This window comes from Periplaneta americana, chromosome 11 (genome assembly GCF_040183065.1).
Source record: "Periplaneta americana isolate PAMFEO1 chromosome 11, P.americana_PAMFEO1_priV1, whole genome shotgun sequence".
In the NCBI taxonomy this organism is placed as follows: domain Eukaryota; kingdom Metazoa; phylum Arthropoda; class Insecta; order Blattodea; family Blattidae; genus Periplaneta; species Periplaneta americana.
Window position 1 is genome coordinate 8,841,183 of NC_091127.1, and position 60,948 is coordinate 8,902,130.

Here is a 60,948-nt window from a genome sequence, read left to right on the forward strand (position 1 = left end):
TTAAAATAAACATATATGAATTATAAAGTGAAGAAAAGAAAAAAAAATTAAACAGAGTGAATATGATGACTCAGAATTTGGCAAGAGCGTTTCAAAACTGAAGTTATGATGTCAGCAGTAAGTGTCTGTGGTAGTTCAAAAGTCTTCCTGAAGCTTTCAAAGAACTTGGGAATCACACCACGAGCTCCAACAAGAAGACCGATCACCTCAATGTCTTCAAGCTGGTATTTTGCTTTGAAGTAATCAACTGTTGGCAGATAAATGTTGATCTTTCCTTGATTGACATCCTCCGGCTGGCTACTCCCCGTTTCAATCCTTATGATAGGATCAATTATATATCCTTTCTTGGTAGTCTGGGAATACGCTATGATGTCAATACGTCTAGAGGAGCCATTAGTAGCAAGGCAAAAAACTTCCTCTTCTACTATCCAAGACTTTTTTCTTAAAGCAGTTGCAATTAAGGATCGAACATGATGGTGCCTGGCATTTCGGAGGAGTAAACCTCTGTTACACTGACCTTGGACGTGGGCAAGGGTTTCAGTCTCCAGGCAGCCATGTCTGCACCGGGATCTGTCCAAAGAGCGACCAGGTACTCCTCTAACTGCTGCTAAATTGGCATTCATTTTGAGGAAGGTTACCCATTCAGATGTAGATAGTCCAGACTTATTAAAAATCCAGGCGTTGGCTTTAGGTATTTGGCTGTACAATTCTACACCTCTGCCTCTTCCAGGCAGTAAAGAGCTACAACTGAGTGTTTGTGACAACTGTTGACTGATTTTATTTTGTAAAAATTTTTTTCTTACAACAGTAACTTCAAGATTTTAAACTGTTTATATGTTTTAAAAACATAAACTGTGAACCAATTGCTTGAAAGACCACAAAGGACATTCCATAACTATCACTTCTGAAGGATATTTAGTTTTTAAGTGAACTATATTAGTATAGATGACTCAGTTAAGGCTTTTAAATTACGTAACTACTAGTGACTACATTTATGTAACAGTATTTTAAAGATAATAAGACCAACCCAAGCTGTTCAATGGAATGCCCTGCCATCTAAACCAGTTGTGTACATAAATTTAACAAACTGATTACATATTAACATACTCAGGTGTTTTATAAGTTACAAGAATAACAATAAAAAAGAATACCTACATCAAAAAACCAGACACTTACAAATAAGATTTACAATACTGAGAATTATAAAATATGAGACTTAGCAAATAAATACTTATGATGTAATAAGGAGTAAGTAATACAAAGTCATGTTAAAAGAAACCTATTCAAATTTAAAGGGTTATGATAAGGACTCTGTACAATATTAGTTACCATGCATTCAAAGTGTCAAAATACAACACTAATTTACTTAGTTTGTACTTTTCTCAAAACTTTTGAGTTGATATAAACTCTCACTGTACAAAGCTAGTAATAGTTTGGCATTTTTAAAGCACTAATGATCTTCACATATGTAAAAAATTGTTCTGTAATGTTTCAGGAGCAGAATAGCTTCACGTAGTGACTATCTCTTATCAGCCTTGAGTACCCTCACGACGAGGAGGCCAACAGCTGTGGCTGCTGCGATGCCCAGGCCCGCCTTCCACCACACTGCGGAGTCTCCACTCAGAAGTCCGAGCTGCTTCAAGTGCCTGTCAAACACAAAGTCACAAACTTGCAACATCTTACACCTAAAACCAGAAAAACAATAATGGTTTGTCACTTGAAAGGATTAGAGATGAAACGAAGTCTTCACTATGCAAATCTAGTCTTTCAGGTGAAGCTCCCTGTAAAGCAGATTTGAATAATTTCAAGGGAAAAATTGTTCCGGGGCCGGGTATCGATCCCGGGACCTCTGGTTGAACATACCAGCGCTCTACCACTGAGCTACCCGGGAACTCCACCCGACACTGTCTCAACTTTTCCCTTTATACCCGCACAACTCGCGTGGGCTGACGAACGCCAGAGACCCACAACGAGTGCACACAATCTCTGTGTGACTTGGAATTGTGGTTTTCTGTTAACGTACACAGTAAAGTATATATTATGCAAATCGATACCCGGCCCAGGAACAATTTTTCCCTTGAAATTATTCAAATCTGCTTTACAGGGAGCTTCACCTGAAAGACTAGATTTGCATAATATATACGTTACTGTGTACGTTAACAGAAAACCACAATTCCAAGTCACAAAGAGATTGTGTGCACTCGTTGTGGGTCTCTGGCGTTCGTCAGCCCACGCGAGTTGTGTGGATATAAAGGGAAAAGTTGAGACGGTGTCGGGTGGAGTTCCTGGGTAGCTCAGTGGTAGAGCGCTGGTACGTTCAACCAGAGGTCCAGGTATCGATACCCGGCCCCGGAACAATTTTTTTCCCTTGAAATTATTCAAATCTGCTTTACAGGGAGCTTCACCTGAAAGACTAGATTTGCATAATATATACGTTACTGTGTACGTTAACAGAAAACCACAATTCCAAGTCACACAGAGATTGTGTGCACTCGTTGTGGGTCTCTGGCGTTCGTCAGCCCACGCGAGTTGTGTGGATATAAAGGGAAAAGTTGAGACGGTGTCGGGTGGAGTTCCCGGGTAGCTCAGTGGTAGAGCGCTGGTACGTTCAACCAGAGGTCCCGGGATCGATACCCGGCCCCGGAACAATTTTTCCCTTGAAATTATTCGAAGTGTTCACTGTTCATTTTTATCAAATACAGTAAAACCATAGTCTAGTATATACAGTCATGAAGCTTGAGTTGATGAAGGTACTAGGAACAATAGACTGTGCTGGTACTATTTCACATTGTCTGTAATGAGGCAATAGTAGAGCTGAGACGAGATGTTATGGCACCAACCTGCGCGAAGTTTTAAGTTGCCAGCCAGCAGGGTAGAGGAGTGGGGGTTGTTTGGGTTACGGTTCTCAAGCTCAGAGCGGCAGGCATATGCGTTTCATCTCTTTCTAAAAACATTCGTCTTACCTTAGTATCACCACTTTCCTACTCAAGAGTCCGAAGTTACCTAATGGAATTACGCCCGCTATTATATTTTTATTCTCCGTCCGAATCAGATGACTGATCAGTGCTGGAATCAGATGTCCCTAAGTTTATGGAAATGTTCTCCAAAATACTGTCCATCACGTGCTCACTTTCAATGTAATTGTTCTCTACTTTCTTCACATAATCATACACTGATATCCATTCTTGGAAGAAGCGATTACAGAGTCGGCCTCTGCTTATGCGTAGCGTAGAAATTATAGATGAGACTTCTTAGGACTTCATCAAAACTGTCTACAGCTGCAACAATCTTCTTCTTCGGCTGTGATTTTTCCGGACTGGAGAAAGAATCTGCTGTTCCTGCCTCAATATTTTTCCCTTCTTTCCTGATTCTTGCCAAGGTTCGCTTTGAAATACCAGTGGCAGCCAGTACTCTTGCACACACGCTTTTCAATGGAATTAGTATTCCATTTACAGCCTCTTCTGACATGAATTTCCATACATTGTATGCTATTTCATGTCCTTGACTATGAACTACTCTATGATTTCACACCTTAGACAATGCCATAATGAGGGCGGTCAATGTTTTCAGTATTAGCAATAGCGGTAGTAGCAGAACGATCTGAACACTCGGAATGCTAGTAACCAACTAACCCAACACCCCTCCAGTTGAGTGTGAGGGCGAGTCCAAGCAAACGAACTAAAATGCGTCCCTCGCGCCGGTGCCATAACTTCTCGTCCGGGCTCTAGCGATCCTAGTGGTTAGCAACTATCTATGGATGCATATTTATTTATTTATCAGATTACCAGGAAACAATTGGCATTCATACAGTCCTCTCCGTAGATTAAAAACTAAAAAAAGTTTCATATCCAGGGTTCAAGAATTAAAACAGAAAATCAACATCCCGAATTTAAAAGAAAACTTACAAATTAAACCAAACCCTTTAACTCTATTAAATATAGAATATAATCTAAATTTAACAGAAGAAATACTGAAATCAGAAGTAAACACTGAAATAATGAAACAATTGTCTTTAGAGACAGTTAATATTAGGTACCCTCCACAAAACTGGCTTCATTTATACACCGACGGATCCTTGATCTCCAGAGAACAAGGTGCCGGTGCAGGTGTTACGTGCTGTCTCTTCTCACTTTATAGATCTCTTGGATATGGAACAACAAGTTTTGATGGAGAAGTCATTGCAATAAGTGAAAGTCTCAGGAATCTTCTATGCCACATCAATAAATTTAAGAATGCAGTTATATTGTCAGACTCCAAAGCAGCTATTCTATCAATAGTCTCTAGGCACACACCTTCATCTCAAACAGCAGAAATAACTAAAATGCTCTCTCAATTAATATCACTCAATAAAAGAATTGTATTCCAATGGATACCATCCCATTGTGGAATCCTGGGAAACGAGAATGCGGATGCTTTAGCAAAGAAGGGCAGCACTGCTACTTACAGACCTGTTACTAAATCTACGTATTACTCTGTGAAGAGATTTATTAAATCTACATACTTAGACTTCAACAAACAAAATTTGATAACACAATCTCAAGGGAAAAAATGGAACTCTCTGCATTATAATCCAGAGTTGATTCCCGATTTACCACGCAAATCATCTGTAGCTGCATTTAGATTGGCAACAGGCCATGATTGTTTGGCCAAGCATCTGCAATTGGAATATATCAGTCCCCTAACTGCCCATTGTGCAACTCAAATCAATAAATGGATTCAGAACATCTCAAAATCTGTGCTTCAGTGGCTAACCATGACAATATCTTTGAAAAATATTGGAGTGCAAGAGGTCAAATGACTTTATTGTCAAACACCTGGCATTAGAAAACAACATATTTACTATGTATTGAGCTTCGTGACTGTACATATTAGACTGTGGTAAAACCTTGGATTACGAGCATAATTCGTTTCGGAAACGTGCTCTTGATCCAAAACACTCGCATATCAAAGCGACTGTCTGCATAAAAAACAATGCAAACTCAGATCAATTCTTTTCACAACCTTTTATATACAAATACAGTGTAATTTAGGTAAAATTCAATACAAACACAAATTACTTTACTGTATTTTGTTTTTGAGTGTCTTTTACCTGTTCTACTGCTTAGTAAATTTCTTGAACATTTAAAGAAAATATTTTCACTGTCACTAACAGAATCATTTCTGACTGCTTGACTGACTGGAATCTTTTGTTTTCATTCATTCATTTATTTATTATATTCCATAGATCTTACATGAGCAATGAAGCTTTAAGATGTGGAACAGGTCAAAATTCTACAATATTACAATTACAATTTTTACCAATTTTTACAATATTTCACAATTTTACAATTTAGTAATTTTCTACAGTGATGAGGTGAGGTCCGAGGATTCGCCAAAAGATTACCCGGCATTTGCCTTTTGGTTGGGGAAAACCTCGGAAAAACCCAACCAGGTAATCAAATCAAAGGGGGAAATGAGGTGATGCCGAGGACTCGCCATAGACCATCCGGTTTCAGTCCCATGGCTGGGGAAAACCTCGGAAGAAACCATTCAATGAGACCTATCCAATGACTCTGCTTTTGCCTCTTTTGAGGATTTTGCGGAAATGTGACATTGCGTTGTCAAACAAATTTATCACACGCATTGCTACAATCTTATCAAGGTGGTGAATTTCAACAAAATTTTGTACTGCTTCCCACTTTTTACACATCTCTTTAATCTCATTTGAAACGAGGATTTCGTCTGTTCTTTTCTCCTCTTCCTCCTCAGACGAGATCCCCTCCATTGCCTCTTGTTGTTGCTCGCAAGCAAAGCAAGTTACGTACAAATCATGCTGCTCATATTGCAAGACATCACTCATTTATCAAACAAAAATATTGCCTCATTGTTCGCTCATTTTGCAAAACACTCGCAAACCAAGTTATTCGTAATCCAAGGTTTTACTGCATCAAGAAAGTATTGTTTTCAGAACTTGTGTCACTTATGAGCTGCACATGCATACTATATTATGTAAATATTAATTTTATTTGAGAGACACCTTATAAACTACAGTCTGAAAAGAATACATAATTATGCTACCTGAATAAACAGTGCTTGCAAAAGTTTTCTCTCTAAATGGTTTTTTTCCCCTCCCCTCTACGTAACCTTTTCACACCTCAGTGCGAACACTTCAATCTTCAATAATTTTATGTTGTTTCTTTTTAAAGGAATGAGAAGATCATTACAGAGTTATATACAGAGACCGGAACTTTGGCAGATTGTCTTTTTAAATGTGTTAAATCTATCTTCATTTTGAAAGTAAATCTGTACGAATTATACCTTTGTGATTGAAACGTCACAGTTTTATGTTGCCCTTTTCTGCCTTTTTTAATACAAATGCCTAATTTACAAAATAAATGCTTTTTTTTTTGCCTTTATTTGATTATTTATCTATTATTTATTCATTTATTATTAAAAATTGCCTACAGGTATATTTTAATTTATTTCTATAACCGCTACAATGAAAGTGACTTCACCGAATGTATATTATTGTCTTTCAGTCAGTTCATATTCTCTCTGCAACAATGAGTGCTGCCGTGCAAAAATGTATAACAGTAAGTGTTTTAATTATCGCTTGTGTTTATTTGGCAAGGCAACAATGAGTGGGGGTCCTACGTTATTTTTAACGGTTATTTTTCTTTCAGTTTTCATTGCGACGTTGTTGTAGCTAGCTAAATATTTCATATCGCAACAAATCAGTATAATCAATCACAAAAATGCACTTTCCAAGGCTACTGGGAAGAAGATTTTTTTGCTTCCAACAGTAATTGCAACATCGAGTCGAAAATCTCGATTTGCATTCGACTATTTAAAGCTTTTTTTGCTGCCCAAATCCCTTTGTGGAAAGTGCAAGGTTGTGGATCTAGTACAAAGTTTTTGTAATTGCCTTTTATTGCGTATTTTAGCTATTTATAATGTCTTTTTGCCTGCCTATTTTAGCTATTTATGATGCCTTTTTGCCTGCCTATTTTAATGATTCATAATGCCTAAACTTCCGGTCTCTGGTTATATATCTTCATTTTGTTAGTATATTTTCACATGTAACTTTTATTAATCTTAAAAACCAAGTTGAAGTTGCCGAAAATCATAAATTTTGTTTCATGAGAATTTGAAAAATAATGCATTAATATTTTTAAATGTATCATGATTGAAAGTCAATTTAATGTTCACAATTATGAAACACAGCGGATGCATAGGTTTTGAAGACTATAATACGGAAATGGTAGGCTCTATCTGAAATGTTAACTTTAAAATTACAGACAACAATTTTAAAACATTTTTAATGGTGGGCACTTGACTGTTAGTCAATCACCCATATGAAGCCAGTTGATGAGATATGAGATGAGAGATGAGATGTGAGGAGATGAGATGAGATGAGATGAGATGAGATGAGATGAGATGAGATGAGATGAGATGAGATGAGATGAGGTGAGGTGAGGTGAGATGAGATGAGATGAGAGGTGAGGTGAGAGGTGAGGTGAGGTGAGATGAGATGAGATGTGAGGTGAGGTGAGATGAGATGAGATGTCACAAGGGAACTGGACCATGAGCTTGCCTAACACAAGTCATAAATCCGGAGTTCATCGAGGATTGAACCCGAGTTCATAGGATTATGAGTCCAGCACTCTAGTCACTGGACCATCATGGTGGCTTGTTTAATACATAAAAAAACTGTACAGAATACACTGTAATACTACTAAAATTACACATACCAACCACTTTTAAAACATTTTAAAACATTTTTAATGGTGGGCACTTGACTGTTAGTCAATCACCCACATGAAGCCAGTTGATGAGATATGAGATGAGAGATGAGATGTGAGGAGAGGAGAGGAGATGAGATGAGATGAGGTGAGATGAGATGAGATGAGATGAGATGAGATGAGATGAGGTGAGGTGAGGTGAGGTGAGATGAGATGAGATGAGATGTGAGGTGAGGTGAGGTGAGGTGAGATGAGATGTCACAGGGGAACTGGACCATGAGCTTGCCTAACACAAGTCATAAATCCGGAGTTCATCGAGGATCGAACCCGAGTTCATAGGATTATGAGTCCAGCACTCTAGTCACTGGACCATCATGGTGGCTTGTTTAATACATAAAAAAACTGCATATTCAATTACAGAATACACTGTAATACTACTAAAATTACACATACCAATCTTAACTATACCACGTGAATAAAATAACACGCATGCCACTACTATTACAACAAGTAAGACAAGCAATTTTACCGACGTTTTTCGTTATTTATTTTCTAATAATAAACATAACATATTCCAACAAAGCTACACTCAATACTCAAAGCTACAATGTAATTTGGTTTAGGCTTAAGTTCAAAGCCATGTTTTGAGAAAAACAATGTAAAAGTTTTAGAACAATGTATAAATTTTAATAGCACATATACTGGTATCATTTGTTTCGTATAATATTTTAGAATGTATAAATTATTCAAATCCAATATCAGTTATAATTTAAACACAATCCATTTGTAAATATTTGTAAATAAAGTATGGAAAACTTAAGTAGTTATTGCATAGAAAGTCCGAGACTTCTTAAATTAGAGTACCAAGACATTACATTCAGTAGAAAAGTGTTATTTCACTACATACACGAACTTTATTGAATGAATAATAAGAAATAAGTACAATAAGGCTTCAGCTTATCAAAATAATACACAATAAGAATCTTAGCCAATAAGTCCTTACATAAGTTATTTATGGAAATATACTGTTGAAACAAATTTTGAATTTCTAACAAGAAAAACATAAGATGTATTAAGAAAATCAGTTCTGAAACTATGCTATAGATGAAAACTCCTCTAATATAGTGTCGAATATTTTTATTCATATTCATTGATTTCACTTTCAGGATTATTTTCATCCAGTACTGGTTCACAATCCAAAATATTTTGAAGAGAACATGCATTTTCTGGTTTTAAAATTTCAATAATTAATTATAATTTTTCTTTGATAATTTTAAGCCAGGACGAAGGGGATATTTTTAGATTAAGCTCTTCCTTTGGTAGTATATTATGTCCTACTGAAAAACTGAATGGTTGGAAAACAGTATTGTAAGTACATGATACTGCCAAAGTCCCTGATGTATAAAACATGAATGTAACATATTTTTGTATAGCGAATTTTGAACCTTTCGACTTAACACAGCACTTCACATAATCAACTCTCCTGCCATTAAGAGTCAACGAAATGAAATACAACCAATTGATTAAATGGCGATCTTACTCGTGTTAATTGTGTAAGTATGTGTGGCTTACAGCTGTTTCGGTGTTTCTTCACACCATCCTCAGAGCCTACTAGATCTCGAAGTCATCTTGAACTTCGCTCTCTGTTGTGTGGGTGCGTTCAATTGTTGAAATGTGGTGTCAAATAGTGTGTGTGTTCTGAAATTGATCTGTGTGTTGAGAATTTGATCACAGTGTGTTTTAGTGTGTCTGTATATTTCATATTGTTCTAGTGTGTTGAGTTTTTGGTTTTTGGGTTGTATGTGTAGGATTTCCATGTCTGTTTATGTTATCGCCATTTAATCAATTATTTATATTCAAGAGTTAAAAGTAGTGTATGAAAGATTCAACATGAAATACAACTTTTAGTCATGGAGAAGAGATGGAAGATTATGAAAACTCATAGCCAGAATAACGACTTAAGTAGAGTTAAGCTGTTACTGCACACAGTACCTCAATTGTTAATTATTTGCAGATTTATCTATTTCTTATTTTATTATTCTATATCCTGCAACAGCTCTTAAAAATTTCATCTTTGCGACTTTAATTATGTTAAGTACTATTATTCACTTACCAAATTTCAAATCATTTAGTATCAAAGGAAAAATTGAAGTTTTATAAAATTTTACAATATTTTCATACAGAAATTACGTGAATATTTTGACTCATATTAGTCAATTGAAGAATATGAAACTATATATATAAAACCACTGAAAGGTTTCTAAGGATCATTTTGACACTCATGTGCTCCAAAATAGAATTGCGGATCAATGTACAGTTTTGAGAAAATGTTACACACTTCAGTCCTTAAAACACTACAATTATTCTTGCATATACATACATGCACTTTACCAAAACTGTTGCAGCTTCTAAAAGTTATATTCTACCAATTTTCGATTAACACGTGCAACTGAAAACCTAGTAAAACAGTAAATCTAAACTTAAGTGATAACGAGATATGGAATTCTGTCAAATGTTATAATTCACATGCAACTATAAAAGCATGTACTACAACTTCATCTGGTATTACATCATAACTTGTAGCATTAAAGTAGTAAACAACACTTTGATGTTGCATGAGTTAACAAAGCCAGTCATTTTAAACATGCCAAACACAAAGTAAACTAAAATAACACAACAAAATGTGTTATGAAAAGTAAAAAATCAGGAATTAAAAAGTGCTTGAACCTGGAACAGTGTCTGAACCATTCACGAGGCGATGGTCGTAACAGAAGAACATGAACCAAACGCCGAAGGTTGCTGGAAATAATCCAACACGGAAACTAAACATAAGATAAAAGCATACTACTAAACATTTCAGGGTTTTAGAGGTGGGAGAGTGCTCTTTAACTCAACATACAAACCTGTGTCTGTAGAACAATACCCAGGCAGCTTGGAATCGGCTGCAGGAGAGGAATCTGATTAACATTCTGGTTACAGCACTACAACAATTACATTACAGAGCACTTTCAACCACGGACAAGGAAAACTGCCAGCTTTCGGTTCTTTGAAGCAAATGTGTTCTATTATAAAACGAAATTCTTCGAGAGTGACCAATACGTTTACACAAGATGTTTCTGTATGACTAAAAGATAATTATCAAACTGTTGGAAATAACAGGAGGAATTCACTTACTCCTTGGTATGTACAGAGGTGTGAAAATTATTAGAATAATCTTAATTTTAAAGGTTTTTTAATATTTCCTTCACAAATATTCATAGAATTGATGAATATTGGTATATAATATTACTATACTGATGTAAGATATATTTACTACTAACAATGCCGGAAAGCATTGTTGTACATTGGTATTTATCTTATTTTACAATTTTTATGGGAATTCAGAAATTATTATATTATGTTGGCGGAATTGGAAACATAAAAAATTAATTAATAAATGCTTTAAACAAATTGTTCTTTGCGTTTACATTCTTGTGAAGGTTCAAATGAACGTATACATCTGTTTTGTGCATATAATTTTTTATGTTTCCAATTCCGCCAACATAATATAATAATTTCTGAATTCCCATAACAATTGTAAAATAAGAAAAATACCAGTGTACAACAATGCTTTCCGGCATTGTTAGTAGTAAATATATCCTACATCAGTATAGTAATATATACTAATATTCATCAATTCAATTAATATTTGTGAAGGAACTATTAAAAAACCTTTAAAATTAAGATTATTCTAATAATTTTCACACCTCTGTATGTCTGATTATTATTAACTATACATCTTGATTACACAACTTTTAACACTGTATCACTTCGGAATATGTATGATAAGACTTTCTTGTGTTAAATTTTAACGTACCTTGTCTACATGTTTCGACCTATTTATGGGTCATCTTCAGAACTGGTCGTTGTTGGTCTTGGCGCCTCTTGTTTCCTGTGTGGGTGTGTTCATAGTGTAGAGTCAAAGAGTATATGTGTTTTGAAATTGAGTTGTGTGTTGAGAATATCGTTGGGGTGTGTTTTCGTGTGTCTCTATATTTCATATTGTTCTAGTGTGTTGAGTTTCTGGCTTTTTGGTTGGATGTACAGTATTTCCAAGCCTGTGTTGATGTCTCTGCAGGTGTGGTTGGCATTTGTGATGTGTTCTGCATATGTGGAGGTGTTTTGCAATTTTGTTATGGCTGTGATGTGTTCTTTGTAACGTGTTTGAAATGATCAGCCTGTCTATCCTATGTAGAAGTTGTTGCAGGTGTTAGATTTGAGTTTGTATATGCCTGTGTGGTTGTATTTGTTTGTTTGTGTGTTGAGATATTTTTGTAGAGTGTTATTTGTTCTGTAGGTGATGTTGTAATTTAATTTCTTGAATGAGGTTGCAATTTTATGTGTTTATTTGTTTTCGTATGTTAATGTGATGTATTTTTTGTGTTCTTGTGTTTGTGTTGTATTCTTATGTTTTTTGTGATTATGTTTTGTCTTACGTATTATGTTAGGATTGTATCCGTTTTCTTGTGCTATGTATTTGATTGTGTTTAGTTCTTCGTTGTAATCCTGTTGGTTCACAGGTATGTTGAGTAGTCTGTGTACCATTGTTCGGACTGCAGCTTGTTTGTGTTGTGTGGGGTGGTTGGATGTGTTGTGTGTGTGTTGTTGTTGTTGTTGTGGGTGTTCAGTATACTTTGAATGTGTGTTTGTTGTCTACTTTTGTTATTGTGATGTTAACTGGTTACAAGAGATCCACAAAGCTCTATGAGGCTGTGAATCTTACATAACCTGTGCTATACAGGGATACTGCTAGTAAATTTTACTTTGTTTCTATGTTACATAATAGAGGGGCAGTATAGACAGATTACACTGGTATGCAACCATTTTGATACTGAGAAACAGTTTATACTTTTCAGTTCCCTATTATGGATAGTTACAAAACCCGAATGTAGTTTCGTTTCATCACGTTCAATTTTCTAAAAATAACTTTTCTTTAATTCATGAACGTCTAAATACTGAAATTAGTATATATTCTTAGATAAATTATATCATTATTACGTTAAAGCTGGTAATTTAGACATAATGGAAACACTAAAATGTTATAAAACAACATAAATAAAAAACTATGAACAAAGTATCCCTAAATTTCATTTTTCTTGCTTAATATTGCTAGGAAACTTAAAAAAAAAAAAAATCACTTCACACTTATTCCTTGAAACTAGTAGGTATAAGCCTTAAATGTGTATTTTGTGAAAAGAAAATCTCTTAAGAGGTGCAATACAATTACTTACATAACAATTATTGCTAAGCAACAATGAATCTTAAAGGTCCATTCACACGATCATTTTTGTTTTAATTCAAGATAGAGTTCATTTCAGACTTTGCTTTATATCAAATGACGTACTGAAGCCAAAAATAAAAGTCTGAAATGAAATTAAGTCTGATAGTCTTGTCTCATGTCATTTCAAGCCATTCTGCTTCACTCGTAAATGAAAACTTCAGTTGAAGTTTCATCTTTACTCTCTGATCTTGTTGTCTAGGTTCTGAGTCATTTGACCTCTTGCACTCCAATATTTTTCAAAGATATTATCATGACCAGCCACTGAAGCACAGATTTATGATTCTGTACCATTAAAGTAGTCCCCGCCCGGAGAACCAATTGGGGGACTATTTTACCTCCGGATAATTTTACCTTAATGGTACTCATTTCATATTGGAGTGAAAATGGCAAGTTGTAGCGCTGCAAAAGGGTATCTGTCAGATACAGGGGGAGAGCCATTAATCCTTCCCATTGAAGGCCTTAAGGAACAAACCTGGACAAATACCCAACGTCCCATCCCTACCTTCCTGTGGTGCAGCTGTTAGTAAGCATAATTTTATAAGGGAGGGGCTACTCATCAATTAGCACTGGTCAGCTTGATGAGTTAATGACTGAATTTGGTATAATTTTCCTCTATTCAATACCTAATTCCCTCTTTACCCTTTCCTATCCAATCCTCTGACTGAACTCTTACTTTCTTCGACCCCGACGGAATTAGAGCATTCGAGGCCTAGGGGTTCATTTCCCTTTCCTTCCTCCTCTTTCTACTTTTCTATTCCTAGTGCTGACCTGCTATGGCACTAAAATCGTCCTCCAGTGGCTTAAGGAGGGAAAGCTGGTGATCAACAAGATCTCCCAGCTAGGTCCAATGGACCCGTCGACCAACAGCAGGTGTGGTCCTCCAGACATTCTGGGGGTTGTGTGTGAATGAAGTAGCCACCAAAACGTTAAAATATGGTGTTCACTTAAATCGGCTACAACTTGCCATTTTCACTCCAATATGAAATGAGTACCATTAAGGTAAAATTATCCGGAGGTAAAATAGTCCCCCAATCGGATCTCTGGGCGGGGACTACTTTAATGGTACAGAATCATAAATCTGTGCTTCAATGGCTGGTCATGATAATATCTTTGAAAAATATTGGAGTGCAAGAGGTCAAATGACTTTATTGTCAAACGCCTGGCATTAGAAAACAACAACAACATATTATATTACGACGTTAAAATATGTTTTTAAAAATAATATACCTCATTTGAAGTTTTTGAAATTCCTGTTTATATTTTAAAGTTTTTCGTTCTTATTTCCAAAAATTATACAAAACCCTGGAGCAATAGAGAAAATCTGAATATAGGCTCCAATCAACCTTCAACACCTAAAAGCAGTCATATAAGTTAGATTATCGTATTAATTTTTTTTAATCACGAACTTTGCCAATTTTGACGTTTTTAATTTTTATTTCAAAATTACAGAAAAACCTGACGTGATACAGAAAATATGAATACAGATTCAAATTCAGAGCACTTCAGTTAATTAGAATCAGTAATTTTTTCTCTTGTAACAGAAAAGATTTTTTGAAATGCATATCACCGTTTTACAATGGCTAATGTGAGCATTTTATTTAGAACATATTGACTGATAAACTGTCGTAAGATTCTTTCACAGTATGTATCAAACTTAGCGTCGAATTCATAGTGAACACTTAAAAATGAGTTTGGTACTTAACTTATAAGCGACAGGTCTATGTAAATCACTCATACCAGTTTCCATTTCATAAAGAATACTTACAGCAGATGTACATTCATACAATGAGTGACACAGCAGTAAACTTCTCATTAATTCATGCTTATCTCTAATTTTATTCATGTTTGTACAATCAATTGTCCATGCGGAACAGATGCATTATAGGACCCACCCCGAGTATTCCATAGTATCGATTATATATTGTATGTTTTCGATTATTATATCAAGTATGCCATCTTAACAAAACTAAATACATAGTACTATAAAGATGTATAATTTAATAAAACCAACAAAAATGAAACTAAGCTCATATTAGTCACCTTTGTTATACAATATATTAAATTTTATTCAAAATAAAGTTAAAGAAACAAACCAAAGCTATACTTGAAACACAATAACATTAAACTTTCAAACAATACAACATTGATATTAATACAACAATGAAATTAAGTTCATATTAGTCATCTTTATAATATATTATAAAATACTAATTCTACTCCATTTATACTGCATTTTTGGTCCAGGGAAAATACTAGTCTTTCACAAAAACACATTTTTACTAGTATTTTCCCTGGACCAAAGAATTAAAAACAAAATTGGTGTAAAATTAGCATTTTACCATGGACCTCACTGGAGATGTTCCGTTTCATCTTCTCTGTTATCCGAGTGATTTCACAAAGTGCTACGATACGGTGTTCCTGTGTCTATCATTTAATACCTTGTAATTTCCAATGACATCTCCACAGGAGTTCATCTCGTTTACTTTTAAATTTCTTCAGTCTCATCGCAGGTTTACATGTTTCGCAAAACATTTAACTCCTAAGTAAACCATATTCGCATAAAAAACCATAAACATAGCCTACATGTCTTTATTCATGGATCAAGCAACTAAAAAGTTTACAACTTATTTATAATTCCATAATTTCCATTTCGAGGCCTACATTTTAAATCAAGAGGGAAAATTTGATCCACCTCTTTTTTATATTTAACTATAGCATTCGAAATTGCCGCCATGATTATGATTAAAACTAATTTACAACAATATTGATTGGTTGGCAACATAATGAAAACAGTATATATATCGATCATTATTTGATCGAAACGCTACTTCCGTTGACATTTTTTTGTGGCTTTGCATATTTTTATACTTAGGGTGGGTCCTATAATGCATCTGTTCCATCCATGCTAAATTTCCTCAGGAGTGACACAATATTATATTTATATCTATCTTCTGTAATGCTCAGTCAAACATGGCTTACTAGACCCTAATATGCCAAAAGAAATTTCGTCCACATTCTTCACCATGAGCTTCAGTAGAGTGATGCATCATTCTTTTGTGTCATGTGCTTCAAAGGAGTAACACTTCACCTTATTCTTTCGTTGGAACCACTACACTTCTAATAATATTGTACATAACATCATAGATCCAGTATCTTAAAAGTAAGACTGAAGTAATATTTAATTATTAATAAAACTTGAAGTACCGTATTTATTATTATTTATACAGGCAGAGTTAAGGCCATAGGACCTTACATTCCACCAGTTCACAAATACACGGGCTATTCCATATGAAATCGATCAGTAAAAAACCTCGCATTTTTTTTATACTCTAATTTTTTCCCTATTTATACACGGTGCTGAGGAGAGTGCATTTTCAAAAATATACTATCGGAAGTCAAACGGTTTTCGTATTGTTGAGCGACAAATTTAGCGTATTTTATAAAAACAAGCCTCTTTCAGCGCTCAGAACTCTGGAACCATTTACTGCAGAACATTGAACGGGAGCTTATTTTGAAGCTGACATTTGGTAGGTTATGTTAAGAAGTAATCCTTATTTTTATTGTATACAGAGAGACAGATAATCTGATTTTACTTACTTTTAGGCTTTTTGCTAATTTGTAAAAATGTAAAAAAATATTGAGAAAAATCCTTGCATTATTAAGAGGGATTCGGCATTGTTTGCTTAGTGGCTCGACAATAAGTTTCGAGGGTATTAAATAAATTATTTTCACACGCCTAGACTTGAACGGCGCAGTACCACACACACTGGCCGAGACCTCAAGATAAGCGAGCATTGGGCGTAATTTTACTCCTGTGTTTATGAAAACTTGTGATAAAGCTAGCCCAGCTATGCACTACTAGACGAAACATCACGTGTTTGTCTCCTGGCCTTGCTTGTCTCGGTTAGCTCCCGTCTCACAGTCAGCTGGTTAGTTCATGCGCGTATTATTTATTTTCTTTATTTTATATTTTCAATACTTTCTTATCAACATACCATCAGTTAAAAATATGTGTTTATTTGTACTTTCAATGCCGAATCTAATTATATATTTTTACAATATTTTTTCCTAAGCAAAGGCGTCTTAATGAGGAAAAATCTAAATTTCTCCATTTCCATAAAAAGTAAGAAAATCTGTTTGTATGTCAATATAAACTTCAATTTCTCAGCATCAAAATAAACCATGATTTTGATCATTGGGTGAAAGCGTTTCGGAGCTACAACAGTTTAAAGTTGTTAATTTTATGAAAATACGATAAATTTAAATATTTTTAATTTAAACACTATGAAGTTCTGACGCCTCAAACTTTTCACAAAGCATTGTATCACAGTTCTTTACGTACAAAAAAGGTTTCATTGTATTTAGAAATTGTAAGGTCAATTTTCTCGATATTTCGGTCGATTTGAGATGGAAAGCTCACACAATATAAGATGTCCAAGTAGAGATATTAAACAGAAGTGAAAAGAACAAAAATACCAACACAGCATATTAAATAAAAAGTGTATAATAAAATTACTTTCATCATTTACTATTTTATAAACAAAAAATATTGAAGACATCATTAAAAATCAAGTCAAATTTTTAAAGCTCTGCTATATTTGTCTCGAGCTATACAGATTACTGTAAATCCAGGAGGATTCCTTTTTTATTTATTATCACGAGTCATGACACATATCACAGACAATTTTTGATTTACAGAAAATAAAAATAAATACTTACGGAAAGGCGGCCATAGTTGCAAGTTTCATGAAAATATCTCTTTTGATCCTGCCAGACGAGGTAAATAACTGTGGAGGAGGTAGTTTGTGGTGACTACAGAAAGTAGCAGGTTGCAGGAGATATTCCTGACGAACTTCTTCTTGATCAATTTTATTGGCTACTATAAGAACAGGGATTTTGCTGTCAGCAAAATATTTCTGTAACAAAAATACACAAAATATAAATTCATAACATACAAAATTATAAATAAATGTTACATAATTAACACGAGTAAGATCGCCATTTAATCAAATATTTATATTCAAGTGTTAAAAGTAGTGCACGAAAGATTCAACATGGATACAAAATTAAATAAACCTCTGACAAAAACATAATTATCAGCCAATACAAGAAAACTTCGCAATAACAAACATACAATTCACAAAAAGGTCTAGCAATAGATGAATTAATTTTAATATTTTCAATATCTACATTTCTTTACTTATCTTCTTTGTGTTACGTTTATGTTACATAATTATAATTTACAATTAAAAAATATACATGTTATCAAAAAACGGAAGTAACTTTGTATATAGTGAAAGTCTCAGGAATCTTCTATGCCACATCAGTAAATTTAAAAATGCAGTTATATTGTCAGACTCCAAAGCAGCTATTCTATCAATAGTCTCTAAACACACACCTTCATCTCAAACAGCAGAAATAACTAAAATGCTCTCTCAATTAATATCACTCAATAAAAGAATTGTATTCCAATGGATACCATCCCATTGTGGAATCCTGGGAAACGAGAATGTGGATGCTTTAGCAAAGAAGGGCAGCACTGCTACTTACAGACCTGTTACTAAATCTACGTATTACTCTGTGAAAAGATTTATTAAATCTACATACTTAGACTTCAACAAACAAAATTTGATAACACAATCCTATGGGAAAAAATGGAACTCTTTGCATCAAAATCCACAGTTAATTCCCGATTTACCACGGAAATCGTCTGTAGCTGCATTTAGATTGGCAACAGGCCATGATTGTTTGGCCAAACACCTGCATAGAATTGAAATATATCAGTCCCCTAACTGCCCATTGTGCAACTCAAACCAAGAAATGGATTCGGAACACCTCAAAATCTGTGCTTCAGTGGCTGGTCATGATAATATTGTGAATTTTATTAGTAACAACAATGTAATTTATTCGTCACAACAATGATTCCTTTCTACAATTCGCCTCGTCAACAATTGGATTTTCACTCAACACAGTATTCGTTATAGCACTCCACCGACGACAATGACAATTTACTTGGACTAGTACGAACAACAATGAACTGTTAATCTCAACTAATATTTACAAAGCACTATTTACAAATCAGAACTATCAGTTCTCAGTTCACAGTTCTTCTAGCGCAGTCCCTCGAGTTCACAGTATCTCGAACCAAAGACCTTCAGAGACAGTCCACTGTACTCGAACTCAGGTCCCTCCAACTGCGGTCCACTGCACTCGAACTCAGGTCCCTCCAACTGCGGTCCACTGCACTCGAACTCAGGCCTTCGGATGCTGATACAGTTGCGGACGCACACTCGAGTCGAACTCCGGTACACAAGACTGGCTTGCTTGCTCTGGCTTTCTCACTGACTGGCTGACTAATCAACTGAAAACTGCTGTCGTTCCTTCGCGTCCTTAATTTATAACCACAGCGACGTAGCCTCGAAAGTTCCACGCGTCTCTAGAGATGGCACTCCAGAAAAATCCAGAGCCCTCTCCTCTCTACCAGCACCAGATGCGCACGCACTCTCTCTCCACTCTCTCGCCGCGTTGGCCCTTTCCCCTCTCCGCCGCGCGCCATCCCAAAGTTCTCCGCGCGATCTTCTCTCTTGCGGGACGCTGGTCGTGAGTTCGAATCTCACGTTGCTGTCACAATATCTTTGAAAAATATTGGAGTGCAAGAGGTCAAATGACTTTATTGTCAAACGCCTGGCATTAGAAAACAACAACTACATATTTTGAAACTTTGTAGCTCTGAGATGTAACAGTTTTAACATTATATTGATTGCACAACAATGTCATAAACAAGAAGTTATTGCTAAGCAACAATGAATCTTAAAGGTCCATTTACACGATCATTTTTGTTTTAATTCAAGACTGAGTTCATTTCAGACTTTGCTTTATACGAAATGACGTACTGAAGCCAAAAATAAAAGTCTGAAATGAAATTAAGTCTGATAGTCTTGTCTCATGTCATTTCAAGCCATTCTGCTTCACTTGTAAATGAAAACTTCAGTTGAAGCTCCATCTTTACTCTCTGATCTTGTTGTCTAGATTCTGAATACACAGTTCTCACTGTTATGAGAAAAATGGCAGTTGATTAGGAAATATTTATGGAGGACCTTACTGAACTGTATAAGAGTTATGTTTATGAAAGAAAAAAGGTAGCAATGTTAACAATATCTAATGTCACATTTATATAATGTGCTATTAGACACGCTAAAGAGATTTCAGTCAAATTGCACAAAGAAAATGACATCACGAAAAATCTAAGGCATGAAGCCACATTACTATAATGAATGTAATACGATGCAAGAAAGTTATTTATTCTTCAAAATCGGATTCAGATGCCACTAAAATCCATAAACATTCCTTATCTTAGCTTATTAGACCTTCTTTCTTACTTCATCTCGCCAAAAAATTGTAATCTTGTAAAATTTTGACTTGCTCCACATCTTAAAGCTACAATGCTAATGTAAGATCTATGTATAACAATAAATTACATAAAAAATTACGATCATTATGAGAACATGAAAGGAAATTTCGTTGGCAAAAGTTTTATTTACATCGTAACACTGGACAGAAAAAATATTGTATATCAAATTTTAATTAATTCATTTTTACCACTATTATTATCATTTTACAAACAAATGAGGGAGGGGGGCAAAATGCTTACCCTAGCAAACCAGTTAAACGCACAGTTATTATATTATGAGATGATAATAAATTTTCTAAATTTCATAATTTACAATTTTTCTGATTGCTACGAAAATGGCACCAAGCAGGAAATGAAACTAGAACTGATACCCAAATCCAAATATAACTTCTGATTTCAGTTGGTGTAATTTTTTTAATGAAATGACCATGGAAGTGGGCCTATACCTGGTTATCTAAAAACAAAACTGTAAATACTAGAAAATGCTTAGAACATTATTAAAAAAAAAAAAGGTTATAGCAAATCACATAATAGTACATTATGCAACGAGCCTATAATGGTAGTAATTAAGACGCAAGTATGTTTATGAAACGAGCGCAAGTAAGTTTCATAATTTTCATACGAGCGTCTTAATTACCATTATAGTCAAGTTTCATACGACTTTTTATGCTCGACCATATTGATTTTTTCTGGCAATTGGTGAAATGAATTTGCAGGAATGTGCTTTGTGAAAGGATGGAAGATGACGGTGAATTGATGTTAATTTGTGTGTTGTTTTTTTCGACTGAGTTTAATATTGCCTAATCTCGCACTAGTTGTCTTTCGATTGCATATCCGAGAATAATCGATACTTGCGCTTTCATATTGCTACAATGGTATTTCCTGATTGGTGAAACACCTGAACTTTAATGAATAGGTGTACTTTAATGAGGTCCATTAAAGGGCTGCTACCAGGCGTATAATTACTACATTTCGGCATGGTCGAGCATAAAAAAACATTGCTGATAACTACATTAACATATCAAAGACTTTGTGAAATGTAATAAGGATGTGAGAGTTACGGTAACTGCATGGAAAATCTACAACTGAATAATAGCTTAATTAACAATATAACCAAAAACACTAAGAAAATTAATAATATTTTTAAAACTAACTAAATGAACTTTGTGTTCACACAAATGAAAGTATATCCATGTACAAAAGCATTTAATGCTACTTATACTTACAAGATATATGCGTGCAGAATATTCAAAGGATTTTGGATTAGTGACATCATACACTAAACACGCAACATCACATTGTACTTCTGAAGGCTGAAGTGGCTCAGACACGTTTCTTACGTCAATATCACGCAAAATAAGATACTTTTCTTGACCGTAGACTTGAACCACATTCACTGTACACTGAGGATTTCCTTCAAGTTCTGACAGATGTATGTCCTAATAATAAAATTCATAGAACACATTAATTAATAGAAGATGACTATTATGAAACAATTAGTTAACAAATAGGTATCTCCTTACACCTGATTTTGTCTTTTTATTTTCCATTTTGGAAGTATTTATTTAAACTTGGCCCAGAAACGAACGAAATTTATGCATATAGCAAAGTTGTTGTACACTGATCATGGTAGACACAATTCAGGAAGTAGGAAAGAGCAGTGTACTACTTAAAAAAATGCCCTTTTTTGGTAACAGATAATCCACAGAACAGTTAACTGAGAATCAGATAATCGAGATTCTACTTATTTTAAAATCCTATTTAGGTGTTTTTGTAATATGAAGAGACAAGTTAAAAGATTAGTTACAGCTTAAAGGAGTAAAATTTTGGAAATTTTCAACATTTTTTTTCCTCCATTACTGTATCTCGTACAATAATGAAAATTAGTATGTGTAAAACACTGTCCTTCTGCTATATGATAAATATATTTTTACGATTTAAAAAAATTATTTATATTTTTTCAAAATTCACTGTGCACTGATGAAGCATTTCCCTCATAACTAAAAAAGTATCCAACATTCTGTGATGAAATTTGTTTTGTGTATTTATGCATGTCATATCTACAATATGATGCAAAATCATTTCTCTATCTTTGATAGATTGTCTGATAAAAAATAAATTCATTTTAAAAAATGGTCAAATATCAATATTTTCTTCAAACACAAAATAAAAAATTTATATATTATTTATTAAGGAATGTAATTGAAAGAGCAGATTATCAAGGTTGGCATATGATTGGACCCCAACAAGAAGAAAAAGAGGAAGACCTATGACAACATGGAAAAAGAGCATTCTGGAAGCTATGGAAAGAAGACAATTAGGAGAAGATCTATGGAGAGATAGAGGGGAGTGGTATCTTGCAGTGTGATAAATTTATCAGTGACTGTAAATTAATATTTGGCTGTCAGAAAATGTCAAAAGGTATTGTAAACTGACTAATATATATAATTGAAAGAGCACGATATTGTAAACATGAGTTTCAGCAATAAAATAAAAGAGAGAGAACATGAAAAAGTTGACAAGTTTATGAGTTATGAGGGAAACGCTTCATCACTGTACAGTGAACTGCCACCATTTTGAATTTTGAAAAAAAAAAAAATATATATATATATATATAAATCATTTTTTTAATCGCAAAAATATGTTTTTCATATAGCAGAAGGACAGTGTTTTACACATACACATTTATTGTAGAAGATACAGTAATGGAGGAAAAAAATGCTGAATATTTCCAAAAATTTTACTGCTGTAAGCTGTACCTAACCCCTTAAGCAAAAATATGATTCAGAAACAGTTTCAAGTGACAAAGATACAGATTGGTGTGTATTAAGAGTGAATGGACTTAAATGTTGCGTTATATTAATGTTTTAGGTTAGGTTATACTGAATACTAGTAGCAAAACTTCTGTGTAATACTAGATACAAATCAGAACATCCAACAAAGACAATCAATTCACTGTAATCTAGAGATCAATAAATTATTCACTACACTGTACTACTTGTAAGAAATGGCAGCCAATAAATGATATTGGATTCGTGCACTGCATATCAAATGTTTCGGAATGTCAAGCAATTCATTCAGTTGAAATGACTATTAATTAAATAAAATTCTCAATAAGTGTCTGTTGGCCTCAAACATTGATACCAGTATTAATTACATGTTCTTAGGAACAACAGTTTATTTCAAAGACTGGAACATGGTCAAAATAATAATAATAATAATAATAATAATAATAATAATAATAATAATAATAATAATAATAATAATAATAATAATAATAATAATGGTGCAAACCAAATCAGTTGTCTCCCCACTGTGCTACTTGTTTAAATTTTATTAATGATATGCACAACTTTCATGTTGCTCTGCGACACAAAAAACAAAAGAACATATCTTCCAAGTATTTACCTTATATTTTAAAGTCGTAAATGATTATTTCATACTTTCATGGAATAGGCATAACGACTGAGAGACTACAATGCAATGACGATTAGAATTACAGTTCAGTAACACATCTTACCTCTAAGTTATCTCCTATGAAGCTACGGCAAAACATAGACTTTCCTGATCCCCGAGGGCCTATGACATGGCATTGGTAAACATTCCGACTAGTTTGCTTTTTTGCCAGATCCAGTATTTTCTCCCTGGTCACTGTATGCAGAAAACATATATATTAAACAATTTTCACAATTCATCATCCTATGGTAAGAGGACAAATACAGACATGGACAAATTATTAACAAAATTGACGATTTTTATTCTAATTCTGTTTACAAAATTTGACTTTTCAATTTAGACTACAGTTGACAATTTTGGATATTTCCATCATTACAGTAGACAGAAATATGCAAAAATGTCAACTGTAGTTTAAATTGAAGAGTCAAGTTTTGTAAAAATATATAATAAAAATCTTCAATTTTGCTAATAATTTATAAATTAGCAAACATGTCAACTGCATTGAAGAGTCAAATTTTGTAAAAATATAAAACAAAAATCTTCAGTTTTGCTAATAATTTGGAAATATCCAAAATGTCAACTGTATTCCAAATTGAAGAATCGAATTTTGTAAAAATATAAAATAAAAACCTTCAGGTTTGCTAATAATTTGTAAATATGCAAAAATATCAAATGTAGTCCAAATTGAGGAGTTAAATTTTGAAAAGTATACAATAAAAATGTTCAATTTTGCTAATAATTTCGAAATATACAAAAATGTCAACTGTAGTCTAAATTGAAGAATCATATTTTGTAAAAATATATAATAAAATCTTCAATTTTGCTAATAATTTGTCCACGTCTGTAGCAGACAGAATTTGATACACTGAAAAAATGAAAGTAAAGGAAACTGTTACACATGAAGATTGTTGTTGTTGTTGTCTAGTGCCTTGCATTTGGCAATGAAGCCATTAGCAGCCGTGCTTTCCAATACTTTTGAACACACACATACAACATGAAAGCCACAACATACATGACGATTGTGGATTAGTGAAATTTTCAATTGGCATATTCCCAAGAGTTGAAAACAGAATAATGGAACTCTTGGACATGGTATTTTGTATTCATTTTAATTCATGTATATAGGCACCTATAGGTATCTCCGCAACATGCCACGAAGTCACTTGGGGGGCATGGAAGTAGAGCCCCATGCTTTCCATGACCTCAGCACTAGAATGAGGTGGTGTGGTCGGCACCATGCTCTGACCACTTTTTACCCCCGGGAAAGACCCGGTACTCAATTTTATAGGAGGCTGAGTGAACCTTGAGGCCATCCTGAAAGTTTGGCAACGAGAAAAAAATCCTGTCACCACCTGGGATCGAACCCCGGACCTTCCAGTCCGTAGCCAGCTGCTCTACCAACTGAGCTACCCAGCCACCATATAGGCACCTATTACAAACAATAATTTTGTGCAAGAGTCTTATTGAATTCTTTTTTACCACATAAAAACCCATCATTCCTAGCTGAGTTTAAACCTGTGTCATCTTATGTAAGTGAAAGACAAGACAGTTAATAGTGTCAAAACAAAATAATGACAATATACGAGGGTCATTTCATAAGTAATGGCAACTATATTATATCAGCCAATAAAGTTGCAGGAACAGAAATTCACTATATGCGACTGAAGGTTACTGGAATGTGCTTCGCAATGCTAGTACCAAATTGGGTCCGGGCACAGGAGGCAATGGGTAAGGGAAACTGAAAGATGCGTAAATAGAAATCATTGTTTTATTATTATTAAATAAGTATATAATAAATTTTCAATCTTAAGAAATATCAACTTGCAAATATTTATTTGCTATTTAATAAAATATACGAACGTTTTCGCCATTTGGGGCATCTTCAGATATAACAAAAAACATATAATCTGGACCTATAATAGTAAATTATGCAAATAACAAAGAATAAAGAACAATGTATGTATGCAATACATGAGATTCATGAGCTTTATGTAAAATATGACATAATACAGGATAATTATTGATATAATCTTTGGATTTTGAAATTGAATTGGACGGATATTTTATACATATAGCTCATGTTACAAATAAATATGCAATTATGATTAAAATTTGTCAATAATGTTAAAATTTTAAAATTTATAATGATGATTGATAAAAAAGATATTTTAAGAGTAATCATTAGCTGAGGATTGTCGTAGGATATAAGATAGTTTGCGTAGCTGATGTTCGTGTGTTATGTGTGTGTTTCATCTGAAAATTGAGATGGAGAAATGATAATAAGTGCAAAAATATATACGAGTTATTATATAGAGACGCAGATAATTATTATTATAAGACTACTTACTGGAAAACGTTCGCTAATGAACTAATGTTGTTTTATGTTGAAGATTGCTGTTACGTGTAATCAGATTTGTTGAGATATTTATCAATCATCATTATAAATTTAAAAATTTTAACATTATTGACAAATTTAATCATAATTGTATATTTTATTTGTAACATGAGCTATATGTATAAAATATCCGTCCAATTCAATTTCAAATCCAAAGATTATATCAACAATTATCCTGTATTATTTCACATTTTACATAAAGCTCATGAATCTCATGCAGTGCATACATACATACATTGTTCTTTATTCTTTGTTATTTGCATAATTTACTATTATAGGTCCAGATTATATGTTTTTTGTTATATCTGAAGATGCCCCGAATGGCGAAAACGTTCATATATTTTATTAAATAGCAAATAAATATTTGCAAGTTGATATGTCTTAAGATTGAAAATTTATTATATACTTATTTAATAATTCACCAGGCATATTGAAATATAAAAATGAATTGTAAATTGTTTTATTATGCACAAAAGGAAACAAAGTACATTACTCACAGCTAACACTCTTCAAAATAATGCTACAAGGCTTCCACATATCTTTGCCAAAGATGATGCAGCAATGAATACCATAGGCTGTGTGCAATTCGTCTATATGCACCACCTCTATATGTAATGCTGTTAAAATGTCATCCTTGCTTCCCATGCAGCGGCTTCTTCAATTGCGAAATGAGATCAAAGTTGCATGGACTGAGATCAGGCGAGTAGGGAGGATGTTCCAAGATCTCCCTGCTGCAAAAGGTCCTGATAGGAGCTATAATGTGGGCTGTTGCGTTATAATGAAGGATTATGACATTGTCCAGCAGTGCTGGATGTGTCCTTCGAATTGTATGACGCAGATGGTACATCAGGAATGATCGGTAGTATTGGCCGCTGACAGTGCGGATCGTAGCTCAGAATGACACTGAAGAGCATTTCTGCCATGAAGAATTGTTTTTTTTTATTGGGTTATTTTACGACGCTGTATCAACATCTAGGTTATTTAGCATCTGAATGATATGAAGGTGATAATGCCGGTGAAATGAGTCCGGGGTCCAACATCGAAAGTTACCCAGCATTTGCTCGTATTGGGTTGAGGGAAAACCCCGGAAAAAACCTCAACCAGGTAACTTGCCCCGACCGGGATTCGAACCCGGGCCACCTGGTTTCGCAGCCAGACGCGCTGACCATTACTCCACAGGTGTGGACTAAAGAATTGTAATTTTCACTATGACCGCTGTTCAACTTTACTTACATCCATCTTGGAGCACAACCTCTAGCATACTTGCTTTTGCATGTGCTCTAAACTAGCTACCAATGTATACAGACACAATCTGGCAATGACATTCCATACAGTGTACAATAGATTTTCAAACGTATATACTGAATATAGTTATATATAATAGAAGTAATATAATACAGTTATATGAACACTTTTTAATGTTTGAATAAAATTAATAAAATCGGTTAAAAACCATACATGTTTCGGAAGTATGCTTCCTTAAGCTACGTTACACGGTCGAACATCTGTACCAGCGTCGTGGTACTACCACTGAAGATGGAGGAGCATACCTCCGAAACATGGTTGTTAACCAATTTTATTAATTTTATTCAATCATTAAAAAGTGTTCATATAACTGTATTATATTACTTCTATTATATATAACTATCTTACTCATGAACACTGTTGCATCTGACCTAATTTATGTAATGTAATATATACTGAACTAACCACATTTTCGATTATCAAGAAATGGATTCGGAACACCTCAAAATCTGTGCTTCAGTGGCTAGTCATGATAATATCTTTGAAAAATATTGGAGTGCAAGAGGTCAAATGGCTTTATTGTCAAACGCCTGGCATTATAAAACAACAAACAACAACATTTTCGATTATTTCGACTTATGAAATAACTCTCGTATGTAACCACTAAACTACTAAAAACAACTACACTACTGCAAATCAAGATTAAAAAATATAATATGTTTAACATTTAACACTAAACACTGTTTTGTTAGAATAATTTCAAGGAAAAATTGTTCCAGGGCTGGGATCAATCCCGGGACCCTTTGCTTAGCGTGTGAACGCTCTACCGACTGAGCTACCCCAGGAATTGAAATTATTCAAACCTGCTTTACAGGGAGCTACTACCTGAAAGCCAGATTTGTATAATACATTCATTACTGGAGGTACGTTAACAGAAAGTCACAATTTAAGTCACACAATATTTGTGTGCACTCATAGTTGAGTTCTGGCGTCTTGTCAGCTCATTTCAGTCGTGTGGATACAAAGGAAAAATTGTGACGGTGTCGTGTATAGTTCCTGGAGTAGCTCAGTCAGCAGAGCGTTTGCGTGCTAAGCGAAGGGTCCCGGGAGCGATACCCGGCCCGGAACAATTTTTCCTTGAAATTATTCAAACCTGCTTTACAGGGAGCTACTACCTGAAAACCAGATTTGTATATTGTTTTCTTAGTTAACAGAACAAAATGAAGCAGTGATCTTACCAGAAAACTCACCTTGTATTGCTGATAGTTGATTTTCAGTCTCAGAAATAGGATACCCTAAATAGGCCAGGTATTCCAAGGCTTTTGGCAGGTCTAGCAACGTGACAAGAGCCCATTGTGACATGAAACCTTGCATTGTAATCCAGCCCTGTAAAAATAATTTTATAGGCACTATACATAAAAATAAAAAAAAAAACAAGTACTTTCATCATACTAACACTGTCAGAAGAACAGCACTAGTCTTCAAAATGGATTGATAACTGCAGTAAGGACAAACTGAAGTCAACCTTATCCGTGGCTTATTTCTGACGATTGTGGTATTTTCCATTTGATAGAAAATAAGAGACTCACTGTTATTAACAGAAGTTCTATCTTCTCTCGCAATTTTTTTACCATGCATAGACAATTCTATAAGGAGAAACTGTGAGCTTGTGACATCTTGCATCATTGGCAGCCAACGGATACGTGATTAACTCTAGCAAGTGATGAGTACTGATGGCTATCCATCAACTCCACATGGACTGATGTACAATAAAGATGTGCCAAACATATTTAAACTTGACTGATCACACTACAGTTCTCTGGGTATTGCTAAGTGACAGGTTCACTCATACATACATATTATGGGGAATAAATTATGAAATCCCTTAACTTCCCAAAAGAAAGGTGACAAAGTTGTTTCTCTGCTTCTAGTTCATTTTCCTTCATTCACTTTTGCTACATGCCATCAGAGAGTTTTTCAGTTATGACTTATGAGGGAAGTGGTTCGAAAATGTTAAGTTTTGGAGAACGAGCAACAAACATACCAACAGGCAGTGGCTGTCTAGTACTCTCCTGGTGCATATTTTTATGCTATAACTCGGAAACTAATGGAGATATTTAGAAAATTCTTTCACAGACAAAAAGGGCAAATTCTATACCACAGATCTGGGACAAAACAAAAACAAAATCAATTTTTTTGGACCAGTTAAGCTCGATGTACCCCCCCTTAAAGGTCAACAGAGATACAGCTTCGGATCTCTAGCTTATTACAGACCTTAATGTAAGCTGTGGATTACCTTGGAATTTGTAGGTACAGTTCGACGAACATCAGGGCCCCACAGTGGTGCAGGACATATAGAGAACATATTATTTACTTCAGCTGGCGAAAGAGCACCATCTCTATCCTTATCATAGCGTTCAAACAATGTTGATAGGAACTGTTGACCTTTATGTGAGAGTTCAGAAGTACAGCCAGCAGGGATGCGAATCCTGAATAAGCAGAAATTATTATTCTATAGGATTTCAACGAAATCTAGCCTAAGCCTTAAAAAACAAAAAACAAGGAAAAAAACGCATGCACGCACACACACACTCTCTCTCTCTCTCCCCCTCCCCCGTCCCTCAAATCTGAAGAACATTTTTTATAAAAATCTATCACGAAGATGCCCTGTACCTTCGCACTGCATGTTTTATACATTTCACAATTCAGTTCTTTGTCATTCAATCATATTACAAATGATAGTTAATTTTCTTGAACTGTCTTTCAAAACAACACATAAATCAAACCATTTACTTTGTACTTAAATATAGTGAGGATCACATAAGAACAGTTCCCAAACAGCAAATATCAGCGTCTTGTCAGTGTTGCCAACTGTTACCATATATCACACGATCCTTCGTACTAAATGACTCATTTACTTACCGTACTTATGTTGGATGATTATTCTAAAAAATTCAATCAATTGTAACATGTTTTCGTAGGCAAACTATACGAAAAAGGGATCAACATGTCAAGTATTTTGTCTGGCATTACGAAATTCATTGGTTTGACTAAACAATTGACTCACGAAACTTAACCTAAAAATGTATTTTGTTTGACCACATGAAATTATTAGTACTAACTCCGAAAACTTACCTGACTATAGTCTTGAATTATAACCACAACGCAACACATAAAATAACTATTATGTATTAATATTAATACTGATATTAATTAATTATTAGTATGTTCAAATTTCACTAGCTTCCAGTAACAGGTTCAGAAATCTAGTATAATTTCAATTTTATGGAACTCCAGTACCGACAAATATTGTTGATATTTGTCTCAGCTGCCAACATACTAGTTACAAAATCACTACCATTTGTAGTATTTGCCAGTATCGAAATTCGAAAATAAGTTGGCAAAAGAAAATTCAACCTGTGAACTAGAAAATCACCACAATCCACTAGCATATGTAGTAATGGGGGAAAAATGGTTAGGTTTCACCCTTAGGGTATGAAGTAAGCTGACCCGGACTATACTAATTTTTTTAATACTCTTTAAAAGAAGATACGTAACTGCATTTATAAATTGTATGTTGTAAGTTATGCTTGACAGGAGTTTTCTTCCAAGTCTGCTATACCTGAGAGTCAAAGTTATGAAATCATGGTGCTGAATTACTTATGCAAACATAAGGGAATATGAAAAAGATATTTCTTTTGAGACAGGGTCTACCAGACAGAGTCCAAAGGTAATCAATTAATTACAACTATTACTTATGGCTGTACCTTTACCTATTAAGAAATAACAGGTTTTACAATCAGACCAGAAAAAGTGAAAATGAGTTTTCAAAGTTTATATATTATTTGTAATTTTCTATGTTCTAAGTTTCTACCACACACTAGTTAAGATACATGTGAAGTGCATACTCACGGAGGTCGCAGAAAATCTTTTGATATCTCAAGGTTGTCTGTATATCCAAATTTTCTTAAAACCGCCCAAGTTGTTTCGTTGCGCCCTCGCTGGATAAAGAGACAATGAAGAAACAAAAATCCTGAAAAAAATAATAATACGATTAATAAAACATCATTATTATTTCCACTGTTTCTGCTAGCAGAATCATAACCTTATTACTCAGACCAGGACGAATAGAAGGAATAGTGTACGCACTCCTATGTTCTCTCATGGTCGGTGGTGGACCTGAGAACTAGTGGCGCTTCGATCAATAAAGTCCATTGTTTGTCTGAGGTCAGACACCTCGAAAATACAATTTCTCGCGCGTTTAATGGTGAAAGTTGTTAGGGGTTGTTAGTATGCATTGTTGTTTGGGTTTGTGTAGAAGTCTTCAATTTGTTGTGCTTTGAATTAACCAGTGACAAAAGAATATTGTGTGGTGGTTTACAAAATAATTGCAAAAATGCCATACTGTTTTGCTCCGGGTTGTAGATCGGGATACGGTAGAAATAGTGACAAAAGACATTATTACGTAACAAGGCAGTTAAGTAGTCTGTAGGAACTTGCATAAAAGAAAAAAATTGTTCTTTGTGAAGAAATGCATGGTCAAGGCTGGGAAAGTGCTGTGCCCGAGTTGGTAAATACCACTCCTGCCGTGTTGATTGACAGATTTTTAGTGTATCATGTGGCAGGTTATGTCGTAAATCATTCCTCTTAAGTTTATTGCGTGTACCCTCTGTGTCCATTCCCTTCGACAGAAAAGTAATGTGTCTAAACATTGTGCAGCTCTCACCCAAATCAAGGACTACGGATCTGGTAGGAACGTCAGTTTTTTAACCCATCCCTCCCAAGCTGTGTACGACGCACTTCTTCAAACAGAAATGAAAATTAAAGAAAAGATAAGCTCAGCGAGTGCAATGTGGGGTGACATCTTCTACGACTGTCTTGACACTATTGACGCTCTTACGATCCAGTCTTCGGGAGCAGGTTGTTGCAGAGAACACATCATGGATATTATTCCTAAATTGATTTACCACTACTTAAAGTGCCGATTCTTCTTCAGGACAAAGGAAATCCGAAGAGAATTACAAGCTCGTAAATCCGCCAAGTCATCTCGCAAAATCTCGAAGGTAGCAGGCAACTAATCATTCATCTGGTGAGTAATTTAATTAATTTATAAGCACGTAAAATATCTTTCAACTCTGGTTTTATTTAACATTTTGTAGAGTTTTCTGTCCCTGAATTCGCAACTTGTTAAATACTGAACTTACCACTTTCATAGCGTTTCAGATTCCATTGTATTTTCTGTTACGAACGTTCATAATATTATTAACTGAGAGAAGGCTATTAATTATGAATAAGGGACAATGCAGGTATTCCTAAAGTTACGAATAGGCGGGTTAAATGGTAGAAATTTGCTTTTAAAAAGGACTACGTTTAGCGTAACAAGAACTGTGAACTTCCTCCAAGTCAGGAGTTTCGCGATAGAAGCGCCGCATTGCAGCGGACCCGTGTAAACTCGCTGAGTGCGTACACTATTCCTTCTATTCGTTCTGCTCAGACCATTTGATCCTCTTCAACTTCTTATATTAAAAATATTATTGTATATCAGAGGACTTCCCACATAATAATAATCAAAATATAGCACAATAAAGAAATTTTATCTAACTTTCCGGTAACTTTTTTCTTCTTTCCTTATGAAAAATCAATAAATATTCTCAAGATTGATTTCATACCTGGCAATGTTTAATTTTATTTTGATGTGGAAGAGAAATGACAGTGAATTTTTCTTAGAGTGCTCCTAATCAGGGACAGGTTATCTTATCGTCCTTACAACAAATACACTTCATTTCTCCTAGCCAGGCTTTCACTCATGAAACTCGGACCTAATGACACATAGGTTGACAATTCAATGACTGTGAGGACTCATCTATAAAAAATTGTCGGTTGTATACTCATATATTCATACTCTTTATATATATATATTTCACATATACATAACATTTAGACACTCCATAAGTTTTTTAGTACGGTATTGAAGATAAAGTGTATAGGTTCGTATCATTTTAAATAAATTATATAAAAGACTAATTTGACACTGTAACAGGCCACGAGACCTAAAATGGAAAAGTATGATGATGATGAATTTATGATAGTCCAGCTAGAACATTGACTTCTTTACCTCAATTTTTATTTTATTGGGTTATTTTAAGACGCTGTATCAACATCTAGGTTATTTAGCGTCTGAATGAAATGAAGGTGATAATGCCGGTGAAATGAGTCCAGGGTCCAGAACCGAAAGTTACCCAGCATTTGCTCGTATTGGGTTGAGGGAAAACCCCGGAAAAAACCTCAACCAGGTAACTTGCCCCGACTGGGATTCGAACCCGGGCCACCTGGTTTCGCAGCCAGACGCGCTGACTATTACTCCACAGGTGTGGACTCTTTACCTCAATGAATATGATAAATAATAATGACATGCAAACCTTCAAAGTGACTGAAATATATCGATTATTATTACCTCTTAATGTGATCGAATCTCCGACTACTCCATCTGAAATGTTCTTACGAAGAACTGCCTTCACTTCATCCAAAACTTTAGGCTGTAATGGAGCATCAAAACATCGACGCTGGAAATTGTTTAACTCAATGTCGTTCAAAAGCCCATCATTGTCTACATCACATATCTAAAAGGAAAAAAGTGGTGAAGCAAATTCAGGTTCATGATAAACAGTAAATGTATTATGTTATAGTAGCGATGCTGTTATTCCCGGCATGACTCCTCCTCTTTGCTTACGTCTTAGGAAGTGAAGGCTCTATAAACTCTAGGTAGGTAGTATCGTTCGCCATTTTTGTTCTTTCGTTGCCGAGCTACCATAAGAGAAATCTATTTGCCACACCGTTAAACAGTATCATGTCATAGCTCATATGATAATAAATCAAACTCACTGTAATTCAGCAAATAATTGAGCGGCAAATAACATCTTCGTGTGCTTTCTGCGAACGCCAACGAAAGAGCCAAAATGGCGGGCGATTATATTAAGTATTTATCGAGCCTTAAAAAATGAATAACGTCTTCAACAGCAAATCACAAGATGCACACGTTTAAATGTAGCCGACCTGCAACGTGATTGGTTGCTGGAAATTAGAGCGACGGGACTATAGATAGGGAGTACACAAAATATCTTTCTCTCTTTCGAAACTAGAATGTCTGAAAATGATGTTTCTGTCATGAACCTCTAGAATAAGCTTGAACTCTTACCTTAAAAATCCTAATTAGAGCCTTCTGACAAGCTTCTGTCAACTGAAAAAGAAAGCATTGTATGTATTTATTTCAAGGAACATACAAAGAACTGATATCATTTAAATAATTACAATAATGTGGATAAACAGGAACTACAAGTTCATTGTAAGTCTGATGCTTTTGGCTTAGAAATGGAATTGTTCACACTACTGTATAAGCAGTCATATAGCAGGAGTTTGGAAAATGTTACTCTACCATTATTTTCCACGTGACAGAATAATGCAATTTTGATAAAGTTGCTTAAAGATATCCCTGTTATCTTCTCATATCTGTTTCCACAAACTAAACTCGATTTCTTTTCCGTAATAGAACACTTACATCCTGCTGATCCATGACATACAACGGAGCTGTCGGATGTAACACAGCCTTCTGAGCGTAATAAAACATCTCTGAAATATTCTTCAGGGTTCTTGCTGAACACTGCAACAAAGAAGTATAAATCATGCCAATTATAATCTTCTACAAGGGAGGTGAATGAAGAAAAAAATAAAGAAAGAATGAACATAATAGTTTAATGGACTTCTCTAATTCCATTACTGATGTCTGAAAAGGTAGTGTGTGTGTGTGTGTATGTGTGTGTTTGTGTGCGTGCGCATGTGTGTATTTTAATTACTAACATATTTATTATGAGGCATATAATTTGTGTCAATTTCTCCGGGAATTTTTGAGACAAACATAAATAACAAAAAGTATGAAGACTCACCTAGTTAATACTGCTTCATCCATGATTTTAAACATGTGAGTGCATTCACATGCTTCAAATTAAGTGCCGCTCTACATTTAGTAACAATGTTTCCTACATCACTAAACTCGAAAAAAACTTTTTTTTTCTGTCAAGCACTTCTCCACAATCGTTCAATTTAAATCCAAACGTTTCACCGAGTTTACCTCTCAAATTCTCATATGATGTAATGGAGTTTACACTTTTCACGTTTACCTTAAATATTATTTTTATCTGTTTTGAAATTAGTAATATATTCGATTCTTTTATTTATTGACATACCAACAACTGTTTCGAGAGGATACAGTTAATGAAAGCACTTTTTACCTAATGGAAATATATCCATATTTAGATTTGTACCGTACTTGTCATGTACAAACGTATTTTCAAAGGGAAATATAATTCACTGCCTCAGAGAAAAGTTATGCTGTTAGTTTTAAACGTAAATCTCAAAACTGTGAATAAGTAATAATCAACTTAATTTTATTATTCGAAAGTTTGCTATTCTATTCTGACCAGCCTCATGGTCTAGTGGTCAGAGCTTCTGGCTATAGTTCATGAGGTCCCGGGTTCGATTCCCGGTTAGAACACAGAAATTTTACTTAAAGGGGATTATTCCTGTGTTCGTCCATGGTCTGGAATTTAGGTTAAGTTTAGATTTAAGACCTCTCCTGGCACCACATTATCATAATCATCCTATCACATCATCGGGGTAATGTAACTCCGCCTTCCAGGCACCCCAACCTCAGAAGTGGGTTACAACTAAGCCACAGCCAGGAGAGAAGACCAGAAATGTCGAAAAGACAACCTGGTGGCATTGGATATAAAAAAAAAATAATAAAAAAAACTTTTCACCAATCACAGAAAAACTGATTTTTTTTTATCAAACTAAACACCCAACTTTCATATACAAACTCAGTACACAAACTGCAACTGCAAAAGTACAGTGGTCGAAACAGAAGACTGGCCCCTTATTGTAATCGAATTACCAGATTTTAGAAAGAGAAGAAGGTAGTTACGCTCTCACTTGCACACAGTGTAGACATGACTATTTTATAAGGTTTGAGGGGGACGAATCCCAGGAAAGTATGTATTTCATATGCTAGGAAGAGGAGCTGACAACAAGGTGGAAGTTTTCTTGGAAAACCATAAAACTTAATAAGGGTTTCACATTGAGTTTCAATAGATGTAGACTAGGTCACTGTCCTCATATCTCCATCTCTTTCTGAAGTGTTTGTGCAAAGATTTTCCCTACCCTACCTGCTTTGCAGTTAGAAAATAACAGTACTATTGTGCTTTTAAGTAAGCAATTTCCGAGAGAAAAATAGCTATTGTCGGAATTTTTAGTATGAGTTTGTATTAACAAAATAATAATTAATATCAACTAAACCGATTAATTTTAATCAACTCGATTATTCGATTAAATATTTTTGATCGATTAATCTTACAACAGAAATTGATCGATTAATTGATTAAAACCCACTACACTAACATATATATATAAAATGTGTGTGTGTGTGAGGGAAAAAATGCAAATCAACCATAATCCTAGCACAGAAAACATATGAGACATTTTGAAATAAAATTCGATGAAAACTAGAGTAATTTTTTCTAAAGATTTTTAAAATGAGATACAGCTTTGTTTCACTCTCAATAACGCTTATGAGTTGTCTACATATGTCCCGCATGTCAAATAAACTATGCCCTTGCAACTCTGAGCAAATGTCTTCATTTTGGTTGACTCGATTCTTTTGCAACAATGTTTGACTAAACCCAAACTTTCTCCATCACACAGCAGTACCAAAATAATGCAATTAAGAAATATATTTTACCTCTACCCAACTTTCAATCTCTGGAAACTCTTCCATTATGCTGAGCACAGACTGTAACAAAAGAATAAAAATCCAAATGACAAAACTGATCCATTACTGCTAAGGTATTTACTTACTTACAAATGGCTTTTAAGGAACCCGAAGGTTCATTGCCGCCCTCACATAAGCCCGCCATCGGTCCCTATCCTGTGCAAGATTAAGCCAGTCTCTATCATCATACCCCACCTCCCTCAAATCCATTTTAATATTATCCTCCCATCTACGTCTCGGCCTCCCTAAAGGTCTTTTTCCCTCCGGTCTCCCAACTAACACTCTATATGCATTTCTGGATTCGCCCATACGTGCTACATGCCCTGCCCATCTCAAACGTCTGGATTTCAAGTTCCTAACTGCTAAGGTATTACAAATCGAAAAAGTCTAATCAGTATCTTACATCACTTGTTGACATATCAACAAGGTCCACTTTATTTCCAACTAAGACAACTGGGCGGTGAGGTTCTGGTGAGGATGCATCTCTTAAAAATGGTAGCCAGTATGTAGTCACTTTGTCTAAACTGTCTTCGTCCTCTACAGAATACACAATACACACTACATGAGCACGCTGGACTTCAACCGTGAGCATTTCATTTGTTTGTTCCACAGCTGGAAATGAGACAAAAGTTGAAATTAGTTCATTTGTAGGGGGATAGAGGGCAGGAGTAATACAGTGCAAGAATGGATTACAAGTGCTAGACCCAGAGCACTGAAGGATACATTTTCTGTATATCAATGAACAAGGAAACTAGCCAATAATGAAACATGCTATCGTCAATGACTTCAGTATTCTGAAACAAATATCAGGTTTGTTGTTTTTGTTGCTTGACGAAAATGAACTTAATTGAGTCGCCTAGAATCAAATTACACTTTCTTCAAATTATGAAATATGGAATTAAGGTATGTTTCAGTGCAGAATTTTGCAGGGAATGCAATAAACTCCTCATTACCTGAGTAATCCACAATATTTGTGGGTACTTGTTCAGGAGTGACATCAGCTGGAATTGTTATCATTTCTGCTCTTGCTGGTACATCTTCCGGAAACTCCTCACTTACTAGTGACATAATAAGAGACGTCTTGCCCACTCCCCTCTCTCCAACAAGCAGAATCCGCACATTTCGGCGAACACCCACACGAAACACCATTCTGCCATTAAAAAAATAGACATCACGTATTAAATCCACAGACAGTTTACAAGCTAACAAAACTGAGACATACTCGTAAATATCTGCTAAAAATGAGTTTACTGCAATTGTGTTTTTAATTTATAAATTACAAGAACATATATTATTTATTCAGTGATAGGTACTTGACTTTGCATTATTCACCCTCCAACCATCCTCTTCTAGGAATGACATGCCTAACAAATATTTTTTCCCTGTGTAGCATTGCCCTTAGTACACTACGGGAGGCAATCTACATAGAAAACATGATGATTAATGGAGCAATGGTAGAGAAACTTACTACCAAGCACCGTCTTTGTCCATCACAAATTATTCCTCTTGGAACGATCGCCATCAAACTCAGTCTCCATCTGTAGCTTGAAGCTCTGCTTACTTTTTTTTCTCTTGGTCATTTTAATAACAGACACTGTATATATTATACTGGCCTCAATACTGCAGACCTCTGCTGACTGGCTTATTGAGTTAGAAGTACCAGAGTATTGTAGCTGTAGCATGGGTGTTCAGGATTTAATTGTACAACTGCAGTCATTTGGGGTAACTCTGTACTGGTCAGTGTAACTTTGTACCAGTTACCAATTTTATTAATAAATAATAGTTATGTTACTGGTTGTTCTTTATGGTTGTGAAACTTGGACTCTCACTTTGAGAGAGGAACATAGGTTAAGGGTGTTTGAGAATAAGGTGTTTGGGGCTAAGAGGGATGAAGTTACAGGAGAAAGGAGAAAGTTACACAATGCAGAACTGCACGCATTGTATTCTTCACCTGACATAATTAGGAACATTAAATCGAGACGTTTGAGATGGGCAGGGCATGTAACATGTATGGGCGAATCCAGAAATGCATATAGAATGTTAGTTGGGAGGCCGAAGGGAAAAAGACCTTTGGGGAGGCTGAGACGTAGATGGGAGGATAATATTAAAATGGATTTGAGGGAGGTGGGATATGATGATAGAGACTGGATTGATCTTGCTCAGGATAGGGACCAATGGCAGGCTTATGTGAGGGCGGCAATGAACCTCTGGGTTCCTTAAAAGCCAGTAAAGTAAGTAATAATAATAATCCGTGGCGCCACATCCTTTGAAGGGTCCAGACCGACCAATCAGCTGCTGGCCTCACATTCACATGTCATAGCAGAGGTGGACGATCATCCAACCAGAATGATGGAGGTATTGTGTGATCAGCACGATGATCTCCCCAGCTGTTGTAGCTGGTTTTTGCAACCGGATTTCGCTACCTATCGTAGCTCAAGTGCATCACGATGCTGGGTAGGCACAAGTCCCATACACTGGCTGAAATTTCATGAGAAAATTTCTTCCCCATGAAGACTTGAACCAGCACGCATTCTGTAAAGCAAGTCCTAGGCAGGATGCCTTAGACCATGACGTGACGGCACAGGATTCCCAAGTTTATTAGAAGATTTAATTTCGCATTTTCTAAGTGTGATATCTTTGGACTGAAGCCATCTCCATGATCTACGATCTCTTTGCTTTGCTTTCTATCTATTATGTCCTGAAGAATATTTAAGGCTCCACGTGGTTAAATATTGCATTCTGTTTATAGCAGCTGGTTTATGAATGATTTTCAACTTTATAATGTAAGTATATAATTTTATCTTATGCTTACAATTACTGCAAATGCTAATGCTTATTCTTTCTTCTTTAAAATACAATAATAACCTCGTGACATACATAATTCACCGCGGAAGTTAAGAGGTCTAGGAGTTTTCAGAGCTCAATGGGAAGCATTTCTTCAGCACATAAATGTATGTTGGCTGCTTCTGGATGAAAACAATCCTTATATTGCTGCTACCCAAAACCTTCAAGACGAAATTGATCTGAGTATTAGTCACTTACCCCTTCCGCCAGGCCACGTTAATGATTTTCGGCCAAAATGTTTGAGAAGAACACTTCGTGAGGACTCCTTTAAGAAATAGAGTGAAAGGTGTCACATTTTATTCCCACTGGAAGAAAGGGAATGCATTGATTTCCAACAAGAAGGGTCTCTCCTGCAGCCAATGGACTGAATCGATCAAAATGAGCTGCAACGTTATTCCAGTCAGAAGAGAACATGTGATGAGCAAGAAACCTTAGCCCATGTTCTGGTTTTTTCCAGAAGGGAGAATTACTGAGAATTGACCGTCATAATAAAATTCGCTCCATGATTGCCAATGAACTTTGCCGGGCTGATAAGTATGAGGTGTACGAGGAAATTGGGTGCCTTTCTGCTGACGGTTCAACTTGAAGAGCAGATATCATTGTTATAAACCAAAAAAAATTGTGGACTCATTCTCGATCCCACGATCATTCTCAATCCCAAAGAACAGCAAGGAACAACCTAGAGAAATGTGCAAAGAAAAACGGGCAATTTATCTGCCATGCTGCAGTGATTTGGGGACCAAATATCTTGTTGTTTTCTAATGCCAGGCGTTTGACAATAAAGTCATTTGACCTCTTGCACTCCAATATTTTTCAAAGATATTATCATGACCAGCCACTGAAGCACAGATTTTGAGGTGTTCCGAATCCATTTCTTGGTTTGAGTTGCACAATGGGCAGTTAGGGGACTGATATATTCCAATTCTATGCAGGTGTTTGGCCAAACAATCATGGCCTGTTGCCAATCTAAATGCAGCTACAGACGATTTTCGTGGTAACTAGGGAATTAACTGTGGATTTTGATGCAAAGAGTTCCATTTTTTCCCTTGGGATTGTGTTATCAAATTTTGTTTGTTGAAGTCTAAGTATGTAGATTTAATAAATCTTTTCACAGAGTAATACGTAGATTTAGTAACAGGTCTGTAAGTAGCAGTGCTGCCCTTCTTTGCTAATGCATCCGGATTCTCGTTTCCCAGGATTCCACAATGGGATGGTATCCATTGGAATACAATTCTTTTATTGAGTGATATTAATTGAGAGAGCATTTTAGTTATTTCTGCTGTTTGAGATGAAGGTGTGTGTTTAGAGACTATTGATAGAATAGCTGCTTTGGAGTCTGACAATATAACTGCATTTTTAAATTTACTGATGTGGCAATGAATCTTCATTTAGAATTGATTAGGAGGCTGATTATATTAAATCCTGGTTGGGACGGCTATCAACTATCTATAAAATAAAATTAATCCGACAGTGCTGTTTTGGTTCGATTTCAGAGTTACTTTATACCGCTACAAAGTTTGCATGATAACATTGATTCTATTATAAGCATTTAAATTTGATTATGAATAAACATAATTAATTTGTTTATTAAATAACATGAGACAATTATTACATAAAATTAATATAAAATGTAACTACTAGACCTACTACAGACACACTTTAAGTTTATATGGAAGAACTAATTTTTTACTAAGTCCTGCAAAGTTCACTTATTAATGAAATGTCTTTGACCTTGGTTATTCAATTACTGTTATAATTTTTACACTCGTCTTGGATTTCCGTAATGCGTTGAAATTTTTAGATGGCAAGATGTCAAAGGATTCTCCAAAGAGAAGACATTACGCAATAAAGGCAAGGTATTCCAGTGAAACAGGCACTAGATGATACTGTATAAACACTGCAAACCTTGGTCGACAAGAAGGTGCATGTTTGTATTCCGTCCCAAGACAAACACTAGTAAATAAATTGAAAAATAAACACAGAAATAATTTTGCGAGGCCAAATGCCTTTCAACGACAATGTTGGTACTTTGTGCTATAATGACTTTGTAATATATAAAGGATTACTGTTTAGGGCGTCTGGCTGCGAAACGAGGTGGCCCGGGTTCGAATCCCGGTTGGGGCAAGTTACCTGGTTGAGGTTTTTTCCGGGGTTTTCCCTCAACCCAATACGAGCAAATGCTGGGTAACTTTCGGTGCTGGACCCCGGACTCATTTCACCGGCATTATCACCTTCATTTCATTCAGACGCTAAATAACCTAGATGTTGATACAGCGTCGTAAAATAACCCAATAAAATAAATACTGTTTAGGCCTACAGTCAATGGCAATGAACTGCATGGTCCCATCTCCAGATACAAAGTCAGTTGTAAGGTCAAGAAGGGAAGGCATTGGATGTGGCTTGACCAGTTTGAAGTAATAAAGAAAATTAATAAGTTGATAAATAAAGGCAGCACGTATGAACTGATTTGTTAAGACTGTGAAGAATTTGATTAGCGAATTTAAAATAACTTATATCAAACATACATGTAGGTAATACTTACTTACAAATGGCTTTTAAGGAACCCGAAGGTTCATTGCCGCCCTCACATAAGCCTGCCATCGGTCCCTATCCTGTGCAAGATTAATCCAGTCTCCATCATCATATCCCACCTCCCTCAAATCCATTTTAATATTATCTTCCCATCTACGTCTCGGCCTCCCTAAAGGTCTTTTTCCCTCCGGCCTCCCAAGTAACACTCTATATGCATTTCTGGATTCGCCCATACGTGCTACATGCCCTGCCCATCTCAAACGTCTGGATTTAATGTTCCTAATTATGTCAGGTGAAGAATACAATCGTGCACGTAACTAGTCTTTATAGAACAGGAGGGGTAACATTAGTAGCAAAAGAACTAGCTAGATATAGAATAGACTTCGTGGGAGTACAAGAGGTTAGGTTAGATGGGAATGGCATATCACAAATAGGAGATTACTTGTTGTATTATGGGGAAGAAAACAATAATCACCAATTAGGAACAGGATTCTTTGTTCATAAAAGAATAAAATCAGCAGTAAAAAAGGTCGAATTTATCAGTGACAGGTTATCATATTTAGTACTTAAGGGTAGATGGTGCGACATCATAGTTATAAACGCTCACGCCCCTACAGAAGAGAAAGACATGTAGGCAATAAACACACAAAAATTGTGTTTATATTTTCTTTTGTAATGCTAGTATATTTTGTTGTTATAGTAAATGTTCTATGTTTTCAATCAACTTTTTTCAAACACCCTTGATCATTGTTCCTCTCTCAAAGTCAGAGTCCAAGTTTCACAACCATACAGAACAACCGGTAATATAACTGTTTTATAAATTCTAACTTTCAGCTTTTTTGAGAGCAGACTAGATGACAGAAGCTTCTCAACCGAATAATAACACGCATTTCTCATATTTAGTCTGTGTTTAATTTCTTCCCGAGTGTCATTTATATTTGTTACTGTTGCTCCAAGATATTTGAACTTCTCCACCCCTTCACAGAATAAATTTCCAATTTTTATATTTCCGTTTCGTACACTATTCTGGTCACGAGACATAATTATATACCACAGTCTACTATATACAGTCACGAAGCTTGAGTTTTGAAGGTGCTAGAAACAATACACTGTGACGGTTCTATTTTGCATTGCCTGTAATGAGGTGATATTAGCGATTTTAGTAGTGAGCAACTATCTAATGTTAGCATATTTACTACGTATTGAGCTTCGCGACTGTATATACTAGACTGTGTATATACTTTGTCTTTTCGGGATTTATTTCCAAACCTATCTCTTGTATATTGATTATTTATTTATATACTGTTAAATTAAGGACATCACTCGTGTTCATTTTGTATTGGAATGAATAGTGACATTTATATTAACTTTCAAGATTCATTACTTAAATGCTACAAATTTATGTTTCCATAGGTGATAATAGGAGGAAAGTTTAGGCTAGGTGCAAACAAATCTCAAAGAAACTATCGACAGAAAATCTAGCATAATCGTAAACTTTGAAACGACATAACGCATTATAAATACAATGACTTCATTACAATCTTTTTTGAAAATTACAGTGCCGCCACTGATGGACCTTCCACACGCAAAGAATGTCAACAACTCTATGCAGAAGTCAATCATCCCCAATAGAAGTGGAGTGAGACTGACATATTTCCCCTACTTACGGATTCTACAGTCCTGGTCTACGTGCTTATCAAAGTACAAAATAGTCATTAAATACTATAAGAAATCAAATTAACGTTTCGGCAATATTTGCCATCTTCAGATCAAGGATATAACACATAATTGTGAGACACAGCAATTCATGGTTGGTTAGGAAATTCAATAATAGTACATTATGCAACGAGCCTATAATGATAGTAATTAAGAAGCGAGTATGGATGTTTATGAAACGAGCGCAAGCAAGTTTCATAATTTTCATACGAGCTTCTTAATTACCATTATAGGCGAGTTTAATACGACTTTTTATGCTCGACCATATTTCTAACTTGAAATTATTCAGATGTATACATTTTATTTGTATCTGACAAGATCGGAAGTAACCTTGTTCTAGGTCGTGAATTGTGAGATGTGCGCAGATGCGAAAGTATTGATTTTTTTCCGAGGAACAATAATGTCATTGACCGTGGTGTAATCCCGTTAAAAACTTGGTATAACCTTGATTATTGAATTCGACATTGAAAAACGAGATGACAAATTGAATTTATTTGAATATTATTTACAATTAACGCTAATTATTATTGTAACAGAACATAACCTTCTGCGACAGTATTGGATTTCCAGCCTCCGTGACTTTTCGCTAATTCTCTTTCGATTGCATATCCGAGAATAATCAATACTTGCGGTTTTATAACGGTACAAAGCTGACTTGTCATTGGCTGAACATCTGTAAGCTGAGTTGTCATTGGCTGAAAACACCTATACTTTAATGAGTAGGTGTACTTTAATGACATGCATTAAAGGACTGCTACCAGGTGTATAATTACTACATTTCGGCATGGTCGAGCATAAACATGTAAGTCTTACAAGTTGTATACAGGATAAAACATATGGTTAAAATTTAACGTGTTGAATAGATTAAAATTAACAAATTATATGACTAGCAATCTTGTATCATTTTGAAACTTGTTGTACTGTACATGTTCTTCTGATGGAAAGTATTCACACGTTGCGAGAGTCAGTTTTGGCTGAGTTTGACTGTGAAAACAAATAAAGTATTGTAATATTCGGGTGTATGTTTCTGTTTGAAAACTTTTTGTATAGGCCAGTAGCAGACAGTGGGTTTGAAAGTTGAGGAGGCCAAGATGTGACTAAGGAAAATATAAAAATATAAGACCTGTGATGTACCTCATTACCAAGTGCAGAATTTATAGGCTTTAAGAAACTAAAATTAGACGATGTAGAGTAATGGAACGGAGAAAAATTCTCTCCGGCGCCGGGATTTGAACCCGGGTTTTCAGCTCTACGTGCTGATGCTTTATCCACTAAGCCACACCGGATACCACCCCGGCGTCGGACAGAATCATCTCAGATTAAGCTCCAACTCTTGGGTTCCCTCTAGTGGCCGCCCTCTGCACTACGTCATAGATGTCTATGAAAGTAGGACCGAAGTCCACGCATGTGCTGAGGTGCACTCGTTATGAGTGACTAGTTGGCATTACTCTTACATCGTATGATGACGCAGAATATCTGCATGGAAATATCATATGTACTTCGGTACATTATAATAACTAAAATTAGGTTTTCCAATTTATATTTTAGGATTTTAAATTTTATGTTTAGGAATTTATATGATTTTACGGGAAAAAAATAAAAATAAATAACATACTGTTAACATATTACAACGGTTTGGTAAAGATTGCCTCTCTTTAGGACAATTTAAGTCCTAATCTACGATTTAGGTCTTTATAGGTCATATTAAATTTAAGAATGTTACTCTTTGCTACATAAAACGAATAACAAAAGCAATATTTCGACAGTAACAAGATAGCAACAAAATTGATTTGAACCTAAGCATCCGGGGCTTGCTCATTGCTATTACACAGTCTAATTTTACAGCAAATTAACTGGACGATCCTCTTTCTTCGCAAACCGATCAATTAGGTCACAACATACCGGTACTGAACAACTGCTACTAGAAGAAGCTAGAAGTAAATCTGCATTTGTTTCTAAACTCTCGATATATTTAAAATACTGTATAAATAAATACGTCTCGTAACTCAAAAGAAAAAAACAACAGGAACACCCGCAAACAAGAGAAAAATCTAACAACATAAAAGAAAACTTTTACGCAGGGAAAAAAAACTAACAACACGTGACTCAATTTTCTAAAACCAAGAAGAGAGAAAGAGAGAGAGCTTCCCAATACAGCCAGAAACAGCCGTGACTATAAGCAGTACAGTTGTCAGCAGTGGGTAGGACGTCTCCAAATGCGGCTCCCCTTGCGCATTCTAGTCAAGTTTAAACACTCCGCTAACCAGCTACCTTATTGGTTGAACTGCTATTGTCATGGTTACCAGGGAGTAGAGTGACGTAGCCGACTCCTCTCTCCCGCTCTCGCATAGAGACTGCAGGTTGCTAGATGTCGACTCTGAATGTGGTAGACTTCTGCGTAACTTACATCTTAGTTGTAGTGAATAGTAAAATTAATATTAAAGGAAAAATATTCGTCATTTTGTACTTGTCTCTGTATCTTGTCACTAGAAAGTTCTTGAAATTTATATTTTCCCCGCCATTCATAAAATATTTTGATATGATACCTCTTGCACAAAAGGGGAGATCTATAACTGAAACGTGATTAATATATTTCAGTATTATTTGTATTTATCCTGGTAATAATGAACAGTTTGACTCGTAGACATTTTGTTTTTCCAGCATTAATTTCCCATGATTGTACGAGAAGATTCGAAGAGAACGGCAGTTACGTAGACTTTCAGCTCCCCCCTACTACCATTAATGCACAACACAATGTCAATACGGCGGTTGCTGTCATCTGCGATACAACGAACTTTTCTGTTGATTTTCGAGTTCGTCATTTTTTCCGGTTATTATATGCTTATTTAAGTTGTGTTAACTCTCGCTAGTGGTTTTATATTTTATTTTATCCGTCTTAGTATTTATTTTATTATTGTAAATATTTTTGTTTTATCACTGTTGTTATTATTATTATTATTATTATTATTATTATTATTATTAATGAATTATTTTGTATTACAATCTTTGTATCATTTCTGTCACGATTATTCTATTACTATTATTATTATTATTATTATTATTATTATTATTATTGTTACTATTATTTATATCATCAGCATTATTATTTGAACCCTATAAAATTTATGTAATCTACTGGACTGTACCCGAGCACGAGCATATGCTCATTTCGGGTATCTATTCATACTAGTGGCTTGTGCAGCAAATGCTGCTGCAAACTAAGTTCGTTAGACGTTAAAATAAAAATTTTTCAGATTTATTTTCAATGAAGAATACTTGTCTCTTTGATAGTTATTTGCTTCCATAATAATGAAACATACTCCCTCTGAATGGATTTTTTTTAGGCCAAATACTTTTTCTTGAACCTATTCACCTTCAGTTTTTGAGTTTCAACGCGAAAACGCAAGTATCAATGTCAGGACGATAGCAGTAGCTATTTCAGGTCATTGTGGATTGTAGGCAAAAGTTAAAAAAATGTCAGGTTTGCTAAGCTTTCGAACAATAGCATTTTCGTATAGCTCCTGCATGTAGAACTTGAAATGTAGAGCGTAAAATCATTTTATCCTACTAAGAGATCTTGCTGAAATGATCTGGAGACTACAAAATTTTCTAGGCCTCTTATTTTATCAGTAAGTAATACCTCTTGATCTTTCCTTAGGAACTGTAATTTTTGCGCTCTCTTGAGCCAATACTGAAGACAATGACACATATCAATATCTACACTACACAGCCATTAAGTATATGAAAAAGACCCAACCCACTGAGTTAATAAGTACAAAAATATTTGATTTTTAATAACAATATTATTATCTTACTTAAGTTTTGTAGTTATATATACCAGCCACTCAGTAAATTATAGAAATGAAGATCTAAATTAAGATATTCTCTACATTTACTTACATAACCACAAAACGTTTCACTTTCATGTCATCAATATAGCATCAATATTATGTACAATTAATGAAAAATAGATGCATCATGATATTAACTATAATAATATTTAATTTCTAATGGTAATAATGTCATCAAACCACCTCAAGTTTCGTAGATTTGGATATCCAATACACAGTTGTACTCAGAAAATTATACACTACAGAATCAGTTTTTAATAACAAATTGAATTGTGCTCTAAATATGTCGGCAATCCTGCAGGTCATGGCCTTCGTGTAATAGCCTATTGTTTATTGTAGTGTGTGTTTTGATCTGAAATTCAATCAAGTCGGCCGTGATTCGACAAAATTAGTTCTCAAAACTGACAACAGATGGATTTTGGAAAATAGGAAAATTATGTAGGAAAATTGACATTTCACTGAAAACTACTACTTTTCCGAAAAACTTTGGATGCCAGGCATGAAAATGAGGAGTCACTCATTAAAATCCGTTCAGCCGTTTTCCCATAATTTCCATTACCAGTTCAAATTATATATATATATATATATATATATATATATATATATGTGTGTGTGTGTGTATTCAATTCGTATGTAAATTGTAAATAAATTTGAATCTGAATTTGAAAAATTTGCTGTAACTTGTCTGTGATCTTAATTCAGCTAGAATTATTACTGCCATATTGTGTTCTGGCAAGATATTAGGGGAGGTAGGGACTCCCTTGCCTCCCCTGAAAATCCGCCGCTGATATAGGCTATAGTGCAAGATTTACCTGATGATGAGGAGTGAGGAGGTTGCTGTATGCTTTGTGCTGGCTCGGCTGTGACTGACTTCTCGCATCGTGTTCACATGATGCTTATACATATTAATGTATGTCGTATAACATAGGTAATGGAATCTAAATTGAATAGTTTGCAACACGCGTACATTGGCTCATAAGTTTCTATTCCATACTCACGCCCTACTTCTTTTAAAAGATTCGCCCATTACTGCACAAGAAACGTTTTCCCCTATCAGATGAAGGCATAGAAGCTTCAATGCTCTGAAACAAGCTGTAACAAAGGCCACCCTATCTGCAATAGAAGATGACATATCAGGAAGGGGAACTTGTATTCTAAACAGAGCACAATATGAGTACTTACATACATCAATAGGTAAGGGGAGAAGCTAAGCTCTCTCACAGAGGATGTATTGTATTGTATTTACTGTATTAATATTCCAGGTACTCATACATTGCTTCACAGCTAGAATATGGAACAAGTCAAAAAACTTAATAGTATTATAAAGTCTTAATTTATAGTCACAGTCTAGTTGAAATATATACAGAAAGATTTACAATATAGTCTACTAGTACAACACAAAGTTTTAATATCAATTTCATGAAGCGTTTTTGAATGTCATGAATTGACCTACAGAATAGAAGGCGTGAGAAATTAGGTACCTCTTTAATTTGGTCCTAAATAATCTTATGTTTTGAGTTTCATTTTTTATATTGATAGGGAGGCTATTAAAATGTTTACTGCCATATAACGCACTCCTTTTTGATAGCATGATAGACTTGCCGATGGAGTATGAAAGTCATTTTCCATTTTGAATATAGCATACACCACTTTTAACACTTGAATATGATTAATTGATGAACTAGTGGACTTACTCGTGTTAAATATGTAATATTTGTCCGGCTTACAGCTGTTTCAGTGTTTAACGCACCATCAGAGCCTACTAGATCGCGGCGTCATCTCGAACTTCTCTGCCTGTTAGGAGGGTGTGTTTTATTGTTGGAAGGTGTTGAAGTGTGGAGTCGAATAGTGTGTGTGTACTGAAATTGATCTGTGTGTTGAGGATTTGATCGGGGTGTGTTTTAGTTTGTTTGTATATTTCGTATTGTTCTAGTGTGTTGAGTTTTTGGTTCTTGGGTTGTGTGTGTAGGATTTCCATGTCCGTATTTATGTTATTGTATGTATGGTTAGTATTGGTTATGTGATCGGCGTATGTAGATGTATTGTGTCCTCTGGTTATAGCTTTAATGTGTTCTTTGTAGCATGTTTGGAATGATCTGCCTGCCTGTCCTATGTAGAACTTGTCGCAACTATTACATTTGAGTTTGTATACACCTGTGTGGTCGTATTTATTTGTTTGTGTTTTTTGTGTGTTGAGATGTCACTAGAACAATACGAAATATACAAACACACTAAAACACACCCCGATCAAATTCTCAACACACAGATCAATTTCAGTACACACACACTATTCGACTCCACACTTCAACACCTTCCAACAATAAAACACACCCTCCTAACAGGCAGAGAAGTTCGAGATGACGCCGCGATCTAGTAGGCTCTGATGATGGTGCGTTAAGCACTGAAACAGCTGTAAGCCGGACAAATATTACATATTTAACACGAGTAAGTCCACTAGTTCATCAATTAATTAAAGTCATTTTTTCACGTGTATTTATGCTATGAACTGTTGAATTAGTTACAAAGTTTTCACGATTACATACGAGGAAGATTAATAATGGAAAGATATATTGACAAGCCATGGGCATTATTTGTAGTTTTTTAAAATAGTCCTACAAGATTCCCTAGATTTGGCACCTACTATTATTCTAATTGCTCTTTTTTGTAATAGGAATATACTGTTACTATCTGTGGAATTTCCCCAGAATATTATTACAAAACTCATTACCAAGTGAAAGTATGCAAAGTATATTGTTTTTAAGGTATTGATATTTACTATCTTTTGCATAGATCTAATAGCAAAACATGCTGAATTTAGTTTGGGGGTAATTTCTTTAATATGATTTTTCCAATTTAACACATTATCGATTTTTAAGCCAAGAAATTTGTTTGTTGTTGTTTCTAATAGGGATCTATTGTTAATTATTGCGCTAAAAATTTGCGAGGTTGAATTTGGACAGGATTTAAATTGAATTATGTTAGTTTTGTCACAGTTTAATAAGTATTAATTTATTGACTGAGAACCAGTCACATATTTTGAAGAGAATTTCCTCTGTTGAAGATTGGAATGTGTTGGAGTTATTGGCTGTAATTACTATACTTGTGTTATCTGCAAATAATATAGGATGACCTACATCTTTTATTAGGGGGGCAAGATCATTTATGAAGACTAGAAAAAGTAGGGGACCTAATATTGATCCTTGAGGAATTCCATTATTAATAGTTCCCCATGCCGAGGCAGATTTCATAGTTGTATTGATTTCAACTTTCTGTTTCCTATCTATGAGATATGAGTGAAACCATTGGTGTACAACACCTTTAATTCCATAATAATCTAATTTATCTAGCAGCATTTTATGGTTTATACATTCAAAGGCTTAGGACAAATCACAGAAAATCCCTCCAACTTGTAATTTTTTATTTTTTATTATTTATTATGATGTTCCTCATCACTGTGATATATCTTTTAGGGTTAAACAGATGCTTCCGACTTTGACACTAAGTTATGAAGAAAGGCTGGTAGTGTTCTTTTCAAGATTTTGAGCAAGTCAGAACAGAAAAGTTCGTCAATAGGAAGAGAGGTTCATGCGATAGTCTAATCTCTATACCACTGGCTCTTCTCCATACAAGAAGTAAGCAATATTACCAAGATGCTTGTCCAGTCTGTAATGAAATTAAATCCTGTTTCGTCAAAAACGAAGAAAAAACTAATCAAAGCTACAGTACCATTTAAAAGACCAAGTATAGATTTCAAAGAACCAATACTTGCTCACAATAGTGGAATAGCACTCTAGGCTTCTGTTAGCTATACTATGTGTAAATTCATAGACGATTACTGTCGTCACAAAACTTAGAGAGATCTTTGCTGGTTTTGGAATGCCAGCCTAAATTCACTCTGACAGAGGGACTTCATGTCACAGGAGCTAAAATTGTTTTTGACGTTACAGGGCATAGCTATGAGCAGGACAACACCCTACTACTCTTATTATTATGTATACTATAAATACTATATAGCCTATTACAAATTACAGAGAGGGTTTGGAATTGAACGGGTTACATCAGCTGCTTGTCTATGCGGATGACATGAATATGTTAGGAGAAAATCCACAAACGATTAGGGAAAACACGGAAATTTTATTGCAAGCAAGTAAAGAGATAGGTTTGGAAGTAAATTCCGAAAAGATAAAGTATATGATTATGTCTCGTGACCAGAATATTGTACGAAATGAAAGTATAAAAATTGGAAATTTATCTTTTGAAGAGGTGGAGAAGTTCAAATATCTTGGAGCAACAGTAACAAATATAAATTATACTCGGGAGGAAATTAAACAAAGAATAAATATGGGAAATGCCTGTTATTCTTCGGTTAAGAAGCTTTTATCATCCAATCTGCTGTCAAAAAATCTGAAAGTTAGAATTTATAAAACAGTTATATTACCGGTTGTTTTTTTTTTTTTGGTTGTGAAACTTGGACTCTCACTTTGAGAGAGGAACATAGGTTAAGGGTGTTTGAGAATAAGGTGCTTAGGAAAATATTTGGGGCTAAGAGGGATGAAGTTACAGGAGAATGGAGGAAGTTACACAACGCAGAGCTGCACGCATTGTATTCTTCACCTTACATAATTAGGTACATTAAATCCAGACGTTTGAGATGGGCAGGGCATGTAGCACATATGGGCGAATCCAGAAATGCATATAGAGTGTTAGTTGGGAGGCCGGAAGGAAAAAGACCTTCAGAGAGGCCGAGACATAGATGGGAAGATAATATTAAAATGGATTTGAGGGAGGTGGGATATGATGATAGAGACTGGATTAATCTTGCTCAGGATAGGGACCAATGGCGGGCTTATGTGAGGGCGGCAATGAACATCCGGGTTCCTTAAAAGCCAGTAAGTAAGTAAGCCTATTACAAATGCGACATCATATGAGAAAATGTTTTCTCACCCACGGAGAACATGCATCGATGTCTTTGTGCTCATGTGGTTAACCAAACCCGGGACGTTCTTAATGAAGAAAAATGTTCGCACGAGCAAGTATGATCCGGTGGTAGAAGAGGTAGAGCTTTTAGAAGCAAATCCAGACTACGTACATGTTAGACTGGTTGATGGACAAGAGACTACAGTCTCCACTAGGTAGCTCGCTCCCGGAGGTGATTACCTAACCCAAGAAACGTCTGAAGTTGAACTACAAGACTTAAAACCAGCAACAGATCAGTTTCAATAAACTGCTAGGCACGCGGATGAGTCGGGAGTTGAAGAGAGCAGAGATACACTAGAGTTGTATGAAAAATTGCAAGATCCTACGACAGAGTCAAGAAGTTCAGTGCCACCAAAAGCTATGCTCTCTCTGTCTACGCAACCGACGTCTAGCTTGTTTATGAATCAGCAGCATTAACCAGAGGAGAGGATTATTGTGGTATTTGTATCAACATTGTTGTGATATTTAACGGTTGTCGTTAATAACAAATTTGTTCACTGGCATTTTGATTCTAAAGTGATATCCTTGAGAAATAAAACCTCAATTTCCATTAACTCTTATTCGTTACAACAATTATTTCGTAAAAAATGACTTAACTTCGTCATTATTCTAACGTACAAGCACATAGGTCTATTGATTTAGAGAGTAAAATTCTGCAACACAAACATCGATTTTTTATAATCTTTCAACATTCATGTAATGATTAATGCTTTTCACATTAATATACACGACTCCTATAAAGTTTTACATTTACCTTAGGCTATATATAATTCGTAAAGTGATAGCGAAAACAACTAAATAATAAGACAAACAGCAGAGAGACCTTCATCAAAGGTTAATTCAAGGATTACTACTACACATCTATAAATCTCAAGTTCACGACTATCAGTTTTTATTATTTTTAAACAATTATGTTTGAAAAAGTGCACATTACCTGTTAATTTCTACGCCTTAATGCTAATACTAAGAACTGTTAATTCAAACTTTCATCCGCATTAACCATTAAATTCACACCGCTTTACACCCCACTGTCAAAACCCCCACGACGATTGCTACAATTGTAGTCAGAGTAGCCAAAATTGTGATGGGAATTTTCCTTCACTACAACTCAAACATCCCTTCTACGTTAGAAATTTCTCTGTGATAATAATGTTTAGCTCTTAAGCATTATGATACGATAAGCTTCAGCATAAACAGAAGATAAAATAATTATGGAGAAAAATGTAATTTATATTGTGCAAAATGATTAAAGAGGTAGAGAATCCGAAAAGGAACAGATGCCCTAAAGGCCCGCATTATATCCAGAGATATTTGTAATTACGTTATACATTTCATAGGCCTATCGGGCGGTAGGGGGAGGGGGGGGCGAATAATTTTTTGTATAAAAACGCCACCTATTGTGATCTGTGTGTACTGTACACACTCTTTTCCCTGTTTTTATCGGCGTATTTATTAAACACAGGTTCTTGAATTTATTTTGTTCTGTACGTACGTAAATACAAAAAAATTGCTTTCTTGTTTCTGATTCTATAGTTTGTTGTTCGCAATATTACGTAACGTCTTTAGATCACAAGGTTCAGAAGTGATAAAGTATGTTTATTGGATGTAATGTGCTATCTAAGAAGTTTCAGTCATATCACTTCTATAAAGTTGAAACAAGCGTGTAGATAATTCATGTATATTGATTAAATCAAAATTTAATCAACAGAAAAGTATATCGTTTCCTCATGGTTATAACATAACCTATACGACTTTAGTACTGTATTTAAGAACAGCTACTATGAACTATGATAATGCGTATTTAAACAGTTTTGTTGCATTTGGTCCAGGGAAAATACTCTTATTTTACGAAAACGCTAATATTTTATTTACTGATTCATAGAAGTGCCGTGGCTCACTGTAGGATAGCCCCGTTTCCCGTCGGGAATCGGAACTGGATTTTTGTCATTGTTTCTTATGTTCATTTTAACACTATAATGTAAAAGATTACCAAACTTTAAAACTTCCTGTAGTTAAAAACGTTAAAAGTGTTACAATTTTTAAAAAGGTAATGTACCTTTATGACGGACCCCATTTCAACACCGGTGGAAGATGGCATCATAGCGGTGTTGAAATGGGCCGGGTACATTACCTTTTTTAAAATTGGATATTTGTGTTTTGAGAAGTACAAATTGCACAGTTGTCTTATCACTTAACTCTAACTGAACGTTTATCAATACAATTACAGATTATTTGTTGACGTTATAAAAATGTCAGACCATTTATCGTCGGAGCAGTCCAGAATTGGTGGAAAACCACATAGTCCATCACTTTTATCTCCAGAATCTCCAGGTAGCAGTCCCAAATTACAAGTGCCGAGCCCAATAGTTACACGACGTACCAGAACAGAATCCACGTGAGTAGTGTAAACATAAAGTAAGTTAAGCCAGCAAGTGAGGTCATAAAAGACTTAGGCCCTAGTTTAGGCCACAGTCCTAGCTTCATGTTCAGTAAATACACGTTTGCTTCTTACTGTCTGATTAAAGACTGTAATCTATCTATGTCTACTATGGCTATCTTCACAAGAATGCTTTGGGATTCTGTTATTGGAAGAAGTGGATGCTATGTAGCGAAAAAATTATAAAGAAAATTGTTGTTACTGCACTATATTAGGGTATATTATAATCATCAGTCATCAACTTGTGTTGTGTAACAAAATGTGTTACTGTTTTGTCAGGCAGTAATTTGGCTGTCATTGTGGTACTTTATTAACTGTTTTCACCCAAATTCAAATGTTATGTTAAATGTTAAAAAGGAAGTTGAAATTTATTATTTGAGATCACATTTAGCCTTCATGTATTATTTTATGCTCGACCATGCCGAAATGTAGTAATTATACACCTGGTAGCAGCCCTTTAATGGACCTCATTAAAGTTCAGGTGTTCCACCAATCAGAAAATACCATTGTAGTAATATGAAAGCGCAAGTATCGATTATTCTCGGATATGTAATCGAAGACAACAATAAATCACCTATATTTGAAATAAAGTCAGTTCTGTTACTATAATAATTAGCGTTAATTGTAAATAATATTCAAATAAATTCAATTTGTCATCTCGTTTTTCAATGTCTAATTCAATTTCAAGGTTATATCAAGATTAATGTTTATTTTACTCTCTAGATTATATCAAGGTCAATGTCGACATTTGTTTCTCGGAAAAAATCAATACTTTCGCGTCTGCGCACATCTCACAATTTACGAGGTATTGCACAAGGTCAGTTCCGCTCCTCAGTCAGATAAGAATAACATGAATACTTATGAATAATTTCAAGTTATAAATATGGTCGAGCATAAAAAGTCGTATGAAACTTGACAATAATGGTAATTAAGACGCTCGTTTCATAAACATACTCGCGTCTTAATTACTACCATTATAGGCTCGTTGCAAAATGTACTATTATGACACCATCATATTAGCACTTGACAGAAACACACAATAAATAAGTACAAAACATGATTTTGTTTACTGTTGAAGACAATTTGTGCCTACTTAGAAAAACAGGCATTAAGGAGTATTAAATTAAATATAAGAATAGGGTTGCATAGTAATATAATTTTGAATTCAAATCTTGAAACTTTTAAGACATTTATAAACCTTGTTATAAATTTTCTTTCATACATTATGTCTTTATCTTTATTTACTTTCAGATCAGCAAGAGCGTTTGAGAATCCAACAGAACATGGGAAAGTTAAAATGTTCTGTCGCTCAAAAGGTCATGGATTTATCACACGAAACACATCTGGCGAAGATATATTTGTACATATCTCAGAGTAAGTTTCTAATATACTGAATGGAAATCAGTGTGTGGGAGTTATTATAATACATGAACGTTGAGCCAGGTAATGGTTTTAATAATTCAGCATTTCTATAATTTTATATTCCTTTAAATAATTTAATTCTACTAGTGAAAGTAAAAGAAGCGTAAAATATTTGCGAATTCATTATAAACAAAGTATACTGATATATTATTTTAATGTATCGAAGTACATATGATATTTCCATGCAGATATTCTGCGTCATCATACGATGAAAGAGTAATGAAACGGTGAAAAATTCTCTCCGGCGCCGGGATTTGAACCCGGGTTTTCAGCTCTACGTGCTGACGCTTTATCCACTAAGCCACACTGGATACCCACCACGGCGCTGGACAGAATCGTCTCAGTTTTAAATTCCAACTCTTGGGTTCCCTCTAGTGGCCGCCCTCTGCACTATGTCATAGATATCTATGAACGTAGGACTGAAGTCCACACATGTGCTGAGGTGCACTCATTATGAGTGACTAGTTGGCCGGGATCCGACGGAATAAACGCCATCTTAAGTATACTGAGACAGGAAAAGCATAAAGTTGCTGGAAGTGCAAAACCCGTAAATTTCATACAAACATAATAAATTTTGTAAAGTTTTATCCATACCAAATAAATATGGTACATGAAAACAAGCAATACTGGGCCAATACAGATGCTGTGAGCCAAAGGAAAAATTTTTAATAGGATACACAGACATAAAATCTCGTAAAAGACAGATCCAAAGGCTAAAAGCTTTAAAATTAGTGAAGCTAAACGACCGGCTATTCATCTTACAACAGCACAAGTAGGTGATCATTCTGAATCTGCAGTGACACCAATATGTACGCACAAAATACTCAGAAATGGGATAAGATATGATCGTATTTTGGTTCAACTGAAAGAAATACCAAACAGTAGCAATGTCAAACTAACAAAATTGACTTCATATCTCTATTTCTGTTAGGGAGTATGAATTGTAGAAAATTTCACTTTATAAGAGAGTCGTGAAAGTAAATAGCATGGCATCAGATGCAGCTTTATTAATGTTATTGACATTCACTATGGTGTGATAAGTTTTGCTTTTGTTGCTGCTGAGAAAAGATATCAATTCTAAATGTTGTTTTATATGTGAAACAACATTGCAATTAATACTAAATGCCACAAAATATATTATTATTGTAAATTATTTAGTCTTAAGTTCACTGTATATAAACCTTTCCGAATTTTTTGCCAAAACATAACAAATCCAAAATTAAATTTGCAATAACTTTGGAGTAAAATGTTGTTGTTTTCTAATGCCAGGCGTTTGACAATAAAGTCATTATTGGAGTAAAATGTGGAATAGTTTAAAATTTCAGAGCTGCAGAAAAAGCCTAAATCAAATATTGATTTATTACAATAATTATTGTAGCTTCAGTAAGTTTTTTTGCTCTCCTGTAAAATTTGTTCAGTTGGATTTGGTACCTTTTGGAAAAAGCTCCACATATTTAGCCATTTTCATATTACATAAAATCCGAGCTCTAGTTATCACATAACACATCACAACCTGCCTTTTTCAGTATTGGTGATGCTGGAAAGGGTATTTCTGTGTAGTTCTTGAAATGAGTTTCTTGTTGCATCTTAATAAATTGTCTGCACAGACAAACATGATTATGTGAAGAAAACTGATGCTTATAATTTTTATATTAGACTGATACAATATAAACGTCAAGAAATTCAATAATTTTCATTTTATTTTGTTTCAGTATTGAAGGAGAATATGTACCACTGCCAGGTGATGAAGTGAAATTCAAACTTTGTCCTATTCCACCGAAGTACGAGAAATATCAGGCAATCAATGTACATATAGTAAATCTGACCCCTGAAGTGCATCTTAGGTGGGACTGCCCAGTAAGCGAAGAATGCTGTGAATCTCATAGTCACTGAAATGCAAGGTTCTGTGAACTGAAGACTGCATTCCCGTGCCATGACTTCCTCTTCATTAGTAGGCATGTGTTCATGCTTGATAATGATTTCCTAAACAATACTGGGTTTATGTCATTGTCTTCTTCATTGAGAATTATTAATTTGTGTATTCTCTTAATATTATTATTGTTGTTACAACAGTTTCTGCCATTATTAAGTTATTATGATATATTTTAAGCATATTTTATGTGCATTTGTAATATGTGCAGAAACATGAAAGTCTGACTTCAACGACACAATTGTAGAGTACAATATTAGAAGGGTTATTAGTTAGTAAACCTGTTCTGACATTAACTAGGTCATTCAGGTTAATGTAGATGTAATACAAACCTGGTTGAATATAGTAGTGTGTCAATGTAATGGAATACATTCATAAACAAGCTTTTGTTGAACATTTATATGTTGCATTTAAAAAAAAATTGCTATATGCATTACATGTGCCTTTGTTTGGCATTTATATAAATCATTTTCATTATTTACATATAGAACTAGATTTTATTGCTGTATTATTTTTCCTTGAAATATTTGTGACAATTATTATGTACGTATATACACGTGTAGACAGACAGTTTGATATTTTGGTTTGGAAATTTTTATGCAGCTATTTTTAAACAAGTTTTTGACCATAGTGTATTTTGCAGAAATATGTAACATGATATACATAAATAAATTTACTCATCTATATTTTTATAGTGTATTTGATATTTTACATTCATAAGTTGAACCTGCTTACTGTCATATCCATTCTTACACTAACCTATTCCTTTTATCATATTTGTTAGTATGAAGAGATGTAATTGAGGTTTCTAAATATATGGGATGAAGGTGATAATCATGAAAAATGAGCTGCCTTTGCTCTTCTATTAAACTCAATCAGAAGATTATGATGGAAGTGTTAGTTTTTTCCCCACTTGCCACTCCATCTTGTTTAGCCCACAAATAGAACAAAATTTCTTCAGATCCGCAAAATTCAAGGCATATTTACAAGCACAGAAATTCAAATAAACGATAAACAATCTCTTTTTTCACTTAGACACACCATTTTCTTTAGCTCACAACTAGAACAAACTTTCTTCAGATCCGCAAAATTCAAGGCGTATTTACAAACACAGAAATTCAAATAAATGACAAACGATAAACAATTCTTTTTTCACTTAGACACACCATTTTTCTTTAGCTCACAAATAGAACAAACTTTCTTCAGATCCGCAAACTTCAAGGTGTATTTACAAACACAGAAATTCAAATGACAAACAATTCTTTTATCACTTAGACACACCATTTTCTTTAGCTCACAAATAGAACAAACTTTCTTCAGATCCGCAAAATTCAAGGTGTACAGAAATTCAAATGACAAACGATAAACAATTCTTTTTTCACTTAGACACACCATTTTCTTTAGCTCACAAATAGAACAAACTTTCTTCAGATCCGCAAAATTCAAGGTGTATTTACAAGCACAGAAATTCAAATAAATGACAAACGATAAACAATTCTTTTTTCACTTAGACACACTATTTTCTTTAGCTCACAAATAGAACAAACTTTCTTCAGATCCGCAAAATTCAAGGCGTATTTACAAGCACAGAAATTCAAATGACAAACGATAAACAATCTCCTAAGAATGCAGTGCTGTGATAAACAAAAACACTACGAACTTCTACATCTATTTTATGTCACATGCCAACTTCGTATATCAGTTTTGTCTGAGATGTATCTATGGAGCCGCATCTGTAGTTCAAGTGCTAGTGTGTTGATCTTCCACCTAGGCAGCACATGTTCGATCCCCAGCCAGATCATTATGGAATTTATGGTGGACAAAGATGTTGTAAAGAATTTTTTCTCGGTGTACTCCAATTTCCCTCAATC

At 34.8% G+C, this 60,948-nt stretch overlaps 2 protein-coding genes across 8 annotated transcripts; one reads left to right on the plus strand and one right to left on the minus strand.

Annotated features, from left to right (window-relative positions):
- Positions 1-752: 752 nt before the first annotated feature.
- On the minus strand, positions 753-54,377 carry Miro (mitochondrial Rho GTPase). Of its 3 annotated transcripts, none has more exons than XM_069838919.1 (15): positions 54,223-54,377; positions 38,322-38,518; positions 37,772-37,980; positions 37,339-37,389; positions 35,104-35,205; positions 34,744-34,785; positions 34,003-34,168; positions 31,461-31,581; positions 29,845-30,037; positions 28,799-28,934; positions 23,973-24,103; positions 21,679-21,891; positions 17,761-17,957; positions 10,449-10,520; positions 753-1,646 (listed from the first exon to the last, which is right to left on the minus strand). In XM_069838919.1, exons 2-15 carry the CDS (start codon positions 38,515-38,517, stop codon positions 1,520-1,522), a joined length of 1,956 nt encoding a protein of 651 aa, XP_069695020.1. In that variant the 5' UTR covers position 38,518; positions 54,223-54,377; the 3' UTR covers positions 753-1,519. The 3 variants fall into 3 exon arrangements, with proteins under 3 accessions (XP_069695020.1, XP_069695021.1, XP_069695022.1); XM_069838920.1 differs by lacking the exon at positions 10,449-10,520 and adding an exon at positions 10,625-10,663; XM_069838921.1 differs by lacking the exon at positions 10,449-10,520.
- Positions 54,378-54,636: 259 nt separating this feature from the next.
- Positions 54,637-59,763, plus strand: LOC138708764 (cold shock domain-containing protein CG9705). 5 transcript variants are annotated; one of them, XM_069838926.1, is made up of 4 exons: positions 54,637-54,750; positions 55,516-55,683; positions 56,977-57,099; positions 58,860-59,763. In XM_069838926.1, the coding sequence occupies exons 2-4, from the start codon at positions 55,538-55,540 to the stop codon at positions 59,038-59,040; spliced, it is 450 nt and encodes a 149-aa protein (XP_069695027.1). In that variant the 5' UTR covers positions 54,637-54,750; positions 55,516-55,537; the 3' UTR covers positions 59,041-59,763. The 5 variants fall into 5 exon arrangements, with proteins under 5 accessions (XP_069695027.1, XP_069695026.1, XP_069695024.1 ...); XM_069838925.1 differs by having other exon boundaries at positions 54,642-54,776; XM_069838923.1 differs by having other exon boundaries at positions 54,642-54,772.
- The last annotated feature ends 1,185 nt before the right edge of the window (positions 59,764-60,948 follow it).

Coding starts and splice junctions, on each gene's coding strand:
- LOC138708764 (XM_069838922.1), top strand. CDS start 55,349: ATGACGGACCCCATTTCAACACCGGTGGAAGATGGCATCATAGCGGTG. Junction 55,684..56,976: donor CGTACCAGAACAGAATCCAC/GTGAGTAGTGTA, acceptor ATTTACTTTCAG/ATCAGCAAGAGCGTTTGAGA. Junction 57,100..58,859: donor ATATTTGTACATATCTCAGA/GTAAGTTTCTAA, acceptor ATTTTGTTTCAG/TATTGAAGGAGAATATGTAC.
- Miro (XM_069838919.1), bottom strand. CDS start 38,517: ATGGTGTTTCGTGTGGGTGTTCGCCGAAATGTGCGGATTCTGCTTGTT. Junction 35,206..37,338: donor AGATTGAAAGTTGGGTAGAG/GTAAAATATATT, acceptor TCTTTGTTGCAG/TGTTCAGCAAGAACCCTGAA. Junction 28,935..29,844: donor CTGTACCTACAAATTCCAAG/GTAATCCACAGC, acceptor TTATTTTTACAG/GGCTGGATTACAATGCAAGG.